At 38.9% G+C, this 72,089-nt stretch overlaps 1 protein-coding gene across 1 annotated transcript; it reads right to left on the bottom strand.

Annotated features, from left to right (window-relative positions):
- Positions 1-40,401: 40,401 nt before the first annotated feature.
- LOC149189087 (pentatricopeptide repeat-containing protein At1g11290, chloroplastic-like) lies at positions 40,402-44,591 on the bottom strand. The gene is made up of 2 exons (XM_089413148.1): positions 42,301-44,591; positions 40,402-42,027 (listed from the first exon to the last, which is right to left on the bottom strand). The coding sequence occupies exons 1-2, from the start codon at positions 44,057-44,059 to the stop codon at positions 41,576-41,578; spliced, it is 2,211 nt and encodes a 736-aa protein (XP_089269274.1). The 5' UTR covers positions 44,060-44,591; the 3' UTR covers positions 40,402-41,575.
- Between the last annotated feature and the right edge of the window lie 27,498 nt (positions 44,592-72,089).

Raw genomic sequence — 72,089 nt, 5'->3', positions numbered from 1 at the left:
GTCGCTCCATTAGCGCGCTTGGCTGGCGAAATTGTAGGATGATGTCGGATTTTAGGGAATTTGTAGCGCAATTAGCAGAAAATTAGGAAAGACCATAGCTTCTTGAGTTTTTTACCAAATCAAGAGCAGAAAAAAGGCTACACATGTATGTTTAGGCATTCTGGAGCCATTGGAACAGGTTTCAGCGCATTCTAAGCATTGTAAACTGGCGCATTCACATTTTTGAGCATAATAGGGAGGGCCAAGCCATTGGAAGCTGGACCAAGGAGACGTATCCCAGGAGGGGTGAACTCATTCATCATGTGTTGTTGTGATACTTTTTATGGTGATGTTTATGTTTGTCATTTGCAGTTGTTCAGTCATTTGTTTATGTTAATTTGGTAATAAAAATTACATAAAACACTAAAAAACCCATGTTTAAACTTGCAAACAATCACACAATTCCTCAAGCATATTTAATATAATCCAAAAGGGAATTTTAGCACAACAAAACTAATTTCTTAATCAGATCAAGTTTTGGTATCAGAGCTCTTGGTTTTATTTGTGCAAGAAGGATTTAACTATTTTCAAGTTTATGTCATGCTTACAAGGTTAAAACTCAAAAGAGGAGAAGGGAAGTTGATTGAAAGCCCTGAAGTTGGGTCAAGGGGAAGGAGGGAAATGTTTCCACAATCTCCACCATTAGTTCATCCTCAAGTTGCAGTTGAGACTCCAGTGAGTATGTCTCTTGAAGGAGAGCCTACACACATGACAAAAGATGAGAAGTTCTTCAGGAAGGCTTTCTTTTATATGACAAAGATGGTGAAGGTCCTCTATGAAGAGAGGAATACCATACTACAGGGTGAAAACTCCAAACATTCCAAAGGAGAAGGTTCTTAAGGAGGATGAGGTAATGGAAATGGAGGTAAAACTCCACCCTCTCCACCATCTTCTTCTTCACAAGCATCTTCACCCTCTTCCACTAACACAACCCTTACTCATACTCATCAACATACCTCAAAAGGAACTGGTAAATCACCCTTGTTAAAACTTGATGTTAAATTTGAACTGCCCATGTATAATGGTGAAGTGAATGCAGAGAAGCTTGATAATTGGATTCGTCAGTTAGAGGTCTTTTCCAGAATTCAAAACCTTCAAGAGGATGACATAAAGATTCAATTAGCTTCCTTGAGGATGGAGGGTGCAACACTAGTATGGTGGGAATCAAAGACATAAGAGGAGATAAAAAACACGGTAAGATCTTAATTTCTTGTTCTAATTTCATTGCTGCAATTAAAAGTCAATTCTACCCTCTAGATTATATGCAGAAATCCATCATGAATTGGCAAAACTTTAGACAGATTAAAGGTCAAAATGTGCAAGATTATGCCTAAGAGTTCAGAAAGGAGTGTTTAATGTTAGGTGTAGATTTTCAATTACCAGACACATTGCTCAAGTACATATGGGGTTTACAGATTTACCTTAGTCATACTATCCTAATGTTTAATCCCAATAATCTAGATGTGGTGTGTGTGCAAGCCACTCATCTTGAGGCAAGAGGGAAAAACACTCTAGAAGAGGGTAGTAAAAAGCCATTTATGGGTAAAGAGAAAGAAAAGGGTTTCAAAGGAAAGAAAAATGCATCCATTAAAAAGGAAGAGGAGAAAACAATATGTAAACATTGTTCCAAAGAGGGTCACGATGAAGCTAATTTTTGGAAGCTTCATCCCAAGATGAAACCAAAGAAATTCAACAACAAAGGAAAAGAAAATACAATTGTCATCATTCAAGAGGATTTGGGATCCGATTCGGGTGATGAAACTAAAATTACAGCCATGGGTATAAAAGGAAAAGAATCCATTTCTAGCACTAGTATATTAAATTGTCACACTAGTACTCCAAATGAAGAAACAAGGATTGAATTATTTCATGTGAGGGTAATCTCAAAGCATACAAAAATCGACACACTTTTTGATAGTGGGTCTCAAGCCAACTTGATATCTGAAGATTTAGTCAAACAACTTAATCTTGAAACCATTTTACGTCCCAAGCCATATCCATTGGGTTGGATATGCAAGGACACAAACTTATAGGTTATAAGAAAATGTATTCTTCGGTTTGCAATCACAACAAACTTCATTGACGAAGTTGAATTAAATGGCACTGCTTGATATATCAAGAATTGTTTTGGGTAGTCCTTACCTCTATGATAGAAAATAAATCTTCTATCGTCATGAAAACAAGTACCACTTGTTTAAATATGGTGTGGAGTATATTATGAGAGCTCATCTCAAGAAACGAAAACTTTCATTAGTTAATGCAGGGAAAATGAAAAGACTAGTGAATTCAAGCAAGAATTTGGTGCTTCTTATGATCAAACCCAATGTTGATGTTGATTATGAAGTGCTTGATGGTTGTAATTCAAAATTCAAAATTTATTTTTTTGATGTTGTTAACCATGATGATGAGGTGTTTTAGAAAGAAAAGGGATTTCCTTCCAAGAGGAGAATCCAACATGAAATACCGTTGCAGCAAAAATGTCTTCTTCCTAACATTGACATGCACTGGATGCGAAGAAGGGAAAGTGCAGAAATAACTAAGAAAATCCATGGGTTGTTGAACAAAAGGATCATCCGACCATCTTCTTCACCATGTGGTGCACCTATTGTTTTGGTGTCCAAGAAGAACGGAGAGCATTTCATTAGATGGGATTAAAGAAGTGGTTATCATCAAAGTAGAGTTGTTGAAGGAGACAAATGGAAGACGACATTCAAAACCAAGCAAGGTTTGTTTGAATGGCTTGTTATGCTTTTTGGTCTTTGCCATGCTCCTACTACATTCATGCATATGAAGAAATATGTATTGAAGCCATTTATAGACATGATAGTCTACTTGTCATGTGTGAGAAAGAAATACTTGATGTCGTATGTCATGAACATTTTTTATTGAAGATGTCAAAGTATATGTTGGATAAAACTTCTTTGATGTACTTGGGTCCATAAGATTTGTCAGGCCAGGGTAACTCCAGAATAAGCAGAAGAAAAACTGATCTATTATTTCATTATAGAACTATTGTTTATATACAAAAAGGAGACGGAACAGTTCATCTTCTTGATGACTGTTCACGTTGCAGTTCACCCATCCGTTGAGGATTAGGTGTCAACGTTCCCCCCTTAATCTGAAGGGATGTTGGTGAGTCCAAGCATCATTCTGAATCTTTCAAGGTTTTCTCTTCCAAGCACTTTGGTGAAGATGTCTGCAATTTGCTCGTTTGTGGAACAATGACGGAGATGGATTGTTTTGGCCTCAACATGATGTCGGATCAGATGATATTTAGTATTGATGGGTTCTTGGCCAACTTTATTGCAGAGGTGTTATCAATCATGAGTGGAGTTGATTGTATTTGTTTTACCTGCAAATCTTCAAGAATTTTCCTGAGCCACACAATTTCTTTCGTTGCTTCAGCTGCTGCCACGTATTCTGCTTCTGTTGTGGAATCTGCTGGAACTGATTGTTTGCGTGATCTCCAGGAGACAGCTCCTGATCCAAGACTCATAGCATATCCTGAAGTAGATACCCCAGTTTCTTTGTCTCCATCGAAGTCTGAATCAGAGTATCCAATCATTCTGAAGTCGTCCACCTGTGTATACTTGATTCCAAGGTCTTGAGTTCCCTTCAAGTACCTTAGAACTCTTTTTGCAGCAGACCAATGTCCCTCACAAGGCTTTTGCATAAACCTGGAGAGGATTCCAACAACAAATGAAATGTCTGGTCTGGTAGTAGTGAGGTAGATAAGACTTCCTACAAGTTGTCTATACTTTGTTGCATCCTCGAATTCCTTTCCTACAATAGATGTGAGCTTTAAGTTTTGTTCCACTGGAGTAGAAAGAGGATTGCACTCTGTCATGCCAAATCTGTTTAACAAATCTCCAATGTATTTCTTTTGAGAAAGAAATATGGATTTTGGATGTTGGGTTACTTCAATTGTAGAAATTTTGAATAATTTAACACATATTCAATGGAGATTATCCTGATCATGTACTAATGCGGAAAACATACACAATACATAAGCTCCTCTACGTTGATCAAGAATATAGCAGCATCAATAACAATAAAACATCAAGAGCATTCACACATTAACACAGTATGTATCACGGGGAAAGCATCTCGCTAAAAACCCCACACTATCTGTATATTAATGATTGAGTCATGTAACATTACACAGCATAATACTTCTCACAAGTATCTCCACCTCTGTTACACACAATACAGCTCAGATCTGATCTCCAAATCTCTTCCACTGCTTGCCTGCCTCCACTGCTCAATACCTGCTCAAGAACTGATGAGAATAGCTTCCCAAACTCGATTTTCACCTACAAAATAGTCACTCACTCTTTGTGGACGTGAGCAAAGGCTAAAATGCGGGCCAAATACGTGAGCAAACTCATTGGCATACTCAATCCCTTGATTGTGCAAGATCTGGTGCACAACTATAGTCACAACTGATAGCAATCGGATTCTCTACCACCTGTCCCTGTTGAACTGAACATGCACTGACATGCAACTGAGTTAACTGATGTATTCTTTAGTTGTATTATGAGTTAATAATTAGTTTATCAACTCATCATTAGTCTATCTGCAGTTAGACTAACTACAACCAGTTTAACTAAGTTAAACTGAACACAACTCCATCAACTGTACCTCCAGTCCACTAAACTCAACTCACTTGAGTTCTAACTGAAGTCATGCATGCAACAACTTAACTGACTCATAAGAAAAATGAATTTCCTTCTGACAGCTGCATGTGCCACTTCCGTAGCTCAAACTGAAGTGCTCCAAGAGAATAAGATTAAGTTTATAGTCCAAATATTATTGTGAGATAATAATATTTGACTTTTCTATTTTTGACAGCCAGTCTAAAAATAGACTTGATCACTCACACCGTGATCACTCACACTTTCATCAAAAATAGAAGTCCATCTATTTTTCCCAACTTGATCAATCATCCATAAACATAGACATGATCCATATGTCTAAAAATAGACATAGTCTAAAAATAGACTTGCGCCAAAAATAGCCTGCGGGCCCACTTAGTGAAGGCGACTCTTTTCACTAAGCTCCATCATCTTGTTGCAATCTCAACACTCCCTCTCGACAAGATATGGATTATCAGCAACCCCTATCCTGCCTCGGTGGTACTCGAATTTGCTCCTGGTGAGAGCCTTCGTCAGAATATCAGCATCCTGATCCTCCGTTGGAATGTACGAAAGTAACATGATCCTCCGCTGCACACAATCTCTGATATGATGGTACCTGATGTGCTTGGACCCGAAAAACCCGACCAAGATCATCCTCATCCACACAGATCTCTGCTTCCTGCTGTACCAAGAAACTACTGTCGATCCGATACTGAAGACCCCTCCTGATGTGCTCTTTCTGTCCGTTGGGCTCCCTGCCCAATCTGCATCCGTGAAGCCACATAGCTTCACCTCATCCTCCTGTCTGTACCAAGATCCATATCCCGATGTGCCTCTCAAGTGGCTCAATACATGCTTGCCTGCCTTCCAGAAGAGCTTGGTAGGCTTAACCATAGCTTGTGAAAGCTGGTTAACTGCATAGCATATATCAGGTCGTGTATTGACCAAATACATCAGCGACCCCACCAACTGTCGATAAACAGTGGCATCCACTTCTTCTCCCGAAGTGGCATCCTCCTTCCTCCAACCTCCAGGAAGAGGAGTATCAACAGGCTTGCAGCCATGCATGTTGAACTTCTCCAGTATCTCCCGAGCATACTTGCCCTGAGAAACAAACAGTCCACCACTGCGCTGCCATATTTCCAATCCTAGGAAATAGTGAAGGAGGCCCAAGTCCTTCATCTCAAACTCTGTAGCAAGATCCTTCTTGCATGACAGTATCAACAGCTCATCACCCGTTAGAATCAAATCATCAACATACAGTACAATGATAAGCAACTTACCCTCCACCACAATCTGGTATAGGTTCGGATCCGCCTCGCTCTTGGAGAATCCAAGTCCTGTGAAATAGCTGTCTATCCGTGTGTACCAAGCACGTGGTGCTTGCTTCAACCCATACAGCGCTCTCTTGAGCCTGCACACATGCGGATCGCTGCTGAAGACTTCAAAGCCTTCGGGTTGCTCAATGTACACCTCCTCCTCAATGACTCCGTTGAGGAACGCAGTCTTCACATCCATCTGATGAATGTGCCATCCCATCTGCGCTGAGAGAGCAAGAATCGTCCGTATGGAAGAATACCTTGCGACAGGTGCAAAGGTCTCCTCATAATCGATCCCCTCAATCTGTGAAAAGCCTCGGGCAACAAATCTTGCCTTGTACTTCTCCACACTCCCGTCAGCTGCCTGCTTAACTTTGTAGATCCATCTCGAACCCACCACTGATTTCCCTTCCGGTCTAGGAACAATCTCCCATGCACTGTTTCTGACAATAGAATCATACTCTTCCACCATGGCGTCTACCCATGCGGGATCCTCCACAGCTTCCTCGAAAGAGGATGGCTCAGTCACAACACACTTGCTCATAAGAGCCATGTATCCAGTGTACCGATCCGGTGACTGTCTCTGCCTGCGTTGCGCTGTAGGTGGTCCTACAACTTTCTTTGCATCTTGAGCCAGTCGCTCAGCTTCTGTCAAGCGCTTTCGCCCTCTGATGGTTGGCGCTGCATGAGTGGTCTCTTCCACTCCATGAACCTCGTCCTGTGGCTGATCCACGTCCTGAAGCTCATCCTTAGGAACTAATAGCTCCTCATCTGCATGCAAGTGTAGCTCCCTCTCAAGCGAACACTTCATGGCTTTCTCCTCCTGAAATTTTATATCCCGTCGCACAACAGTTTTACCACTGTCTGGAAAATACACACGATAGTTGTGGGGCGTATCAGTGTACCCCACAAATATCCCAACCTCTGCAGTCGGCTCCAACTTCTTTCTGGCATCCTTCGTCACATGCATGTAAATGTTAGCACCAAAAATCCTCAAATGGGAAAGATCAGGCTTCTTACCAGAATAAGCCTCCTCGGGTGTACTCATGCCAAGTGTCCTATCAGGACAACGGTTCTGCACATAAACTGCTGTATTGCATGCTTCCGCCCACAAGTGAAGGGGTAGGCCCTGATCATGCAACATTGCCCGTGCAGCACCCACAATCGTTCTGTTCTTCCGCTCAGCTACCCCGTTCTGCTGTGGGTTATGGGGAGCTATGAGCTCTCTACGAATCCCTTCTGCCTTGCAGAAATCCTTGAACTCGTCCGAGATGTATTCACCACCATTATCGCTCCTAAGAGCCTTCACCTTCTTCCCCGACTCCTTCTCGACCAGTGCTTTGAATTCACAGAACTTTGAATATGTATCGCTCTTCTTCTGCATGAAGAAGATCCAGCACTTACGAGAGAAATCATCAACAAAAATCACATAATACCTGTGTTTTGCTGTCGAAGCAACTGAGAAAGGTCCACACACGTCTGTGTGAATTCTCTCAAGGATCGTCGTGGCGCGACTATCCTTCTCGTGAAAGGTGGCTTTCACAAACTTCCCCAAAGTACACCCCTTGCACTGATCTGACTGCGCAAGTGTGCCTTTAGGAAGCCCTGTAGTGATCTGCTGCAGTATCTTCAAGGCTCCATGGTGAATGTGACCCAATCTCCTGTGCCACAACTCGCCATCATCCCGGCTCACCAATCCTTCTGCCTTGCCTGCCATTGCTACGCATCCATCTACATGCAACTGATAAAGGTTCCTCACTCAAACCCCTATCTTCCGGGTCTCACCAGTTGTCTTGCTGCGCAGGAAGGCCTTTCCCTCGCTGAAAACAACATCATACCCCTTGTCTTCTAACATCGCCACTGAGATGAGATTCTTCTTCAATCCTGGAACATGCATGACTTCCTTCAATACAAAGGGTTTACCAGACTCCCTCTCAAAGGAAATGGTACCGATACCGGTCGCACTGTATCTACCATCATCGCCCATCTCGATGTGCACTCCAAGATCTTTGTCCTCCAGATCAGAGAACAAATCTCTATCTCCCGTCATGTGAAAAGACGCACCACTGTCCAAGAACCACACTGATCCCATCACACTTGAAACCAAGCATGCGATCAATGAAAAATCAAGCTCAAACTGAGAAGCTAAAGCCTCTCCCCCTGCAGATCCAACAACTTGCTTGTTCTTCTTCTTCTGCGGACAATTTGTGGCATAGTGTCCATGCTGGTGACAGTGAAAACACTTCACTTTGGACATATCTTGCTTCTTGCCTTTCGCACCAGACTGAGAAGCTTTCTTGCTCTTCCCTTTCTTTGCTTTGGCAGCCAAAGCACAATTCTCTTCATCAGATACCTTTGATGAAGATCCATTCTCACCTTTATTGTTACTAAGTTTATCCTTGAGCGCCAGGTCGCTCTTGCTTTGGAATAACATTTGCAATCCGTTGAAAGACATTTCAACAACACTGCTGCAACTTCGAATTCCACCAGCAACCAACTCAACTGCTTCCGATCTAGAATTCGTGAGTAAACACTTCCTGAATAGTAGATCTGATGATCAACCCTCGCTTGATATCCTGTAAAAATCTCTTCTACAAATCAAGCAGCTCCGATACCATGTAGAAACTTTTTCTACAAATCATCTAGCTCCGATACCATGTAGAAACTTTTTCTACAATTATCTAGCTCTGATACCATGTAGAAATTTTGAATAATTTAACACATATTCAATGGAGATTATCCTGATCATGTACTAATGCAGAAAACATACACAATACATAAGCTCCTCTACGTTGATCAAGAATATAGCAGCATCAATAACAATAAAACATCAAGAGCATTCACACATTAACACAGTATGTATCACGGGGAAAGCATCTCGCTAAAAACCCCACACTATCTGTATATTAATGATTGAGTCATGTAACATTACACAGCATAATACTTCTCACAAGTATCTCCACCTCTGTTACACACAATACAGCTCAGATCTGATCTCCAAATCTCTTCCACTGCTTGTCTGCCTCCACTGCTCAATACCTGCTCAAGAACTGATGAGAATAGCTTCCCAAACTCGATTTTCACCTGCAAAATAGTCACTCACTCTTTGTGGACGTGAGCAAAGGCTAAAATGCGGGCCAAATACGTGAGCAAACTCATTGGCATACTCAATCCCTTGATTGTGCAAGATCTGGTGCACAACTATAGTCACAACTGATAGCAATCTGATTCTCTACCACCTGTCCCTGTTGAACTGAACATGCACTGACATGCAACTGAGTTAACTGATGTATTCTTTAGTTGTATTATGAGTTAATAATTAGTTTATCAACTCATCATTAGTCTATCTGTAGTTAGACTAACTACAACCAGTTTAACTAAGTTAAACTGAACACAACTCCATCAACTGTACCTCCAGTCCACTAAACTCAACTCACTTGAGTTCTAACTGAAGTCATGCATGCAACAACTCAACTGACTCATAAGAAAAACGAATTTCCTTCTGACAGCTGCATGTGCCACTTCCGTAGCTCAAACTTAAGTGCTCCAAGAGAATAAGATTAAGTTTATAGTCCAAATATTATTGTGAGATAATAATATTTGACTTTTCTATTTTTGACAGCCAGTCTAAAAATAGACTTGATCACTCACACTGTGATCACTCACACTTTCATCAAAAATAGAAGTCCATCTATTTTTCCCAACTTGATCAATCATCCATAAACATAGACATGATCCATATGTCTAAAAATAGACTTGCGCCAAAAATAGCCTGCGGGCCCACTTGGTGAAGGCGACTCTTTTCACTAAGCTCCATCATCTTGTTGCAATCTCAACATCAATGCCAAGATAATAATGAACATAGCCCAAATCAGTCATTTCAAAACTTTTTCCTAATTCTTTCTTTATGGATGCAATATAGCTTTCATTGTTCCCTGTCATTAAAAGATCATCTACATATACCACAAGATATACAACTGTTTTGCCAACTTTCTTGACAAATAAAGTTGCATCATCAAGATCAAAATGATTGAAGTTGAGTTTCAGAAGATGCTCTGTTAGTTTTTCATACCAGGCTCGTGGTGCTTGTTTGAGGCCATACAAGGACTTCACAAGTTTGCATACTTTATGTTCATGTCCTTTCATAGCAAATCCTTCAGGCTGGGACATAAAAACATTCTCTTTTAGATCTCCATTCAAGAATGCAGTTTTTACATCCATTTGATGGACTTTCCAACCGTTCTGAGCAGCTAGTGCAAAGAGTGTCCGGATGGTGGCCCATTTTGCTGTGGGGGCAAAAGTTTCCTCATAATCGACCCCTTCCTTCTGTGCAAAACCTTTTGCCACAAGCCTAGCTTTGTGCTTGTCAAGTGAGCCATCAGCTTTGTATTTGTTCTTGCAGACCCACTTGTAGCCAATTGGTTTGGTTCCAAATGGAGGATCAACCAGCTTCCAAGTGCCATTCTTTATGAGGGCATCATACTCCTTTTGCATCGCTTCTTTCCATTCATCATGAGAAGAAGCTTCTTTGAAGGAGGTTGGTTCAAAATCTGTAGACAAGTTCAATTCACAATCATAAGTAACATCCATATCAACAGGTGAATTTGAGTCATCTACATCACCTCCATTTTGTCGGTTTGAATTTCTGGTTCCTGTTTTTACAATTTTATCAGGATGAACGCTTTCAAGTGTCTTTGTCAGCCACTTTGGGGGACCTTTCTGAGATGGTCCAGGCTGCTCTGTTGATTGAGTTGGGACTGAATCAAGATTGAGTCTCCCAATTCTATCAATTACATCACTTAAAGGATCATCCGGTGTTGGATTTTCATGCAGGGGAGATTGTTCTTCAGAAGAAGATTCCACATGTTGATCTAGTATAGGAATCCCCCCTTCAATATGTGGAATCTGATTATCAAACTCTTGAAATGATTTCGTTTTTGTGAATCTATCCAAGCGATCAAGTTGCCGCTCAACAACACTGTCAGATTTGGATGATTCAAGAAAAATGACATCTCTAGATACAACAAACTTTTTATTTACTTCATCATAGAGACGGTATGCTTTAGAGGTGTTTGAATACTCCAGGAAGATACACTTACGACTTCTAGCACCAAGTTTGTTTCTATGTACCTTTGGTATTAAAGCATAATAGGTGGAACCAAAGATCCTGAGATGTTTTACCGAAGGAACATGTCCATACCACAATTCATAAGGAGTCTTGTTTCTTATAGCACTAGATGGACATCTATTCTTTATATATGCAGCACATAGAACAGCATCAGCCCAAAACATTATCTTTACATTTTTAAAGAAAAGCATGGATCGTACCATATTCAAGATTATTCTATTCATTATTTCTGCTACACCATTCTGTTGGGGATTATAAGGTACAGTTGTTTGATGTTTGATTCCATGTTGGCGAAGATAGTTGTCAAATTCATTTGATGTATATTCTTTTCCATTATCAGTGCAAATAGACCCAATATGAGATTGTGCATCATTTTCAATCCATTTATGAAAATTCTTGAATGTTTGAAAAGCATCAGATTTGTTCTTCAATAAATAAACCCAACACATTCTGGTGTAATCATCAATAAATGTCATGATATATTTATTTCCATTTGCAGAAGGAACAGGCATTGGACCACATAAATCTGAATGAATGAGTTCAAGCTTCCTATGTGCTCTTGAATGTGAATCATGAAAAGACTGTTTGTTATGCTTTCCTAGAATGCAAGCATCACATTGCTTATGTTTTCTAGGAATTGTAGGCAAACCAGCAACACCATTTTTCTTCAATAAGCGGAGACTATCATAGTTTAAATGTCCAAATCTAGCATGCCATAATAAACTTGATGGAAGTGTACCTTCTTCATGATGAGAAATATATGAGAAATGTTGTGCATGAGTAGAGGTTCCTTGCAGTTTGAGAAGTCTTTCTTCTTCTATTCCCCTCATGACAAGTGAGTGGTCAGATGCTTTTCTTACCTCAAGCTTGCCATCAAACATATGAATGGAGTGACCTTGCTGACGGATGTGGACCAAGGACAACAAGTTTCTCTTGAGCTGTGGGAGATATAGAACATGATCCAGAAGAAAGTCTGGAAGACCAGGCAGTTTAAGCCTGATTGTGCCAAGCCCTGATGGCTTGATTTTTGACTGATCTGCAAAGTATACTGCTCCATCAACATTGTCAGTGAAATCTTCAAAAAAATCTTTCCTATGAGTCATATGACAGGTTGCTCCTGAATCAAGCAACCAATCATTTTTCGAAGAAGCAAGTGAGGCATTAAAAAAATCTTCATTTACTCCAATGTTACATTGTGCCTCAATATAGTGAGCGGATTCAGGTGCTTTACCTTTGTCTGTGTCATCAGTTTTACCTTTTTGCTGGTTTCTTCTCTGCTCAATTTTGTCCCATGGTAGCTTGCATGTAGAATCATCATGTGATCCATTTCGTTTGCAACGAATGCAATGCAGATCTGCCTTTTCTCCTTGAGAATGTCTGCTCCCCTGCCTCTGAAATATCTTCCTCTTCCTCTTCGTCCACCTCTTCCTCTTGTAAAGTCTTGAGTAGGATGCTTTTCTTTATGAGCAAGGCACACAGTCTCTTCAGAAGATTCAGGAACTGTCTTCTTTCCAAAGGCTTTTTCTCTTTCAGCAAACTTTTTCACAAGAGAGTCAAAGGTTATATCTTTAAGATTTCCATTTGCTTGTAAAGACTCAAGATAATTGGAGTAGGTAGGATAGAGTGCCTTGAGAAAAGCAATAAGAGGGATATCCAGCTCAACCTTAGTGGATTTAATATCATGCATTATAGACTTTACTTCAGATGCAAGAGCAAGAGGATCATTATTTTTCAGTTCAAGAGTGAAGAGTTTAATCATGAGCTGAACAACTTCAAGTGCAGAATGTGAGTCATAGAGTTCTTTCAGCTTTTGTAAAGCTTCAAAGGCAGTTGAATAAGATGAAATATGACGACTTACTTCTTCATTTACAGATGTTGCGATCAATGCATAGGCTTTGTTGTTCTTGTTTTCCCAAATGACAAGCTCTTTATCTGATGTAGGCTGCACAGGGTCTTTGTCTTCTTCTCCGACACATACTCCTTTCCACAACTCATTGTAGATGAGGGTGTGTTTTACCATCCGGGACCATTCAGGATAGTTCTCCTTGCCAGTGAGAACTATTCCTACCATAGAAATGATTGAATGCATTCTGTAAAAAATTACTTCTGCTGATAAAAAAAATTTCCTTACGTTACAGCCTTCAAATCCCTCTAATGTTTGCTAGAAGCATCAGCATTTCATTGTACATATCACTTCAATATATCATGCAATACTACTATGTTTTGAAAAAAATGTGCAAGGGATCACTTCAATGTATTAATATATCACTTCAATATATCAATATATCATGCAATACTACTTTGAAAGCAGCACAATATATAAACGCTTTGAATGATACTGCACAATACTCAACACTATGAACAAATGTTTTGAATGGTATACACTGCGCACAGCCTTGATTGCTTTGAAAGACTACTTATGCAATACTTTGACTCACAACATTACCATTCGGACATTCGCTTGGCTCTAGGCTCCACGACTTTCACACCGCCTCTTCGGCTTTGCGAAGTGGATCAAATGCTCCACAACTTTATGACGCAGAAAATCGCTTGGATAGATTCAATTGTAGAAGAAACGCACGGCCTCCACCGTGGCTATCCACGGTGATTTCTAACGATGAAGATGCAACTTCACTGATCTGATGGGTTTCCACCTCCAGAAAACGATCTGGCTCCTCTCCTTTGGAAAATGGACTGCAAGACTGGCAACCGTTCCTTCAGAAAGTAGACAATGTTATTCACGAAATTTCTTGAGTCCGACTGCTAAATAGTCTTGAATCTTGATGTCTCTCACACCCGCCATACCCTTCAGAAGCTTGCATTTCCAAAGGAGGGTCCTCTCAGACAACAGTCGCTTTTCCTTCAACCGCCACAACGGATCTTTGGCATCGAAAGCTCAGTGGACAGATGCGTTAGTGGACAGAGCCCAGAGACGCTGGAACGGTTTTGGATTCTGGGTGAATTCAAGGCAGCGCAGGTGTGGCAGAATGACAGAGCCGTTTGAGGACAGAGCGCTGGCAGAGGCAGATTATTAAGAACAGAAGGGAATAAGGCAGAGGCGTTAACCAACGGATGCAATTACACTAAAACCAGCAGGCAGAATATGGGATAGAGGAGTTACAAGGCACGCCAAAAAAAAAAAGGAACCTGGGACCTGCGCTCTGATACCATGTCAGGCCAGGGTAACTCCAGACTTGGCAGAAAAAACTGATTGATATATTTCATTAGGTAACTATTGTTTATATACATGAATGTGACTGATCAGTTCATCTTCTTGATGACTGTTCACATTCCGGGTACACCCAACCGCTGAGGATTAGGTGTCAACAAAATATAAAAAAATTATATCGGTATTAGGTTATTTTAGGGGAAAGATAATAAATTAAATATAAAATATATCATATATATACTCATAAAATAAATATAAGAAATTTGTATTTGTATTAGTTGTAAATTTTTTGGACAATTTTCGTTATAATAATTATTTACAAATTTATCGAGTCATTAATAGGCGAGGCAATGTATATCTACTATGGAATAATATATTTGTTTAAATTTAATGATAGACATATACAGTGCAGTTAGAATAGATGTGTAAGTGTAATATAAGTATGTAAATAATTCTAAACGTTGGCTTAATTAAAAAATAAAAAATAAAAAAGTTATAAGTGATCGCAATAAGTAAAAACATTTAAATGTTGGCTCAATTAATAATAAAAAGCTAAAGTAATAAAAATAATAAAATTCCATTTGTTATATTTTGATTTTGTTATTAACTTTTAATATGCTTTGTTATAATACCTGGGTCAATACCATGGCTTATCAACAGTGCATGCCCAAAAACCATAACTTATTTGAGAACCAAAATATTTTATAACAATATGACAAGATTCTTAACCATGGATATTCACCCCCACTTTACCGTGGATATTATTAACCTGTAAATATTAGGGTTTGTTACAATACCACATGTCCGAAAATTCACAATCAAAATAATTTATAACAATACCAAAATATTCTTAACCATGGATATTCATACCCACTTTACCATGGATATTATTAGCTTGTAAATAGGTTTTGTTATGATACCATGGCTTATTAATACCACATGCCAAAAAAAACTTATTTCACAATCAAAATATTTTATAGCAATATGATAAGATTTTTAATCATGGATATTCACCCCCACTTTACGATTGATATTATGAACTTATGAATATGTTTTGTTACACTAGCATGGGCTAATACAATGGCTTCATAATACGACATACCAAAAAATCATAAGTTATTTCATAATCAAAATATTTTATAATAATATGACAAGATTCTTAACCATGTATATTCACCCTCACTTTACTATGGATATTATTAACTTGTAAATAGGCTTTGTTACAATACCATGGCTTATCAATACCACATGCCCAAAAACTATCACTGATCCAGGAGGCTCCAGATACACACACAAGACAAAGAGGGCTTATGAAAGCTCAAAAATCAAAGTGATCAGAATGATTTCGAACCAGGACTAAAGCGTAGATCTCATTGCCCTAATCGCAGCAGTGTGAACGGTTCGTCAATCCGAGCTCGTATGAGGGAGAACGAGCCAGTCAAAGTTTTGGTCAAAGTTGCATTGTGGGCCAAGTTTACGTGTCCTACAAATTGACCTAGGCCTGAACATGGAATCTGGCTCTCAAAGATGGGTGAAATTGTGGCCTCGTTAAAATGCCCAATATCCCTTATTTTTGAAAAATTAAAAAATGACTATTTATTTTAAAAAAATCAATATATATATATATATATATATATCTAATGGTGGCGGGCCATGACCCCCACCACCGCCGTCAAACCCAAACTACATTAAACAATTTTTTTTTTAAAAGGGACCGACGGCCATGACCCCACCAGTCCAACCGCACTCCACATATATCATAACATTAATATGGGGTGGGCACGGGCCACCTCTGGTGGACCCGGCCCACACCCCCAAAACCTCCTCCACTCTATATGACTGTATGCCATGCACAATGAATGCGGGGCCGACGGGGATTGAACCCACCCAGCCCGCATGGGTTGGCCCCCACCAGGCGGTCCCATGAATGAACCATCGAACCCCATATCCCATGTACAACAAACCAAACCATTAATACAACATACCATTTAATGTGCCATGTACAACCCCCAACACGCCATTTATTTCAAACGAGTTACGGGAGTAATGGGGCAGGATACCCAATGCAGACTCGACCCCCCTCCGAAGTAATATGCTGCAGTTTCATTAAAAAAAAAAAGGGTTAAACATGGAGGAGGCGGGGTTTAACCACCCAACCTCCTCCACCTAATTTGAATCCCTTACCAATCCGTCTAAATAACCTTATTGATTAATTTTCCGAAAAAAATATATAAGCCTTCATTTCACCAGTGCACCCAAGCATGGAGGAACCAGGAGCGGGCACGGAAACTAAGAGGCAGAATTTTAATTAATTTTTAATGCAGGTGGAACCATGAAGGAGCGAAATTTCCAAGAGGGTGAAATTTTTGCAGTGTCCAAATTGGACAAACATTATATCGATCTTACACCTCTCAGCGACACGAACCTGATAGCGCAGTTAGTTTCTTCATCTGAGCAGTCGATTTATAGAGGACCCGGAGGAGAGAATCTTTGAGGAATCTAGGGGGAATCTAAAAGATTCCTTAAACCCCAAATTTCCACTTTCTCAGAATTCAGAAATTTGATAGTCGATTTTTCCCTATTTGACGCCATAAATCTAATGGTGCATTCAAATTTTCCATTTGCTCATTTCATTTTTTGACCACTTCTCGAAGTGGAGTGCAAGTGTCAGCATTCATGTGCGAGCAGTCATTCCATGCGATTCGACGCAGTGAGATTGATGGTACAAACAACTTCAGCAGTTTGACATCCTTTTCTCCAGATGGCCCCTAGATGTGAGGTATATGCAATATGTTCATGTACTTCTTTTTGCTATGCATTGTGCTGCACAGATCCATGTTTGATGTTTGATGTGGGATCTTGTTTCTTACTTGTCTCATGATTCCTGCTTGATGTGATGTGGAATCATTTGTGTGATGCACTTGTTGTCATGATTCGTCATGTTGTGTTTTGAGATCCCTTTGTTGTATGTTGATGGGATACTCATGTGTTGTCATGCATATTTGCATTGAGATCCCTTTTATGCCATGTTGGCAGGATGTTCATCATCATCATGCATGAGTCTATGTCATACTGATAGGAGTTCTTTTGATTGAGAGTTCTTGTAGCGGAACATCTCTTGGAGCCACTCTTGCGTGAGGGCATTTTCCTTGTATGATAGCGACGTCACCTCTTATGTACATCATCACTATTGACAACACTTAATGCAGCAACCTACACCATCTTGACACCAGGGCCCAGAGACGTAGTCCCTCCTAGACGAACTCCGTTATCAACGACTTATGTTTTCATGTGTTGATGATTGACATGTTCCTCTTCTTTACATCATGCATATGTATTCGTTTATGTTCTTTTAAAAATGCAATTTAACACATCACCAAAGTAAAAGGTCTTGGAAGGTTCCTTTGTCACGCCCGGACTTGGGTCAAGTGGTATCAGAGCGGTCTTTGCGTGGATGTGAATTGCAAGCGTGAACAATGGAACGTGCAGCGACAGAGGATGAAAAATTGATGTATGAGACCATGCTTAAAATTTCCAAAAAGGTGGAAATAATGTATGAAACTCTACAGAAAAAGACAAAGGAAAATGAGCGATTGCAACTTCAGTTGCGAGCCATAGAAGAGGCCCTGGAAGAATTGAAGCACAACAAACATAATCTTCAAATAGAGAACGTTGAATTGAAGATGCTTCTACATGAAGAGAAAGAGTAGAAACATAGTTTGCTACGACAGCTACAAGTAAAGGACGAGGCCTTGGAAAAGCTGCAGTGTGACCCATGTGAGTTAAAAAGTAGTTCTCCATCTTCATGTATGTTTCTTGATGATGATTTTGTTGTTTTTGAAAATCATACCACGAGAATTGGCTCCAAACTGTTGAAGAAAATGGGGTATGAAGGAAAAGGCTTGGGCGTTAATGGCCGAGACAACTAGCGAACCAACAACAGATGAAGAGAAACCCTCATCAGTTCTTTCAAAATCGACAAAGGACATAAAAGATGTTGATTTTCTTTCAGTTTCATCTTCACATAGTATGATTTCTGGTGGAGATTTGGAGATCCCAATTACATGGACAAACATGAGGTTCCTTACCAGGACGAGGCACGAGGAAAAAGAACTTGGTGTTAATAACCAAGGCATAACTCAACCATTGGAGGTTGTGCAGAGACCTCAATTTGCAGGGTTGAGATACATCAAAGGAGAATGCTCGAAGGTGTCATACGCTTCCGAGACATCGTTAAAATCATCGAGGAAAGAGAATGATGGGAACACATCCCCATCATCCCATGACAGTGCCCATTACAGGGAAGGAGCTGAGTTAATCTCTCATCGCCATACTTACACCAGAGATGGCAAGGAAAGGTATGACCACTCTCGACATTCGAATGTTCATTTCCATTATAATCATGTTGTTAATGATGAACGTAAAACATGGCATCGAAAAACATGTACCTTTTGTGGATTACATAACCATACATTTTCGAAGTGTTGGAAAAGAATGGCAGCACACAAAAGGATGAGGCGTGAAAGACCCCCTCAACAACAAGTAAAGAAACATGTTAATAAGATCTGGAGGAAGAAGACCTATTGCAACCATTGCGACATAAGTGGTCATCAAAGAGCCACTTGTTGGAGGCTCCATCCAAAGCAGCGCCTTAAAGACAAAGCGTCGGTGCATGAACTAGGTGAAACGATTGTTTGACAAGCAAAACCACCACACGGAGGTGACCCATTCACAGCGATAAATGAAAAATGGTTTCTAGATATGTTAGCGTGTCATGGTCATCCTTTTGTAAATCATTTGTTGCATTTTAAAATGTAAAAGTGATGATGTGTTTTCCATCACTTATTCAACAACAATGATGTCTGGTATTATTTTGAGTTGCATTTTAAATTGTGAAAGTGATGTCATGTTTCCGTCACTTGTCAAAGCAAAAATAGTGCTTGTCCTTATTTTTGTAAATCATGTGTTGTAGTGATGATATGTTTTCCATCACTTATTAAAGCAACAATGATATGTTGGCCTTTGTTGTCGTAGCTGGGGTATTGTGTCCATCTTGATGTAAACTTGACCACTGAGTATGTGTTATAAACTCGTGGCAAGTGTGGGATGCTTGGGTCATTAGTTGGTCATGAGATTTAAGCATGTAATTTGCAAAAACAATGTACTACAGGTTGCAAGTGTCAGCGCATTGCTTAAGGCTCCGAAGAACAAAGGTGAAGGAGATGGAAGCAAGACCTTTCAGGATGCTTGTGATGCAGACAAGGTACAAAGAAGTTGCAGGTTATTTTTCATGCTTTTGGAGGACCAAAAGCTCCTCAGTGGGGAGGATTGATCCAGGTGGCTCCAGAGACACAAATAGGACAAAAAGGGCTTATGAAAGATCGAAAATCAAAGTGATCAGAATGATTTCGAAGCAGGACTAGAGTGTAGATCTCGTCACCTTGATCATGGCGGTGTGAACGGTTTGTCAATCTGAGCTCGTATGAGGGAGAATGAGCCAGTCAAAATTCTGGTCAAAGCTGGACTATGGGCTAGGGTTAAGTGTCCTACAAATTGATCGAGTCCCGAGCATGGAATCTGGCTCTCGAAGACAGGTGAAATTGTGGCCTCACTAAAACCTCCTCCACTCTATACGACCGTATGCCATGTTCAATGAATGCGGCGCCGATGGGGGTTGAACCCGCCCGACCCACGTAGGCCAACGCACACCCCCAAAACCTCCTCCATTCTATACGATCGAATCCCATATCCCATGCAAAACAAACCAAACCATTAATACAATATACCATTTAATGCGCCATGTACAACCCCCAACGCGCCATTTATTTCAAACGGGTTACGGGAGTTATGGAGCAGGCCGCCTAATGTGGACCCGACCCCCCTCCGAAGTAATATGTTGTGGTTTCATAACAAAAAAAAACAAAAAAGGAAAGGAAAGGAAAGGTTAAACATGGAGGAGGTGGGGTTTGACCACCCAACCTCCTCCACCTAATTCGGAGCCCTTACCAATCTGTCTAAACAACCTTATAGATTAATCCACCCAAAATTTTATATAAGCCTTCATTTCACCAGTGCACCCAAGCATAGAGGAACCAGGAGTGGGCACGAAAACCAAGACATAGAATTTTTAATCCATTCTTAATGTAGGTGGAACCGTGAAGGGGCGAAATTTCCAAGAGGGTGAAATTTTTGCAGTGTCCAAATTGGACAAAATTTATATCGATCTTACACCTCTCAGTGACACGAACCCGATGGCGTAGTCAGTTTCCTGATCTAAGAAGTCGATTTTCATAGGATCCAAAGGAGGGAATCTAGGGGGAATCTAAAAGATTCCTTAAGCCCAAGATTTCCAGTTTCTCATAATTCAGAAATTGACAGTCGATTTTGCACTATTCGACACCACAAATCTTATGGTGTGTTAAGATTTTCCATTTGCTCATTTCATTTTTTGGCCACTTTTCAAAGTGGAGTGCAGGTGTTAGCATTCATGTGCGAGCAATCATTCCATGCGATTCGACGCCGTGAGATCGATGGTACGAACAGCTTCAGTAGTTTGACATCATTTTCTTCAGATGGCCCTTGGATGTGAGGTATATGCAATATATTCATGTACTTCTTTTTGCTATGCATTGTGCTGCGTAAATCCCTGTTTGATGTTTGATGTGAGATCTTGTTGCTTACTTGTCTCATGATTCCTACTTGATGTGATGTGGAATCATTTTTGTGATGTACTTGTTGTCATGATTTGTTAAATTGTGTTTTGAGATCCCTTTGTTGTATGTTGATGGGATACTCATGTGCCATCATGCACGTTTGCATTGAGATCCCTTTTATGCCATGTTGATAAGATAGTCATCATCATCATACATGAGTCTATGTCATACTGATAGGAGTCCTTTTGACTCAGAGTTTCTGTAGTGGAACATCTCTTGGAGCCACTCATGCGAGAGGGAATTTTCCTTGTATGATAGCGATGTCACCTCTTATGTACATCATCACTATTGACAACACTTAATGCAACGACGTACACCATCTTGACACCAGGTGTCACGCCCCTACACCTGCGATAGTCTTTCAACCGCTTATAGCGAGGTGCGGCACTACCAATCGTTTTCTTTTCACCAATACTTACGATTGTAGACTACGCCTAACATTCCATACTTAGTTTTATTTCTTGTTACCAAGTATTATTTTTATCCTTTATACAAGTGAAAGCCCATAACATTCACATAAACAACATTATACAAGAGAAATGCACAACAGTATAAAGGGAGGGGCAACTCCCTGCAATATGAGTCTGCCTGAATCAATATATATAATCTTCTTTTACAAGTACAAGTTAAATCTTGGGAAACCCCAAATTTACACTTAGCCAATTTTCCAACTTCGGCAAACTCGGTTGCCCAGCTCGTCGGCACCTCCACACGGTCGCCGCACGACTCACCAACCCTTCGTTCACCTCGTCGCACGATCGTGTTGTTTGCCCAACTTGGGCACGCCTCGTCATAACCAAGTCGCCACACACGGGCACCTTCGCACGAGTCACACCTCCGTTCACAATCTCAACACTTCACTATTTCCATCGTTTCGTCGTGCACAACGCGCCCTCACCCAGTCGCCCGTCCGCACGATTCTTCGTTTCGGCGTGCACGGCGCGCCCTCGCCCGGCCACCCGTCCGCACGTCCACCCGTTCACCCATTCACCCAACTCGTCCACCCAAACTCGTTCGCATGAGTCGCCACACAACTTCACCCCGGTCGCTACACGACTCCACCCGGTTCGCCCGAACGACCTCACCCAGGTCGCCACACGACCTCGCCCGGGTCGCCTGAACGACCTCGCCCGAGTTCTGCCCGAACGACTTTTCTGAATGACTTTCCTGAACGACTTCTCGAACGACTCTCTCAAACGAATTCTCAAATGACTTTCTCGAATGACTTTCTTGAACGAATTCTCGAACGAATTTCTTGAACGAGTTTTACACCTGAGTTCCGCTCGTCGTGCGGGATCATCCACGAACTGCAGAACTCCTTGTTCAAACTCGTGTTGATCAAATGATGGTCGTTTTCCTCCAAACGCCCTCCAATATATACAGGCGGGTGGCGAGTTATGTCACCTGGCCGACCCACACCAAACGCCCAAGCCGACTCGTTCAACATGTGTTGTCTCGCCCAAGAGGAGGGTCGGCCCGCCCAACTCGTGGGACCGCCCCCTCAACTCGCCCAACACCTTATAAACTCGTTTCTTGGCTCGTTTCGTTTCATATTTCGCACGGTGGAGTCGCCCTGCCCGTCGCATGGACCGCAGGTCCTAACATCCTCCCTCACTGGAAGTCATTGTCGTCCTCGACAATATCTCATCTCGGCAACCATCTGTCACCAAGATCACCATACCAAGGTATATACCTCATCGGTATGTCACACATCGGAAATCATCTCAATCCATGACCATCGACCATCTCGTCGCAATCTCCACATGCTGCTCCCCATCGTGGAAGGTTGGCCCCTCCATCTCAAGCTACATGCTTCCTGCAACATCTCGTGTCGACCTCATCATGTGTCGTCCTCGTGTGAATTGTTGCCATGATACTCCAACACAATGCTAACACATCTCTGCACTCTACACGTCCCCATGTTTGAACTAGTCGGGTGATCAGTCCAACTGTCATGCTCAAACCATGAGAGTGAACATGGAACACCATCAGTTGTTTCTCAGAACATCATGTCACATCCTCAACTCGATCGAAAATCCATCTCCATATAAGTGTAAGCCATGCTCAGGTCCATGAAGTAGTCCTCATCTCATCTGCAACATGTTGTCCATGATGTTTAGTACTAATGTGCTGCATGAAATCAGCCACATCTACCCCAACATCATCATCCATCTGCAAAACATCCATCTCCTCAAAGTGAAGAGATCATCTCATCAAACTCCGACTCTTGATGTGCCACTTCCAAGTCCATGAAGCAACCTCCATCATATCTGCAATGTGCCATCCCTCAAGTCTGCCATAGAAACAAGTACAAACCTGTCTTATCTATCCATGTGCTGCCCATGATCATAGATCAATCAGCTCCCATGTGTCAAAAGTGTTTAAGTCTTGGCTCAACCCATGCCTAAGTGTTGCCACCAAGGCATCATCATCGTCATAACTCCATCATTCCAAAGTGTCTCGTATCAATCCTCCACATCAAGTCACTCTTTCAAACCACACCCATACATGTACTCGAAAGTATGCATCCCATTCTGCATCAAAGTCCCTAACCTCAACTCCTCAATGCATCAGATCCTCCAAATCCACCATATATGAAGTCCCTAAAGGTCACAACCTCATGTCATCATGAGCTCCATGAGTCATCTCGAACCAACATCTCAGCAAGCATGCAAGTCTCGGCCCAAAGGTCTCTGCAAGATGCCTCAGCTCTCCATGTAGTAGGAATGCTCCATAGTCTGCTCACAACTCCATCCAAGTCCATGGTCTTGTTGTACAAGAGTGCACAACCTCTCCACCGACTCATAAGTAAAACATCTCCATGTCACACCAGCAAATCCATCTACACAAAATCCCTGCCTTGGCACTCCTCATTGGATGCCCATAAGTGACACCTCTACAAGTGCTCCTGCCCAATGTCCCTGCATAAAACTGCCATGCTCCATGTCTCCAACCTGATGTCCATGACTAAGTTGCCCATGTTGTCCAACCAAGTAGACCCATCACAACAATCAGTCATACCCATCCTAGTCTGCAATCTTCGGTCTAGTGAACTCGGTCACCCAGCCATATCATCATCATGAGTCCCTTCCATCATAGCTCCCCACTAAGAGTTCCACCAAGACTATCTCTTGGTCTCGGCCATGAGAAGTCCACCCAAGCAACTCAAGTGTGTGCCCTCCTCAATCTGTCCATGAGTCATGCCGGGCACTTAGCCAATTCTTCATGTAGCTAAATCATGACCCAATCCTCTGAAACGATCATCATGTTCCTCCCTTATCACGGGCCTTTGTACCTTCTATCATAAGGTCACAAACAACCCCAACAATTCCTGCAACAGTCAACAATCCTTGCTTTTCCATACAATGTCTCATCATAGACATCCATGGTAAGATCCTCCTTAGCATTGGCAAACTGATTTTGCCCTTCCCTGCATATGGTTCATCTCCCAAAAGCTCAAATGAAACACAAGTATCAATAGTACTTACTTCATCATCATGAGGCTCCTCCATATGAGTATCCTCATCCATCCATGTCTGCAAACTACACGATCCTGGTCCAACTTGATCAATCTCAAGTTCATCCCCCATCGTTGTCACGTCTGCAACATCCTCCATCATCACGGCTTCCTTTTCCTTGTCAGTACAATCTGCAACTTCATCGTGCTCCATTGTCCAACCAAGTTGAAGAAGTTCGTCTTCAACATTCTTTTCCAAGACTTCAAGTTCATTTTGAATCCGGGGGTTCTCTTTTTTCATCCGATTCAACCTATATAAGGTAAGCAAGAGCTTCCCTTCGCATTCTTCCAAACCTACCATGCCTTGTCGTTCAGCTTGGCCCAAGCACAAAGCTTCTCCTCTGCTAAACTTGTTTCACCATTCACCTGAATCACCCTGATATTCCACCTGTCACCTGCAAAACTTGAACTCCCTACTAAGTCTTCGGTCTCTATAGAATCAGCTCCTTGATTCAGTTCACCAGCTTTGATACCACCTGTCACGCCCCTACACCTGTGGTAGTCTTTCAACTGCTTATAGCGAGGTGCGGCACTACCAATCATTTTCTTTTCACCAATACTTACGATTGTAGACTACGTCTAACATTCCATACTTAGTTTTATTTCTTGTTACCAAGTATTATTTTTATCCTTTGTACAAGTGAAAGCCCATAACATTCACATAAACAACATTATACAAGAGAAATGCACAACAATATAAAGGGAGGGGCAACTCCTTGCAATATGAGTATGCCCGAATCAATATATATAATATTCTTTTACAAGTACAAGTTAAATCTTGGGAAACCCCAAATTTACACTTAGCCAATTTTCCAACTTCGGCAAACTCGGTTGCCTAGCTCGTCGGCGCCTCCACATGGTCGCCGCACGACTCACCAACCCTTTGTTCACCTCATCGCAAGATCGTGTTGTTTTCCCAACTTGGGCGCGCTTCGTCATAACCAAGTCGCCACACACGGGCGCCTCCGCACGAGTCAGACCTTCGTTCACAATCTCAATACTTCACCGTTTCCACCGTTTCGTCGTGCACAGCGCGCCCTCACCCGGTCACCCATCCTCACGATTCTTCGTTTCGGCGTGCACGGCACGCCCTCGCCCGACCGCCCATCCACACGTCCACCCGTTCACCCGTTCACCCAACTCGTCCACCCGAACTCGTTCACCTGAGTCGCCACACAACTTCACCCGGGTCGCCACACGACTTCACCCGGTTTGCCCGAACGACCTCACCCGGGTCGCTTGAACGACCTCGCCCGAGTTCAGCCTGAACGAATTTTCTGAACGACTTTCCTGAACGACTTCTCGAATGAATTTCTCGAACAACTTCTTGAACGACTTTCTTGAACGACTTCTCGAACGACTCTCTCGAACAAATTCTCGAACGACTTTCTCAAACGAATTCTCGAACAACTTTCTTGAACAAATTCTCGAACGACTTTCTTGAACGAGTTTTACACCCGAGTTCCGCCCGTTGTGCGGGCTCATCCACGCACTGCAAAACTCCTTGTTCGAACTCATGTTGATTGAATGATGGTCGAGCCTCCAAACGCCCTCCAATATATATGGGCGGGTAGCGGGTTATGTCACCTGGTCGACCCACACCAAATGCCCAAGCCAACTCGTTCAACATGTGTTGTCTCGCCCAAGAGGAGGGTCGACCCGCCCAACTCGTGGGACCACCCCCTCAACTTGCCCAACACCTTATAAACTCGTTTCTTGGCTCGTTTCGTTTCATATTTCGCACATCCTTCGCACGGTGGAGTCGCCTTGCCTGTCGCATGGACCGCAGGTCCTAACACCAGGGCTCGGAGACATAGTCCTTCCTGGACGAACTCCGTACGGTTTATGTTTTCATGTGTTGATGATTGACATATTCCTCTTCTTTACATCATGCATATGTATTCGTTTATGTTCTTTTAAAAATGCAATTTAACACATCACCAAAGTAAAAGATCTTGGAAAGATCCTTTGTCACACCCGGACCTGGATCAATCACTTATTTCACAATAAAAATAATTTATTTCAATTTTATTTTATAACATTTTTGTAATTGAAGTTAAATGAAAAAATGTTATAATTAGTTTTGAAACATATCTAAACCCTTTGTCCTCACAACTAAAAATATTTTCATAGAAATTAAATTAAAGTTTTATTAAAATTAAAAATGAGAATATTTTTATATTTAAAGATGTGAAATTTATATAATGCAAATAGTGTTAATAAGAAGCAAAATATATCCATATTAACTAAGGATCTAAGTGATGACAACAAGAAAAGTGAACGGAAGAGAGGGGGAGGAGGAGATATAGAGGGAGATAGTGACAAAATTGGAGGGCAGGAGAGAGAGATGGAGTTGGGGGAGAGAGAAGTGGAGAGACAGAGGGAGTGACAAGGGAGAGATGGAGAGAGAGTAAGGGGGAGAGGAGAGGAGGGGGAGAGAGCTAGGTAGAGAAAAGAAAGATACAGAGAGAGGGAGGCACAACAATGGGGAGGAGAGATAGAAGGGGAGAAGGAGGTAGATAGTGATAGAGGATGTGATGGAGAGAGACTGAGAGAGAGAGGAGAGCGGGAGGAGAGAGAGAAAGACAGAAGGGGGGAGAGAGAGGAGGGGAAGAAAAAAACACGAGAAGGGGGGAGAGAGAGATAGAGAAAGGGAAGAAAGAAACACAAGGGGAAGAGAGAGAGAGAGGAGGGAGGGAGAGAGTGTGTATGTTTGGGGGTTGAGATAGAGAGAGCGAATAAGAAAGAGACACATGGATACAAATATAGATATTATATAACCAGTCTAGATCCATATTAACCCAGATCTATCAAACACTTAGAGGGATCAAATCTCTCAATATACAAACCTTTCAATTTTTTCATTTAGAAAAGAGGTTTGTATCTTGAAACATTAGATCCCTCTCAGTGCTTGATAAATCTAAATTAAAATAAATCTAAACTCGTATTATATCTAAGGATGAAAATATACTACTCCTGCTCTTTATAATTCGATAGGCTTGTAAATGTTGATCGGCCGAGCTCAACCACATGTCACGGATTCTCCAAAATCCAGATATTTGTCGAGAATCAGATATGAATATTTTGTCAACGATATCCATAAAACTGAGCTGACGTGTCACAGAATCTCCAAAATCGAGATTTTTGTCGAGAAGCGCGCTGAGGGGAATTCAAGCTGACGTGTCTATCAAGTAGACTCACGCTCTGCCTAAAATTGCGAGATAATGTCGACCATCCGATCAGAATATCCGACCATTAATCTGAGCCGTCAGTGTCTTCAGAATTCTCTTTAAATCGCAGGGTCGGGCATTGCAATTCCTTGTTCATTTAGCGTTTTGGTAGTAGTTGCTAGGGTTCGATTCTGGGCGTCTTCAGTTACTGAGTTAGCTTGTCTGTTTAGAATGATAGACTGAGCTTGGTGGTTAATTTTTCGACTTCCTCATGTTTTCGTCATTTCCAATGTTCAGGAATGCTATGTTCTCTAGATTCGGGGTTTTGGAACGAGAGATGGACTACATTGGCCGGATACGTTTCTCTATAAAGGGTTTCCCTAGATGACCATGATTTATCTGAGAATGCACTGAAAATAAAGGTCTGTTAGAAGCCATTTCCATCTTTTGAAGCCTTTTATTTAATGGAGGGTTTCATTTTTAATTTCCGTTTCGAACCTGTGGAGATGATTAGAGGCCGTTGTTAGTTTTCGACATTTATTTTTCGAGATCTAGGGCTATGGAGGGATGAATTGAGGGAAAATTGTGTCCCACGAGATCTAAAATCATGGGCATTGGAATCTATCTTGTATTTACATTCTTGATGTATATAAACCCAATAGCCATTAAAGCTTCATTGGGGTTTGATATGGCATTGCCTTTGCGGGTGCGCTTGCAGGCGGGCCTTCAGATTAATGAAATGCTTTTGTTTTGTTCTCTTGGGGAGGGTGAACCTTCCCAACCATCCGAGCTAATTTTGGCCGGAGGTCTGTGTCGCGCGTTTTGTGTTGGAATCTTTGATTGATTGTTTGATATGGACGACGGTTAATCCAATTTTGACGAAGCGCCTACGTATTCAAAAGTCTCCCACACGACACACTAAACGATTCGGCCAGGTATTTAAAATTTACAACACACTAATTTTATCAGGTACGCAGTCCGATAAAACTATTTCCTCCTTTTATTGGTCATTTTCGGTTAACCCTAAGTGCATTTATTTGTCTATTTCTGTTCATTCTTAAATGCAAAACGACATAAAAAAAAGGAATGCGTTTCTTTTCAATTTTAAATTCTAAAAGATGTAAAAGTAAGGATTGCGTTTCGGTTCAATCTTAAATTAAAAGACGTAGAAGGAAGGATTGTGGATTAGTTTATTTGAAGGCATTCAACTGGTTACTCATCAAACTGAGCTTTAGGTATTGGTAGAGAGGAGTGGTGTATTCTCTGTGGAAGATTTTTATTGGGCACTTCTTCCCTTTCTATCTTTTTCAAATCTTTCAATATACATAAATTTTATGGGAATAAGCAGAAAATAAATTTATTATCGGCAATCTATTTTATTGGGCACATCTTATCATATAGATAAACAGACAATTTTCTAATTTTTCAAATCATCTTAATGCTTAATAAATATAAACCTAAACCAAATGCGTAATAAATAAATATAAGTCTAAAATATTGTAGGTAGAATTTTCAATATTTTATAACCATCTTAATGCATAATAAATTTAAAAGTTTGTATATAAAATTTTCAATATTTTATAACCATCTTAATACACAATAAATTTAAATAATAAAAAAATAACTTTATTAATGAAAACAAAATTGTCCTTTAACCCATTATCCACAATCTATACAAAATCAAAAGTAGCTTCTATGAAAATTTGCTGCATCATCGCAGATGACATCAAACACATAAAAACACCATGACACTGTTCGAGCAAGTTTAATTTGTTCATATACCTGACATTTTATAATTTCAAATATTCTGTGAAGCATAGGTTCGCGAATCCGTCATGGATTTTCGTTGCCATGACCAGGGTGCTGGGGCTGGTATTCTCCAGATGAACCTATATGAGTCGGGTTCTTCTCATAAGAACCCTAAGAACCTGGTATTCAATAACTGTAGTCGGGTTGGTTTGTTTAATCGGGTTCGTTGAACCTCAGAAATGGGTGTCATGGGTTCTTCTGTGATATTGAGCAAGGAAAAAAAATTCCTATCTTACAAAAAATTTCAAATTTAAAGTTTTGATGTCGTAAAATCTCATCATTTTGATAAAAGTACAAGTTTTTTTAGTTTCTTTGTTATAATTTTTATTAAAATTCTTATCTTAGTAAAACATTATTAAGCATTTCAAATCTAAAGTTTAGATGTCTTAAAGTCCCATTATTTCAAAAGTATAACTTTAAAAAAAAATTACCATGAGTGAATTTGTGGATTTTATCTCTTAATGATATATAAACATTAATATGCATTAACTGAGTACAAGTCATTTTAAAAAGGATATATGCATTTAAATTTAAAAAAATGTTGAAATACCGTAAGTACAAGTCAACTCAAAGATATAAACACTTGAAAAAAATACATTGGGCTATCTTAAGTGTTTGCTGATTTCTTTGTGCTTTTTCCACATTGATAAATTTATGCACAGTATCAATATACTCATATAATATAAATGTTTCATCACACTCAACACACCACTTCCATACTAAGTTTTATTTATTTAGTAATATCCATATGTTTTATTTATTTACCACTTTTTTACTAAGTTATTTATTTATTTAGTAATATCTATATATTTTATTTATTCACCATTTCCGTACTATTACAGCTTTATATTACAGCTTTTATATTAAGAAGAATTATTATCTTTATTTCACTATATAAATCGCAATTTTTTCACTTAATATCAAGTTTGAAATTACAAATTTAAATAATTGATATATTCATTATGTTATTCCCACACATCTCAAATAGCTGGTGATATTTGCAAGCCATCTTTTACTAGTGATTTGTCAATACTGTCAATGTTATTTTCTCCCTTTCATATCCATTTGATGACATATATATGAATGTCAATGTTAGTTTCTCCATTTCATACATTCGATGACACTTTAAATCAATACTGTCAATGTTATTTTCTCCCTTTCATATCCATTTGATGACATATATATGAATGTCAATGTTAGTTTCTCCATTTCATACATTCGATGACACTTTTATGAATGATTGATTGGACAGTTTGCACCGGATGGTTTAATGCAGATTACAATGTAAATATTGTTCTCTTCTTTAAAACAGATTAGATTATAATGATTTATAATTTTAATTGATGGTTGTTTAGAACCGTTTAAACAATCTAGACATTTTTGTTCTTAGCTTCTTGATTCATGTTTACTAATGCAATGTCATTGCATTACCAACTAATACAACTTTAGTCTTCCCTCGTTATCTTTCAATCATAGTGATAGAAGAAGATAACTGGACCAAAGGCAATCCGCAACGCAACGTATATAAATAGCCGCTTATCAAAACAAATGACCTGGATCATACTCTGCTAGAGTGTCATTCTGTTGTTCCCACATATCTCATGTACCTGGTGCTCTTCGCAAGCCATCTTTTAGTAGTGATTTGTCAATACTGTTGCTGTTATTTTCTGCCTTTCATCCATTCGATGACATATATATGAATGATTGATCGGACAGTTTACACCGGATTCTTTAATGCATATTACAATGTAGACATTGTTCTCATCTTTAGAACAGATTAAATTATAATGATTTATAATTTTAATTGATAGTTGGTTAAAACAGTTTAAACCATCTATACATTGTTGTTTTTAGCTTCTTGAATCATGTTTGCTAAATGCAATATGTTATTATTTTCTCCCTTTCATCCATTCGATGGCATATATATGAATGATTGATCGGACAGTTTGCACCGGATTATTTAATGCATATTATTACAATGTAGACATCGTTTCTCATCTTTAAAACAGATTAAATTATAATGATTTATAAGTTTAATTGATGGTTGGTTAAAATAGTTTAAGCCATCTAGACATTGTTGTTTTTAGCTTTGCATTGCATTATTTAATGCATATTACAATGTAGACACTGTTCTCATCTTTAAAACAGATTAAATTATAATGATTTATAATTTAATTGATGGTTGGTTAAAAGAGTGTAAACCATCTGGACATTGTTGTTTTTAGCTTGAATCATGTTTGCTAAATGCAATATGTCATTGTATTAAGGTTGGTAATTTTTGCAGGGCCACTGGAATATACTTTTATCCTACAGTTGTCAGTGTCGTTATTCAAATGTCTGCAGTAAATTAACATACTCTCTAGAAACTGGTGTTAGGCCTCAATACTCATCGGTGGCTGTTGTGTGGGTGTCTAATTCTAATAAGCATGGAACTGCTCGTCATAAACAAAAAGGTTAAAATTAGGTTACAATTGGAAACACCGCTTGAATAGATTATTCAATATTTGTACATTGCAATACATAACCGCAGAGCTTTGCCTTCGAGCTAATCAGGTTTATTGATACTGCTTATGATGCCCATAAAAAATCTTTAAAAGCTATTCGTACGTGTATGTATTAACTATTAACAACGTGTTTGTGTCAGCTATGAAATTTTAAACCTGAACATTAGGGATTGAGTATGTTCGCTGCTGGGTTGGTGTACATGAAAGAGTCTACAATATGTATATTGTATTGTCTAAAAATGTGTTTGGATGTAAACTGCTACATGTGCAGTACTTCATAAAATGGGTTGTGGACTGTTTCTAGTTGATGCTCAGGAGATTCAGCAACAAGGGGAGATTGGATATATAGGAAGACAACGGAATGGGTTTTTTGAAAAGATTCGGTTGTGATGATGCAGCAGCATTTCTGGATGTGGAGAATTTGCAAAGTGAATCCGAGTAGAGTTCTGAAACTTTGAGGCCGTTAGGTTGCACAGGTAAGTGACAGATGGTTGCTACATGGTGGGGGGAGTAGGACAATTTGGGAAGTTTTGAAAGCAGCAAAAATAGTGCAGAAAAGGAGTGTGAAAGTCGGAGAAGGTGAACCACAGCAGATTTTGCTGACGATGAAGAGAAAAACCGACAGCCATTTGGTACAGGAAGAATGTGTCAGGCAATAGAATTAAGTTGTTGTATAGAGACAAGAATGTTGGATTCTGAAAATAATGATATCCATGTAACATATGTAACTCTCTGTGCAGTTTTGAGGGTAGCGAAAATATCGCTGAAAAGGAATGTGAAATACGCAGAAGATGAAGCAGAGCATATTTTACAGGAGACAGAGATAGTGACTTCCTTTCGGCACATGAAGAATGTAAAAAGCAATAAAAGTTGTTCTGTAATGTAAGGAGAAAGACAGTGACAGAGACTCAAAAATTGAGAAATTCCTTCCACCGTATTATAGTTTTGAGTGATTTTCCTTATGTATGGTTTTGGTTCAGTGATGCTAGGCATGGTGTGTGTGAGAGAAAAACCTTTCAATATATATGCTATTGTGTAATAAGACGGTGACTTGCCCTGTGTATGGTTTTGACTCTGTGATGTTAGGCGTGTTTGTCTGTAAATTTGACATTGTTTTGTGTTTGCTGCATGTGCACGTATGCCCACAGAAGCAATGCGAAAGCTATTCCCCTTCGCCTCTGCCTGAAGTTATACACATTTGAAGTTTTGTACATTGAACTTGATCGTTGTATATATCAAAAGTTAGCAGTGGCATTGAATCATCAACGGAGCCGTAACAGAGACAAGTAAATATGCTTTAACCCATGTGTATGATCCCTTGTATTCTTTTTTACACTCAGTGCAAACCCATGCCAAGATCCCCTCTTTGGATTGGGACATATTTCAAAATTGGTGACTTTGGATCAACTCTAGGGGCAGATTCATTTTCATGTTCCACTTCCTCTGTTTCACGAAAAACTGAACTTGAAGTTGTCTCACGAAAAACTAAACTTGAAGTTGCTTGAAGTTGCCATGAATGATGATGATGTAAATGAAACCGCAAAGTAAAATTGACAAATAAGTGTTTCAAAACAAGTTACAAACTTGCAAGCCTTCAAAAGAACAATCATGGTTAAGACTAGTGATTGGACATGTAATCTACTTGTATTGTAAAGCTGATGGAAAATGATTACTTGGTCTTAATGTCTAAGCTCCAAATATACATAAACATATTTGCAAATTACAGCTGCTGGAGTTCACTTTTATTTTGATAGTAATGACATGTTTGTTTGATCTTCAAAACATGACTCAATATTTTTCAGGCTCTGATTGAATTTGACACTAGTGATCATGAAATCTACTTGCAACTAACATCCATTTGCAATGAAAGTTATCGAGGACAAGAGGGTTGTGGGCACACAGTTTGTGAGTAAAAGGACACATTATTCTGGATGAAATTAGACCATATGGTCTTTTCACTAGCATTCAAGTTATCAAGTAATTTCTTAGTGATAGGAATGAAGACATATTTGACGATATGTAAATGTAATTTATAATGATCTTTTAACTTCTAAACTTTTGAATAATTATATGAATTATGATATTTGACTGCTAGTCATAGTTCATTTTATATTTTATACTATGTAGTATGCATTATTGATTTCGGTGATGATGTTGTGATTTATTATGTTGATGATTGAAATTTGACACATAAACTTAATGATATGTTGAATTATGAATGTTATGATAATTTTTAATAATGATTGAATGGATGATGATAGATGATAATTAATTATATATTTTTAAATATTATATCTAAATTCAAGAAAATGAATGTTATAATAATTATTAACAATGATCTGAATGGATAATAATTAATTATATATTTTTAAATGTTATATCTCAATTCTAAAAGATGAATATGGTAAAATGAAATTCTTATTTTGATTTTTTTTTTTTTTTTTAATTCGTATTCGTTTACATCGTATCTATATCCATTCCCGTATTCGTTTCAATGCAACTTAGTTGTAATTCTTTGGAGTGTGCATTGCATGTCATTTGAAGAAACCATTGCTAGATCATCCGTTTGAGGAAAACTAGAAAGGCGGGGAATAATAATAAAACTGAGCAGCAATAATATGCGAGTGCATGAACTAAATAATTGGAAATGAGGTCAGTTGCAATAACATGAAGCAGAGCATAACTGGTGAATTGGGTGCGAATCACATGTATAAACAGTAAATGAGAATCATAATCTAGATGTCCACAATTAGAGTATTAGAATCTTCGAATCTCTATTCGTGTGTAAACAATATAACTTTAAAATGTTTTATTTTGCTATATTCAGGTCTTACATCATCAGGGTCCCAATTTCTTGTTTTTGGACAAAATTATTTTGTTAACGGGGGTTTTATCTATGATGGAGCCTCCTTGATGAGCCAGACAACAAGCCAGAGATTCCGCTTGAATCGTGTTTTGTTTAGATTAGTTTACCTCTTTCAAGAGCTCCTAATGGAATTTTAGGTCGAGGAAATCTACAGATTGATTATATGCCCTCGAGGATAGGTGTAATGCATTTAAAAATTTATTAGTAGTTTTTTTTCCAGAGAGAAAATCATCATAATATTATATTAAGAAAATATAATGAGTATATACAAAAAAGCCAAAACATGTCAGCCTGCAGTTCTGAAAATGCAGAAGATATTAGCTAAAGCTTAGAAGATATTAGCTGAAGACTAGATATTAGATATGTAGTTTGTGTTCAAATATGGGCATTTGATAAACTCTTTTGTTATAGGCATTAATATACGGGGGAGATTCATGGATTCTTCGTGAAACTAGATATGTTTTGGATTACATTTATGTTAGTTTTTGCACTATCGTTGTATTTCCAACGTATATAAGCTTGTTCTAAGCTGTATTGTCGATTATTTATTCCATGGTTTCACATATATTGGGCAGTGTTTATGTATATAAGCTTATTCTAAATTATATTGTAGATTATTTATTCCATTGTTTCGCATATATTGGCCAGTGTTGATGTATAATCAGTCCTGAGAGAGTACACATTTTCTTTTATATTGACTTTCATTAATAGTGAACACATAAACATTTTCTAAATTCACAGCGGAAATTTTTTCATGTTTTCGTTTTGCATTTTTCCTTGAATGAAACAGAGATGTTTGTATTAGTAAAAGGCGGATTTACTCTGTAGGTAGAGAATTACTACAATTATTTCAGATGCTTTACAAGATTTGAAACTCTTAAAAAATATGTTTAAACAGAGCACTACCAATTGCAGGCAGTGTCCATGGATATCATAAAAACCAAAGAACCCAAGCGTTGATTCTCCATTGGCATTTGTATGAGGGCAATTATCCATTTCACAAGTAGATTGACATATTTTGAGGCGTGGACAATGATACCTCGTGTTGCTTTCCTCATTTTTGCTCGGAATTGATACACTAGGGTATCACACACCTCTCAGGCTAGTGTTGTTGTGTCTTAGCTTCAACACTTAGGCTCAATTTATAACTTTTTCTAAGCTAAGATTGACTGTCAAAATTATTTCAAGTTCATTGAAGATATATTACTCACCTTTAGTTAACTTTCTTATCTTTAGCTTTCTTTACTTTAACTCAAGTACTAGTCATAAAATTTGTTTGTTTTATATGCATGTTACATGTAATTCATCTGCATGCATGCAACTCACTTGCACGCTTCATGTGTTGCATGCAAATTCCGCATGGTGCATGCAAACACGCATGCTTTGCATGTACTTCGCATGTTGCGTATAATCAACATGCAAACTTCGCATGTTGCGTATAGTCAACATGCAAACTTCGCATGTTGCGTATAGTCAACATGCAAACTTCGCATGTTGCATGCAATTCACATGCATGTTGTATGCAATCAACATGCATCCCTTGTATGTCACATGCAAAGCTCTTAAAGAAGCAAAACAAGGTCTTTCTACAAGTACTTGTCCAAGCTACAAAAATCAGCACTCCCTTTTAGTGAGGGAGGTACTTTTGGAAGAACCTCCTCAACTTGGATTTGTCTCCAATCCACCCACTACTGTAGCTACTCCCTTTGAATTGGAGGACTTATCTGCTACCTATTTTAAAATTTAATTCAAAGACTTATTCCTTCCAACCATGCTCTTAGGATCTTGCTCCCAGACATCCATCAATGTTAGCTCATATCAGTTAGTTTTGATAGATCTAGAAGAGGCATCCTGTTTATTTTCTAGATTAGAATGTGGAGTCTTGCTAAATCTTTGTCACTAACATCAATCTTGTGCTAAGTTCTTCTAGCACAATTGTGGGTTTTGTCTCGGTCCTTCAAGACACCCATGAACTTTGTTGCCAATCCCCTCATTGGTACAATACCCCTTTGTCCCTCTAAGGGTTGACCTCAGCCAATCCTACTTGCTATTGGTACTGCGTTTTATACCTATTGCTAATTACTACCAACTCTTCCATCAACTACTAGAGCATGATTGCTTCGACAAATCCTCTATCCAACAACTTGCACCCTCTCGCAGTGGCTTGATCATTTCTAGCGTGGCACTAAGCTTGTGACATGATCCTCCTTACTACAGTGATACCATGTTAGTTTTTCCACAAACCCAACAACTAATATTTAATTCCACACAATTAATCATTGAACAAATACACACCTAGATTCTTGACGAAAATATTTAGCAGAAGCAAAATTACTCAATCTGAATCACAATAGGACATAGATATATGGCCCACAAATTAATTCATCATTAATAAAACTTGAACCTACTTGGGCTTCCATCTTGAGATAATGGCCCAACTAAGGAATTACATATACAACAATAAACGTAGCGTTATCCAGTGGATCAAGCTCTAGATCCATTTTCCAATCTTCCTCAATGAATCTGGATTTGTCTCCCTCATTGCTCCTTGCACGTTCTTTAGATGCAACACATTGGAATATTACGCTCTTCCTTCTCTCGAGGCTAGTGTTGTTGTTGTGTGTTAGTCTCAACACTTATGCTCAATTTATAACTTTCCTAAGCTAATAAGATTGAAGACCAAAATTGGCTTGTCAAGTTAACTGAGGATAAGTTGCTTGACTTTAGTTAACCTTCTTATCTTTAACTTTACTTTAACTCAAGTATCAACCATAAATTTCGCTTGCTTTACATGCGTGTCACATGCAACTCACTTGCATACTATGTGTGTCGCATGCAACTCACATGCATGTTAATTGATGTGCATACATTGCATGTTGCATGCAAGCTCCTAAAGAGGCAAAACAAGGTCCTAGTTAAGATACAAGGCTAAAAGTACATGTTCAAGCTACAAAAATCAACAAGATGTTTAGGAGCATGAGGCTTTTAGGAACAAGTCAAAGGGGTAGTAGGACTTCGAGCATACTTTTGAACCATGTGGCAAGGAAGACTTCCAATTTACAGGGCGCAGTCATGGCAACAAATGCAGTTCTAGGATCAGAGCTAATTCGAAGGGTTAAAAGTACCCCCCTTTGCTAAGATAGGGTGTTGATGTTTGTAGCTTGAGTAGGAACTTCTATACAGGACTGAGTGTCTATGCATGCAAAATTCGCCCAAGATCTCGTTAGGACACTTGCTTAAGTGTGAACAAGTTGCTAATGTAACTTACCCTAAGTTTAACTTCGATTGCATAATTGATAATGTTCACTATTTGGTTAAAAAATAGGAAAAATAAAATATATACTTTAATGATTATGTTTCAATCTCAACTGTTGATCTCAAGCAAGGTGAGATCTAGTCTTGGTTGTCAATCGCTTTAGAGATTAGGGTTAGGGATTTAACTCAATGTAAAGTTATAAAATAAAGGCTAAGGAGAGGAGAAAGACACACCATACAATAACATTGGCCATTGAGAGGGATTTTCTCAAGTGAGGAGTGTGATACTCAAGTTTGTTGGACTTTGGGGAAGGTATAAGAGTGCAATGTTGTAAATTCAAATAAGCCAAGGAGATCGAGGACAAATCTAGGTCCTAATTTGCTAGATCATATCTAGGGCATGTTGTATTAGTAAGTTGATTGGATAGAATTTGTTTGTCACTTCTATTGAGATTGGTTGTGCAATTTTGCTTTTGCTAATTAAGTTATGCATTTATTCAATATATTTGCAATCTACTAGGTTAATAAATTGCCAAGAGCCAGTTCACAAATTCAACAACAATTATCAAGATACTTCCTATATCTCACTTGCAACTAAAATATTCTTTTTATAGGCCCCTTATGATGATTAAGGCCATGAACACGACTCTCTATTAAACCCTCAATGTAAATGTTACGAATAAATTAATTAATTTTTGGCCTTGATCCATGCTTTGGGCAATGTCATACATCCATACTTTAAAAATGTCAAAACTATGATCATCTCCCACACATGCACCAAAGATTACATATGTAAATGGTGTTTGTAGTGGTTTTTGACTCTATGCATCTCCCATAGAAAGTATTTTTATAATGTAACAATAGTCCAAGGATTATCTTTACAAAGGCTATATGGTGATTTGACACCTTGTGTAGGGCCCATCAAGATTAAAGGCAACTCCATGGATAGGCATAGTTTTCATCCTTGAACTATAGATTGGGACATGAAACCCACCCATCTTGAGCCAAATGTTGATATTACACCGGTATCGCACTCATATGAAAATGATTTCTTCTATAAGGCCTACATCATAGTATGCACCCAATACATGACCCATTAGATTTATAAAACCTTATTAAGGATTATATCCTTAACCTGGGCACACAAATTGTGAAAATCATGCCCCTAGCCCATTTGTGGAGTAAGTGTTCCCTATATTGAGATTTTGCAATTTTGCAATAAGTTCACAACGCAATTAATAGTTCAAATTTCAGAGGTGATTATGAGAATACAAGTCTATGATTGTTAGTCTTAAAGTAACCAATTTTTGGCCTTAAACCATGGTTTCATCTATAAACACTAGTTATTAACAATGCGTACACATTTCCATATGCCTAAAACTCGCACACATTATTTATGAACTGATTTTCTTATTTACAATTTTACTTGTGTAAAATGCATATTCTTAGCCTCATATAAGAAAGCAAATGCATTATATTTTTATTAAAAACAATATACACATCCCAATATCATCTAATATCATCTTTGTCCATATACGAGTCTCCATACAGCATTTCATTTTTGCTACTATCTGAACAGTCTTTTTTACAGATCCAATCTGCTGGGATCCCTAAACTATGATGCTGATCCTTAACGGATGTGATACTGAATTTCATGTATCTGATAATTATATTTCCTTAATATAATACATATCGTTTTTCTCTCTGAAAAAAAAAATATCATCTTTGTCCATATACCTATTAACAAATGCGACGGAATATTGAACTATTGGGAATATTTGAACAATTAGATATCTAGCAAAAACTTTCGAAAACTATGAGAAATGTTTGTATTTTTTTTTGAAACAACAAAAGACATTTTGTAATATGGGTAATATTGTCGAGTTGTGGGGTATTTTTGGCGACGATATGATAAATGCTCAAGGAATGGCAAGTAATTTATACTCTTCATAATTTGTATGTAATATTTATTTATTTGCCTTTGGGGATGGAAAATATAGAAGGATTTTTTCAGCATAAAAAAGGAATCATAGCCTTTTAGGGGCCTTGAATCTCATGTATGTTGCCACGTTGTAACAATATAGCCACATTGACATAGAAATCCATTTCTAGCATGTAGAATGGAAATACAACCCTTAACTCAATTGACTTGGGCCCTCGGGCAATCTATCTCAACCAAGTTTTAGCTTGAAAATGATGAGAAATGTTTGTATGTTTTGAAAAAACAAAAGACATTTTGTTCTATTGGTAATATTGTCAAGGAGTGGGGGCATATTTGACGATGATATGATCAATGCTCAAGGAATGGCGAGTACTTTTGACCTTTCATATTTTTATGTAATGTTCAATTTTTTTTGCCTTTGATAATAGAAAATATAAAAAGAGTTTTTTCAGCACAAGAAAAGAGTCAGCCTTCTAGGGTCCCTGAATCTCATATATGTTGCCAGTGGCCACCTTATAACAATATAGCCACATGGACAGAGAAATCCATTTCTACTTATAACAATATAGCCACATGGACAGAGAAATCCATTTCTAGCATGTAGGAATCAGAACGATGGAAATACAACCCTAACTGAATTGACTTGGGCCCTCGGGCAATCTATCTCAACCAGGTTCTAGTTTTAGTGTCTGTCAAAGCACTCTTTCACCTATTCAGTGTATGTTTGCCAAGTAAATATCTGAAGGTCAGAATCTCCCATGAAGAAGGTAATTAAGCTGAAACAACATCCATACAATATTAGAGAGATAATACTTCAAAACATTCTCTAAAATACGGTCCCACTAATAGGTTTTTGGTTGTTTCTCAAAGCGTTCTGTCACCTATTCAGTGTAGGCTTGCAAAGTAAATATGTAAAGGTCAGAATCTCCCACCCAGAGGTAGTCAAATTAAAGCAACATCCCTATACTATTAGAGAGACGCTTCAAATTGTTTTCAACGATACGGTCCCACCACATGGCATACATGGACGTTACGACATAAAATGCGTAGGTCTTTTATGACTTGGAATCTCATTCAATGAATCATACTTTGATCTGCAACTCACAACACCCCTTGTATTACCAAAACTAAAATCCATCCGATTGTGAACTCAAGGCAAGTTTCATAGATAAGCTTCTTATTGCCAATAACCACCACAAGTGCATAATCTGTCCTTGAAATAATAGAATTGACATGTCCTTTGGCAATAAATTCTCTCTTGGAATCATTACTATATACATATTGCTGCCATGGCAGTCACCACATACACAAAGGTTCTTCACAATCTGGGCAGTAGTCTTATGGCTTGTGTTGAGATGTCGAATGCAATGATTAACTTCTCAAATCTGATGGTAAGATGTCGTCCCTTGCCTTCTCCAGATAATGGAACACAAAGTTTGTGCCAGGCACATGACTTTCTTCTCTCCTTTCTATTCAAGGTTTCCAACAATGCATATTTTTTCTCAAATTAAAGATACATGTCTCCTGCAAAAAATTTATGTACTTTCTTCCCTATGTCAATCCAACTACATCCTGGTGCCTTTTTCAATCCCCTCTCTTTCAACAGTGTTCTCAGCCTCGCAACATCTGCCCACCTGTTTGCCTCAGCATAGATGTTTGTCAAAAGAACATAACATGAAGCATTTCGAGGTTCTAATTCTATAATGTGCTCTGCCACACATTCACCCAGTGCAATGTTGCTATGAATTCTGCAACCACCAAGCAACGCCGCCCACACATTGGCAGTGGGTTCTAATGGCATATTTTTGATCAACTCATATGCCTCGTGAAGAAGACCAGAACGCCCAAGCATATCAACCATGCACGCATAGTGTTCTTCTCTTGGTGTGATGTGGTAACATGGATTCATACTATTAAAATAACGCCGCCCCTCTTCCACTAAGCCTGAATGACTACACGCTGACAAGACAGATATGAAGGTGACATGGTTAGGTTCTATACCTTGCTCTAGCATGTTGTCAAAAAGTGCTAGTGCATCCTCACCATGCCCATGCATTCCACATCCGGCAATCATCGCATTCCATGAGACTACATTTCTTTTAGACATTTTCTCAAACAACAGGCGTGCTATGTTTATGCTCCCACATTTGGCATACATATCTATAAGGGAATTACAGACAGCAATATTCGACTCAAAATAATTTCTAATTATGTAACCATGGGTCTGCTTACCTTCTCCCAGAGCTGATAAATGGGCACATGACTGGAGAACACTCAAGACAGCAATCGGATCAGTTTCAATGCCTTGCATTTCCATGTCCATGAAGAGAGTCAAGGCTTCATAAGCATGTCCATTTTGCACATAACCAGTAATCATTGCACTCCATGTAACCACATTTCTTTGACACAATTTATCAAAAATATACCTTGCAATCTCTATTCTCCCACACTTGGCATACATGTCAATCAGGCCCGTACCCACAACAACATCCTTATCAAAGCCATTTCTAACAATATAACCGTGAATCTGCTTACCTTGTCGCAGATCAGAAGATCGTGGGAAAGCTGGAAGAACACTCCCAATAGTAACTGAATCAGGTTTTATGCCTTGCAGTAGCATTTGAGCAAATAGCTTTGTGGCTACATTGGCATGTTCATTAAGCATATAACCAGCAATCATCGCATTCCATGAGGTCACACTTCTTTCAGGTATCCTCTCAAACATTTTGCATGCTATCTCTAAAGTCCTGCATTTCGAATACATGTCAATGAGGGCATTCCCGACAACAACATTGAGCTCTAAGCCATTTCTAATTACATAACCGTGGATCTCCTTACCTTGTCGCAGAGCTGGTAAACAGGCACAGACGGGTAGAACGCTTACTACAGTAACAACACTAGGCTTCATACCTTGCCCCTGCATTTCACCAAAACACTTCAAAGCTTTGTTGGCATGGCCCTCCTGGGCATACCCTGTAATCAAAGCATTCCAAGAAATCACATCTCTGTCACGAATGTTGTCAAACAAGACCTGTGCAGTCTCTAACCTTCCGCATTTGGCATACATATCAATAAGGGCATTGGACAAAACATCTGACTCCAATCGCCTCTTGATCACAAAAGCATGAATCTCCTTACCATGTTGCAGGGCTGCCAATTGCGTGCAAGCCGAGAGAACAGTCACCATTGTAACGGCGTCTTTCTTTACTCCTTGCAGCTGCATTTCTCTGAAAAGCATCAGAGCTTCACCTGCAAGTCCATTCTGTGAATACCCAGCAATCATAGAATTCCAGGATACCAAATCTCGTTCAAGCATTTTGTCAAACACTTGGCGTGCATCCTCCACTCGTCCACATTTGGCATACATGGCTATAAGTGAATCCGCCACAAAAATATCTGATATAAACCCTGTTAGAACTATTTCGCCGTGAACCTCCATACCCACTTGCAAATTCAATAGGCTCGTGCATGCCTTGAGTAGAGAGGGAAAGGTAAACCTGTTCGGTTTCATATCTACCAATTCCATTTTTTTATACAATTCAAGCGCTTGCTCCGGGAAATCATTATTTGCATACCCTCTGATCATCGCATTCCACAATGAAACATCGCGCTCGCATGTTTCATCAAATAGAAGGCGTGCGCAATCCATTTCACCCAACTGCGAGTACGTTGCAACCAGTTTTGTGAGCAAAAAGATGCTGTGATCAAGTCCCGTTGTGATCATGCGGGCATGAAGCTGTTGCAGTTGCTCTATGTGGGTACAAGCCTGCAAAACAAAAGCGAAAGCGTTGGGATTGATGTTCCTGGAATAGGGTTGACGTTTGCCAGAGACGGCAATGGCAGAAGCAGTGTGATGCAGAAGTTCGGCATTTGTATTCTGAAGCGAGAAGAGTGTATTGGTTTTATTGCTTACGGTGGAACTGCTAGAGTCACCCAAATTTTGATATAATAACGTAGGAGACTGGAAGGGCGAGTCCATCGCACAGGCCATGACTGCTTTGGAGTTTATATCAAACTAAATCGAATGGTTGAATAGGGTGCCTATGCACCACATGGCCTAATCATTTAAGATAATATAACAGACACTGAAAATATTCATTATTAAATTATCTAAAATCATTTTATCACGATATCTACAAATTTAGGCATGGTCTATTTTGAAAAATGTGGTGGTTGGTTTTCTGTTTCTCGGTTGTCTCACATGTCCCGTCATTGTCTCTGTTTCCAGCAATCCCTTCCCGTCCGGTTTGTACATCACTACTTATTTTCAAATTTGTAAAACTTGCAATAATCACTTCACTCTGCACACACACTTATAAACCCTATTTTTGTCATTGAAGCATCGCGATTTAAGATTTTGACAAGAACCCAATACAAAAAACCACTTTAACCAGTGTCTGAAGCCGTTTTGGCTCTCCTCTTTTCGCCATTTTTAAGAAATATTTATGGTTTACAGTGTAACAGTTGACGGCTCTTTAGATGTCAGAAACCTGTGCATTATTTACTTTAACCAGTGTATGAAGCCGTTTGACTCTCCTCTTTTCGTCATTTTTAAGAAATATTTCTGGTTTACCGTGACATGTTGCAGAAAGATATGCTTCTCATTTTGTTCTCACATTTGATTTATTTAAATGTGAGCAATAAAATGTTGTGGAAATATACGTTTGTTGATGCAAATTTGACCTTTTGTCTGTGTGTTTTTTTTCAAATTTATCAATACATTGAGATTTATTTAATTATTGTTTCTAAAAGGATAAACTTGATATTTTGGAAAGTTTGTTTTGTTTTATTTTGCTTTTTCTTTATCAATATATGGATACTAGTAACAATTTTTAGGTTGATTTATTTAATTATTGTTCAAAATGACTTTGTATAGTTGTACACTATTATGGAAAATAGTGAATATTTTTGGAAGAGCTTTTTTAGTATGACAATTATATGGTTGCTTGAGTGTGAGGTGTGCAAGTGCATTTTATATTTTTGGTAGTTGTGATTTCGAAAACTCAAATATAAATTTGATAATTATTTAATATTGTTATTAAGATTATGAAATTTGTATGATTAAGGGTTTTTTGGTGTATGTCTCTTGAAGTGTTATTATTAATGGCACAATTATATTGTTGCTTTAATATGAGATGTGCAAGTGCATTTTGTATTTCTAGTAATTGTGATTTGGAAAACTCAAATATAACTTTCATAATTATTTCATATTGTTATAAAGATCGTGAAATTTGTATGATTTGTAGGTTTTTTGGGCAAATATTTATGGACGTGTTATTAATAGTGGCACAATTATATAGTTGCTTTAACATGAGGTGTACAAGCGCATTTTGTATTTTTAGAAACAATAATCTAGAAAACTCAAATATAAATTTTATAATTATTTGATATTGTTGTAATCATTATGAATTATTTAAAAAATTCAAAAAATCTAATATAAATTTTATAAATAAGATATTATAAAATATTTTACAAAATCTAAAATCTAAATAACATAATAGATTTTTTTTTACAAAATTTCATATATAATGCATTCCTTATTTTATTATTGCTATGAACCATCTAAAAGAAAACACAATGTTCTATACTTGGTTTGGTTCTTTGGAATTTTCCTATCTGATAATGATATTTTCATAGATTTTCCTATCTCTACTCAACACTCTAAATATAAGATACAACATCTTTTAGATGATTTAGTTTTATAATATTTCCTTGAGACTTTAAATCTTTTATCAAACTTACAAACATACATACAAATTTATGTGAATTACATTTCTAATTATTAAAAATTTATAATTAACAAATATCATCAACATGGAGTTACTTTACCCTAATTTTATCTCAAAATTTCTCCACATATATGTCAACCCCATCATCTCTAACACGGATGCTTAACAATGTTTCCCTCCCTATTTCTAGCATAGCTCCTTGGCATTTTGGGTTGAGAAACCATATAGAAATATCACTTCAAATTTCCTCTCCATTTATGTAACTCCATTTCCATTTCCAACATTGTTTCCCTGCATTGCTAGTAATGAAAACATATAAAAATGAAACAACCATTCTCCACATGCTATCCTTCTCTATGCAAAAAAATCTTGTTAAAACGTCTCATTAATTAAGCACAATTTCAAATTGTGACATGAGGTGAAAAAGAAAATACGAGTAAATCCCCTATGAAAAAACCAAAGAACCACATTGAAGCCTAACCCTAAGTTTTTAAGTGACCCAAAAACAATTTTATAAAAATATTGACAAAAAAATATAAAATACACACTAAAGCAATCATATAATTGTGATACTAAGAAAAGCACTTTTAAAAATATTAGATTGTTTCTCAATAATCATCAACAACTTTACAAAGTTCCAAATATTCTAAAAGAAATAACTACATATGCACATGTTTGTGGCATCCAAAGAGCTGATCCATTGTTACAAAAACAAGCGGTTTCTCGTGACAAGTTGGGGGTTCAAAACACTATTGCAATGTTTCGATGACAAAATGAGGGTCTCCAAGTGTAGGTGCAAAGTAAAGTGATTATTGGAAGCTTTTTCATATTTGAAAATAGGTGCTTAGGGAGTAACGTCGTGCAACCACTAACTAGCGGGAAGGGATTGGAAGGGATTGCAAAAGATAGAGAAAATGACAAAAACATGTTAGATAACGGGGAAAGAAAAAAAAGACCATCACATTTTTCAAAACTTAGAGTAAATAACTATACCGAATTTTATATGGTATGAATAATTATTATTTTATATGGTATGAATAATTATTAAAATATATGGCATAAGATTATAATATTTTTATTTATTTAAAATAAAATAAATTAATGAAAAGTATTTCTCAATTACTTTTAAAAATGTGATATTGTCCTATAATACACTATAATGATCATTTTAAAAATGTGATATTGTCCTACAATACACTATAATGATCATTAATATTACAAGCACACTATAATGATCATTAATATTACAAGCATCTTATATTGTACATTAGGTGGATTTCTCACCCAAATTAAATATAATTTAGTTATTTGATAGAATTTAAAAATTAAAATATAATTTTTCAATTTTTAATTAAATTGTTATATTTTATATTTTAAAATTAAAATATTACTTATAAATTATATGATTAATATGGTGTAAGTAGTGGACAAATGGTTGGGCTAACTTACACTTAAATTTCGATTAATCTAATTCAATTATATATATATATATATATATTTATATATATATATTTATTATTATTATTATTAGTACAATCATATAAATTAAATAGCTAAGCATTAATCTACGATAAACATCAAACACCAATTACATAATACATTTAACTTGGCTAAAATTTAAAATTCATAAAAACTAACTAAATTATGACTTTATTTTAAATAATTGTCATTTTATGATTAAAATTATATATATATATATATATATATATATATATATATATATATCGGCTTAGATCCATCTTAACTTCGGATCTACTAAGCATCCAAACGGATCAAATCTAATTTCATTCTCAAAGAAGTTTGCATCTCAAAAGATATGATCTATCTCTCAGCTTGGTAGATCCAGAGTTAGGATGTATCTAATTTGCTTTAATTTCATCCTTTAAATAAACTTTACCGTGGATAGTCTTAATCGGGAAATAAACTTTGTTACAATACCATGGCTTATCAATACCACATGCCCAAAAAACCATAACTCGCTTCATATAACACTTGTTCATATGACATTTTTTGTTTTTAATTAAAAAATTTAATTAAAAATTTGAAAAAAACATAACCACTTTGAAGATAAATCTCTAACCTTTGATTTGTGTATGAATATTCTAAAATATTTTGTTGAGGTTAAATCTCTACCTAATAAATTGATGATTGAATTAAAATTTTGGAGACCCTATTTCAAAATAGGCACGCCTATGACACAAATATATACTATTATATACAAACATACACTATTATATGTTGACATAAACAAGCCTAGATCTACCTTAATTATAGATTTACCAAACGCCAAGAAGGATCAAATCTTTTTTCGCTCTAAAAGAGGTTTGCACCTCAAGAGATTTGATGGCATTCGACGCTTGGTAGATCTAGAGTTAAGATGGATCTAAGCTAGTAGAAAATATATACATATATAACATTTCTTCTTGTATCAGAATACCATTGGAAAAACCATAATTTGTCAAAACTTGGAGCCCAAAAGTCACGAACAATAAATTGACTATTTTACCTCAATTTAATTATTAATTATTAATTTTATTTTATTTTATTTTATGGAATTTTGACTGAGTCAAAATGTTTATATAACATGATAGAATATTAAAATGTATCTTCCATATTGGGATGGAAAGCACCTCTCAGCACAACGGCTTGGATTTAGATCCAATATAACTTATTTTTTTATTAATATATAGTATTATGTATTAACACATTGAAAGTTGGAGAGGAATGGGGTCTAAGACAAAAGGTCACCCCTAGCACATCACAGAGCATGTGCAAATTCAATGGTATTGAAGGTATCTGTTTTTTGGCCCATAAACGCTTTTTGTGCTGAGCTTTATACAAATGGAGGAGATTTAGGTAGACTACTCACTATATCCTTTTGAGTTTTGTTAAATATGGTCGGAGCTAGCTGGCAAGTCCTCAAGTGATGACAAAGCAATAGGATCAGAGTAGGATTTCAAATAGGTGCCAACGGTTACAAAGTAGTTATCTCTGTTGTAGATGGTGTCTTCAAATCTAGTTGGTGGGCCAACCAAATTCCATTGCACATAACCATAATGCTTGGATGACAATTTATTGCCCAAATCTTAGTCTTGGAGAATTGTAGGGGATTCTTGAAAATTTAGTATGTTTCTGAGTTTTGTGCCCCCTCCTCTTCACGCAAAGGTGTTCATCGAGGCTCTATTAACTAAGTTATTGAGGGATTTAGAGTTCCAACATGGCATTAGGCCACAAAATAGCTCCATTGGTCTCTTGGAGGATTTTGTATTGGAGGACATTTCACAAGGTGGATGATTGCAGGCAGGTTCATCTAGTGATTTGGGGGCTTTGGTTTCAATGGGTTTACCCTTGGTGCAATCACTTTGGGCAAGGAATTTTGCATTTCTACACCGAATTGAAGAGGGTTTCTCCCTTTGCAACCATAGTTTTGTTATTGCAATTCTGGGGCAAGATTCTCTCCAAGAGTAGCGGGAACAAAGATCAGATGATAGGAAGTTTTTTTTGCCAAGAGAATCTAGATCAGGATAGAAAGAACCAATTCTTTCAGGTGGTCAGAAATTATTTGATTGTAGTTTGTTGTTGTCATTGATGTTAATGACTAGTCATTAAAGTCAAGTTCAAGGGGAGCTTGTTGAGCATTCTTGATGCTAGGGATGCCATTGTTGCTTAAGGTATACAATGTCATTGATTACTAAGTGTAGGTTGCAAATTATTTGACTTGAAGTCACAAATGCAACCCAGCTGAATAGCCTAACTTAGAAAAAATTTTGTCTATATTTATCTTGATAAAAAAAGTATATAAAGTGTTTGGTTAGATAGCCCTCTTAAAGAGCTTTCCAATGGCATATGAAAATTGGTCACTCCCAAGGAATAAGAGAATTTGTTTTGAAGTGAAGCAGTTCAAGTTAGAGTGGTCAAGTTTCCAAAATATGGGTCATCTGGGGATGCATTGAGGCATCTAAGCATCTAGTCATCTAGGATACGTCAGACTTTGGATCAGCAGAAATGAGCTAGATATCAGATTATCTGAAATTATCTGGGCTTTGAAGCCATTCGAGCATCTAGGGGTTGCTCAAGACAAATACCCACAGGATAATTCATATGTCGAATTTCTCGAGTAAGTTGGATTCGCTGACATGTGGCAATAAATGAAGTGACATGGAATATAGGTGGAAAGTAGATGACATGGCGGTAGGAGAACACAACACGTGGCATCCAGGTGGCAATACAGGTGGCATCTAGGGGGCACCAAATGGGAGTGATGTGGCACTCTGTGGTCATGACATGCGACAGGTGGATTTGGCATGTTTTGGTGGCCAAGTGACCAATATTTGAGTGACACATGGCGGTGACATGTCATGACAAGTGGAAAAGACAACATGGTAGGTGATGTGGCATCACAGGTGGCAAGGAGTTGACGTGGTAGGTCTTGGAATTTGCACTAGGGGTCTGGTGTGGCGTAGTTTTCCTTTGTATTTGAATTTTCGAGAGTGGTCCATTACATTCGACATTATGTTGTTTATCCAAGCATATGTCCCTCAGATGTTGTAGCAAGCAAGGCATTGGAAGGATTGCCATTAATTTCAAAGGGTGAGTGGGCCATTGAAAAAGATGAGGAAATCCTAAATATGCATAACTTGACTTATATCATCTTCAGTATCCTTTGATGTTATTTGGACTACACAAATGTGTTTAATGTGTTAAAGCCATGATTAATCATGGGTATGTTTGAAATCAATATTTATGTTTATGTTCTCAAAGAAGAGCAACACAATTGATATTTTATGCTTGGTTATGATGAAGAGTTTAAAGTATATGATGATTGAAGATTGCAAACAAATCATCACGTGTAATGAATGGTTTCATTACAAATGCATCATCAAGTGTAATGAGAGTTCATCACAAATGCATGTGAATATTGCAAACGTTGAATGCAAATAATATACTTGGAAGAACTCTTGTTATTGATATCAAAGGAGACACCATCTTGAAGAAAATCACAAAGGCTTGTAGAGAACTTCAATCCCTTTCCAATGAGTATTTACTCACCTTCTAACTCCTCGTTGGTGAGATATTGATTTTTCAAGTTTGGAACTCATATTCTTCAAGTTGACCTAAAAGAGCCTACATAAACTCAAGTCAACCCCATTGCCAAGAGACATATCACTTCATGGAAGGTTTAATTCGTATAAATACAAGTTGTGGCTTCTCATTCCAATGATGCAACTCGATCAAGTACACAAGGCAATGCATACGAATTTGAGGCAAGAGATGAACAATTTAAGGCTCACAACTTGTGAACTTAGGGGCTGAAGCAAAGCAAGGTTTCTATTTTTATTTTTGGTTATAATTTTCTATGGGTTTTTGTGTTATATTGGGGTTCTTTTGGGGAATAAAACCTTGACCTGTTGTTGAGAAAAATGTGGCCCTCTTGTGGAGAAACTTCTGAATATAATCACAACTTCTTGGCAGTCCAACAATCTCGGCCCTCCCTTAAAATAATTGTAGAACGCTGAATTTTTGTAGCTCATAAACATCGAAAAAAGGTGATTTTTGCAGCTCACAAAGGTCACAAAAAGGTGATTTTATGTAGCTCACAGACATTGCAGAAATACGATTTTTTGTAGTTCGTAGATCTCACATAAAGGCAATTTTTTGTAGCTCGCAAACCTCAAAGAAAGGAGATTTTCTATAGCTTGCAGATCTTGTAGAAAGGTGATTTTTTGTAGCTCGCAAACCTTAGAAAAAAGCGACTTTATGTAGCTCGCAGAAAGATGTCTTTCTGTCTTGGAGCCTTGGAATAAACCAAGTTGGAGCTTGGATTGATTTTTGAGGATTGGAGTTCTCATAAGAGGTTGGAGCCTCGTTAAGACTAGGTTGGAGCTTGGATTGATATTTGAGGATTGGAGCCCTCATTCAAGGTTGGAGCCTTGAAGGAGTTATAATTTTATTATACAGGTTAGAGCATGATTATTTGTAAGAGAATTGTAGTTTCATCATATTCATTAATAAAATTATTTTCTTATTGTACATCTTGTGTTCTAGTTTAATTTGTGATCTTAGCTAGCATAACATAACAATTGTAAAGAAATAATGATTCACTGCCCCCCTCCCCCCATTTTTAGTATTTCCAACAATTGGTACCAGAGCCAGTACTTTCAAGCACAACCTAATAGCTGGAAGGTAGATTTTACAAACACAAATGCAAAGTCAAGAAGGAACGAATCCAAACCTTCTGAAGATATCTCATCCCTAGTCATGAAAACACATGTAATTCAGGTTGGAAAAGCTCCATTATTCGATGGAACAAATAATGTACTGGAGAAAAAAAATGGAGTTTTATTTGATGGCACTAGGATATGAGGTATGGGAACTAATTGTTAATGGAGACAAAACTAGAAAGGATTCAGAAGAATACAATACGAAAGTGATGGAGGCAATATTGAGTAGTATATGAAATTGTGTAAAAAGCAAGATGGGTCAATGCTCTTCAGCTAAAGGACTTTGGAAAAAGCTACAAAAACTTCGTGAAAAATCTGGTTTTGTGCCTGCTAAATCAGAACTGGAGTATGTAGAACAAGAGCATGGGGTTGATTACGATTCAAAGGAAGTAGATGAAGATATTAATAGTATGAAAGATATTGAAGAAAACACTGGAGTATATATTTATGAAGAACTAATGGCTACTCTAGAAGAAAAATAGATTGAAAAAAGAAAATAAACAACTTGAAGAGAAGAATCAAGACCTTGATCGTACAAAGGAAGAAGTCATTCTCTTAAGGCTCATAGCAAAAGATAGATCTAAAGACTTTAGCAAGCTTGAAGCACAATTGCAATCACAAGAGAAGAGACATGAAGAATAAGTCAACTCCATAAAAGTTCAGTTAGAAGAAGCAAAAAAACAAAAGAATTAATGAAGATCAAATTGACAAAGAAAGCAGAAGATTGTGAGAGGTTTGAAGAAGAGATTGTTTCCTTAAGAAATGAGGTTGACAAGCTCAATAAGAACTTGAAAATTTCTCAAGTATTAGATAACATCCTCAATTTACAAAGGTCACCATTTGACAAATCAAGCCTTGGCTGTATGGGTGAGACCTCATGCAAAGATGATGAAAGCCCTAATGATGCAGGAGCATTCAGCTCAGAAGAATCATTGTATTTTAGTAGACATAGGGGGGTCTTGTGTTTTAAGGAAGTTGGTTTCTTAAGTGTTGAATTAATGTAATTACTTAGGTTTTGAGTGATTTTAATGAAAATAGGAATTAATTAAGTATTGTGAGGCATATTGTAAATGTTCTCGAATGAAGGGGAACCTGAAAGAATTAGGATAGTTAAGAGTTCATAGGGATTGATATCTTTGGAAATTAATTATAGATCTTGAATTAGGAATTAGTTCATGATTTATAGAATTGAGAGGATTCTTAGGTTTTAGTTGAAATTATTATGGATCTAAACCAGGAATTGGTTGTAGAATCCTTTTGTATAAATGTAAGTCTAAAAGGCATAGTCAAGTTAGATAGTTAGCTGGTTAGCTAGTTAAAGGTTGTGAGGTAGAGGTTTGACTGTAAGCCTACGGGTAGATAGTGAAACAGAGGCCACTGATATTGGAAATCAGGCCTGAGAGAAGAAATTGTGTAAATATTTATTTATAAATATAGAGAATTTGATTTCTGGTTGTGTGGTGTGTATTGATTAGTGGAGTTATGAATTGTGTGTGAATTACAAATTTTTGCATAGTATATGTACACAGGTGAAGTTTGAGCAGCACATAGAGAAGAAGGGGAGTATGTGGGATCGGGGTTTGATCGTTGAATCTGATCAAAGGATCCAAGTGAAGTTCAAGGATGGCAGTGAATAAGAGTACACAAAGTTAAGCTCAGGAGGGAGTTGTGTTGCAGAACAACCAAAAAACAAAAACCCTGGAGAAACCCGAAGCCACAGAATAACACTGAAGTAATGGCATAAAACTGAAGAAAGTAAAGGCACGAAGGAAGGAAGTAAATGTGCACTAGAGCTGTCAGATCGTTTATATTGACGGATATATATGGTGGAAGAAGAATGTCGGAGGAATAGATCTGGATCGTCAGATCAATAGATCCGATAGATCGACGGTGATCAACAACTGCGGGGGTAGAAGAGTACGAATTTTCTTGATCGTGGTTGAAGTCCCGCACTCGCTCCTAACCGTCGATCTCATATTCAACTCTTAGATCACAGTCAACTGCGGGGGTTAAGCCTGTTTTTAATCCATGTGCTAGTTGAAGTCCCGCAGACTGTAGATTTGATGGCCTCATATATCCAACTGATATCGGGTCATAAAGTGATTGAACTTTAATTCCAAAAATGGACTCAAACTTTTATAGATCAAGGATTTATATTCCTTATCGGCTCTGTAAGGGTGGTAATCCTCGTGCAAGTGCCTCACCTGATATCGTTGTTAACCGTTGGATCAAGTGTGATTTGATCAACGGTGGGGAATTTCCGATTAGTTTTGCATCGCAATATTTCATGAGTGGATGAACCTTGGCCTTAAGAAAATGCAATTTGCGATGTGTGATGCTCGGGTGTATCATCAACCGTCGGATTGAAGGGTGAGATCAATGATGGAGATTGAAGCCGATAAGGCTTGGGAAAGAGCGAACCTGAGAAGTTTATCAACGCGGGTTAAGTTTGTTTGAGTTCTGGAGGATGAATGGGTTTAAGTTGTGATACGACGCGACAATCGTTGATCTGATGGAGTGAAATCAATGGTGGAGGATGAATGCGATAAAAGTAGAGCGTCGGAAAATGTGCAAAGGCAGTGGATTGGCGGAAAGGTAAAACTTACGTGTGTTTTATGTGTATTTCTATATATATAAGAATTATAATAGAAATAAAGTGGATAAAGGTTTTATGGGTTAAGTTCGAATGTAACCAAAGTTAAGAGTGGGGTTTGGTTAATATGCGTGGGGTATAGAGTTAACCAAATTTTATTGAAGGTTGAGTAAAGTACCACTCAAAGGTTAATTGAGGGTCAGACTTGGATGGTCAAAAGTAATGTTTCTGCATAAACTTAATTAAGATCCTAAAGCTTAATTTGTGAAGATTTTCACCATAGATCAGGTGATTAAGGCTTGTGACCAGTGACATGCAATTTTATTTACATAATGTGGGTATTTTCAGCTTAGGCTGGCATCATTTGGTATCAGAGCAGGTTCAGGAAATTTTGTGTAAAAGGTCTTTGAGAAATTTAGAACATAGTTATGTTTTAATATGTGTATGCAGGCAAGAGGAGATCAGATTTTAATCTGACAAGAAGTAGCACACAGGGATGAAGTGCAGCATAATTTATAGATGCAAGAAACAGAGAACAATCCATTCAAAGTGCAGGAGAATGGTAAAACAAGATCATGCAGAGATCTTGAAGGTAGTAGCATAAGAGATGAAAAGATTGCAGCAACCTAGAGCAAGGAGTGCTTAATTGGTTCCAGAGGAAAGAACTAGAGAGATGCCAAAAAGCTGAGCTCAGAGGAGAGAAGCTTAGTGAGGCATATGTAGCAAAAAAGAGACTTTTTACTGCAGAGGTATTGTTGCAACTCACAAAGGATGTGGGTAGAAATGCTAAGGGATAAAAAAAGCTGGTAAAAGTTTCTGAATGAAAGCAGAATGTGGCAGAACCTTGAGGAATTCCAACAGAGGTTGGATAAAGAGGACAATTGTGTTCTTAAAAGGTGCAGATGAGTTGAAGCCTAGAAGGAGCAGAGAGAAGTGCTCAAAGAGGTTCTAGAGACAGAGAACCAAGTGCTTGCCAAAAGACCAAGTACAAAGGAAAGCTTGGTGAGGTAAGTGGCAGCAGGGAGGACTTGCTGTTGCAGAGGCTTTAATGCAACTCATAGTGAGTGAGTGAAGAACTCATAGAGATGGAGAAGAAGATGACTACTGATAGTCATAGCAGAGGTTCTGAGGAAGACCACAACAGAAGAAAAGTGAAGAAAGAGAATGCCAAGGTAAATGGAAAGGGAATGAGTCAAGATAAAAGTGACAAAGAGATTAGTGGAATGAAAGAACAACTCAATGTATTGAGTATGATACTTGAGGAAAGCCAAATACTAGGTTGGGTCTTGAAGAAAAAGTCAGTGAAGTGGCATAAGTTACAGAGAAGGCTCCAATAGAGGCAAGTGAAGAGCTTGGTGGAAGAACTCAGAGAAGCTGAGTTGGAAATGGAAGTTTCCATTTGTGAAGCAGAATAGGGTGAAGTTCTGGGTGAAGATGAAGACTTGAAGACGGAAACTTTAAGTGAGACCAAAGGGTCACATGATTTTAAATATGATAATTTGTGTATGTTTGTAGGTGAAACATGTGAAGAAGGACAATTTGTTGATATTGTCATAAAGGAGGAAGAAGACAGGCAGAATCTAAATTATGTTCTAAAAGAAGATGAGATAGATAGGTCTCATGTAAATACCTGTACATAGTTAGGAAAAGGTTTTAATTTTTAGCATATTGCAAAGATGGAAAGTAGAGGAAGTTGGACTCATGAGGATGGTCGAAAGCAAGAAGAAGAAGAGAAGGATATCAAGCAATCAAGTGAAGGACTTGATGAGATTGAAGAGAAGACCATTCAAATATTTCTGAGTCATGTAAAGGACTTGGAACAACAGGAGGACTTGGTGATTGAATCATGAAATGAGATCATGAGGTCTAGTGGTTCTACAATTGACAAGTTGTATGTGAATGCAAGTATTGCAAAAGACAAACCATCTTATGGAAATGTCTTGAATGAAGCTGAAATTTGCCAAGCAAAGTATGATGATGAATGTCTTTCAAATGAAGATCAAGTTGAGTTATTATAGAAGGAGTTCATAAATTCCTTTCTTAGTGGAGGAAATATCTTCAGTAGAGATGAGATCGTTATGTCTTATGATAAGAAATTTGCTATTGGTAAGAACAACGAAGAATTGATTTTATTAAATGGACAAAGGGAGAGTGATGGACAAACATATAAAACTATCACAGAGATGGAGGATCAGAATAAAGTAATGTCAACAAGAAGTTATACTTGTGACAAAGAAGAAGATAGAGAGGATCGTACATATATTTTAGGAGAAATTTCAAGTGAGATGGAAAATTTATGGCATGAGTTAAGTCTTTTGGAGAAAAGGCTAGAAAACCAAAAAGTAAGTGTTCATATTGTAAAATCAGAACTGAATGAGAACAAAGAAGTTCACTACAGTGGACAAGGACAAGAAAACATCATTGAAACAAATGGTGTGGAGGAGAGACTAGCTGACAATCTCATGAATTCTTTTGAGAATTCAAAACAACATACTGATGTGCTGACAGAGGAGGAAGAATTAGAGAAGCAAGTTGAATTGTTGACAAAGGAAGAAAAGGCACAGAAGCCTTATGATTTTTGTTTTAACAATTGTTTTATGATTATAGGTTTTGTTGCAGACAAGGAGCAGAAATTAGATGTTGCGGAGGAAGATATCTTCAAGGATATTCAAGAATTTTGGGTGGAAGCAATATCTATAGGAGTACTTGGGGCAATATCAAGAGTAATAGCATAAGTCAAAGTAGAAAAGGTTGAGGAAAGTAATCAACAGTTTGAATATGAATGGACAATGTGCAGTGAGATGCAGAATGTGAAGGTGCCAAAGTTAGTGGACAACAACAACGACCTGAAGCAGAGAGGAAGAGATAGCAGTAAATGGCAGAGTATGGACCAGCCCAAGGATGTGCTAGAAATGGAGATTGAAGAACTATGGCAGTTGATGATGAAACAGTCTAGGATGAGGAAAATGACAGCAGGAAGGATGATCAATCAGAACTTGAACCTGATTGACAAGGAGAGAAAGATGAAACAGAAGACAACAGACCTACAGCAGCAGCAAAGGTGCAAGGCATTTGGGCAGTTACAAAATAAATTTTGGGACCCTGGAGGTTTTCTATCAACATATGAAGGCACATGATCAGGAGATCATGAATGTTTTCTACTTTGGGAGTCTGATGCAAGAGTATTCAGCTCAGAAGAATCATTGTATTTTAGTAGACATAGGGGGGTCTTGTGTTTTAAGGAAGTTGGTTTCCTAAGTGTTGAACTAATGTAATTACTTAGTTTTGAGTGATTTTAATGAAAATAGGAATTAATTAAGTATTGTAAATGTTCTCAAATGAAGGGGAACATGAGAGAATCATGATAATTAAGAGTTAATAGGGATTGATATCTTTGGAAGTTAATTGTAGATCTTGAATTAGGAATTAGTTCATGATTTATAGGATTGAGAGGATTCTTAGGTTTTAGTTGAAATTATTAAGGATCTAAATGAGGAATTGGTTGTAGAATCCTTTTGTATAAATGTAAGCTTAAAAGGCATAGTCAAGTTAGATAATTAGCTGATTAGGTAGTTAGAGGTTGTGAGGTAGAGGTTTGACTGTAAGCCTACGGGCAGATTGTGAAACAGAGGCTACTAATATTGGAAATCAGGCCTGAGAGAAGAAATTATGTAAATATTTATTTATCAATATAGAGAATTCGATTTCTGGTTGTGTGGTGTGTATTGCTTAGTGGAGTTATGAATTGTGTGTGAATTAAATTTTTTTGCATAGTATATGTATTCAGGTGAAGTTCAAGCAGAACACAGAGAAGAAGGGGAGTATGTAGGATTGGGGTTTGATCGTTGAATCCGATCAAAGGATCCAAGTGAAGTTCAAGGATGGCAGTGAATAAGATTACATGGAGTTAAGCTTAGCAAGGAGTTGTGTTGCAGAACAACCAAAAACCAGAAACCCTGGAGAAACCTGAAACCACAGAAGAACACTAAAGCAATGGCATAAAACCGAAGAAAGTAAAGGCACGAAGGAAGGAAGTAAACGTGCACCGGAGCCGTCAGATTGTTTAGATAGACATATATATATGGTAGAGGAATAGATCTGGATCGTCAGATCAACAGATCCGATAGATCGACAGTGATCAGCAACTGCGGGGGTAGAAGACTACGGATTTTCTTGATCATGGTTGAAGTCCCACACTCACTCCTAGTCGTTGATCTCATATTCAACTCTTAGATCACAGCCAACTACGGGGGTTAAGCCTGTTTTTAATTCGTGTGCTAGTTGAAGTCTTGCAAACCGTAGATTTGATGGCCTCATATATCCAACGGATATCGGGTCATAAAGTGATCGAACTTTAATTCCAAAAACAGACCTGAACTTTTATAGATCAAGGATTTATATTCCTTATCGGCTCCGTAAGGGCGGTAATCCTCATGCAAGTGCCTCACCCGATATCGCTGTTAACCATTGGATCAAGTGTGCTTTGATCAACGGTGGGGGATCGTCGATTAGTTTTGCATCGCAATATTTCATGAGTGGATGAACCTTGGCCTTAAGAAAATGCAATTTGCGATGTGCAATGCTCGGGTGTATCATCAACCGTCGGATTGAAGGGTGAGATCAATGGCAGAGATTGAAGCTGATAAAGGCTTGGGAAAGAGCGGACCTGAGAAGTTTATCAACGTGGGTTAAGATTGTTTGAGTTTCAGAGGATGAATGGGTTTAAGTTGTGATACAACATGACAGTTGTTGATCTGATGGAGTGAAATCAACGGTGGAGGATGAATGTGATAAAGGTAGAGCGTCGGAAAATGTGCAAAGGTCGTGGATTGGCGGAAAGGTAAGGCTTACGTGTGTTTTATGTGTATTTCTATTATATAAGAATTATAATAGAAATAAAGCGGATAAAGGTTTTATGGGTTAAGTTCGAATATAACCAAAGTTAAGAGTGGGGTTTGGTTAATATGCGTGGGGTATAGAATTAACCAAAGTTTATTGAAGGTTGAGTAAAGTACCACTCAAAGGTTAATTGAGGGTCAGACTTGGATGGTCAAAAGTAACGTTTCCGCATAAAATTAATTAAGAGCCTAAACCTTAATTTGTGAAGATTTTCACCATAGATCAGGTGATTAAGGCCTAGGACCAGTGACATACAATTTTATTTGCATAATGTGGGTATTGTCGGCTTAGGCTGGCATCAGCTAAAATCCCTAAGAGTCATATCCTTCATAGCTCTAGTCCTAATGAAAGCAAAAAAGGAAATCAAAAATGAATTTGGAAGAACAACTTCACCAAGAAGTTATGCAACTAATTTCAAAGGATTCATACACAATGCAAGTAGCAGTAAGATCAAGACAAGTTTAAGTCTCCCCCTGGGCAGAACAATTTCAAAATATTGTCAAGAGAATGCTATTTATCTAGTTACATAAGAATATTTTTTGGTTATTGTTATTCTTGCACTAATTTTAGTCATAAAGCTAAATATTGTAAACCATACTGCAAGGATCAGTGAAAAGGTTATCATTTAAACCCTAGAAGGAAGATTGCAAGTAGACAAGGAAGAATCCCCAATGGGTATTACGATTCAACTCCTCCACCATTCCGGTTCAATGTAAAATGTTATAAATATCATAACTTTGGACATATAATACAAGATTGTAGAAGTAGATTAAGATGGTATCTCAAACAAGTCAAAGAAGAAAATCTACCTACTAAGCACAAACAAAATTCCAATAAAGTTTAGAGAAGGAAACAAGAGGAACCAAAAACATAAGAACATGTTTTTGTCCTAAACTGTTGAAGCATCTTCAATTTTGAGTGCTCCATGGTACCAATCAAGTGATAAAACTCAAATTATTGAACACATGAAGGATTCACTCCCTCGTGTATAATATCATGTAAGTTATGCAACCTCTACTATAATCTCTTGACCATGCTACCATAAATCCTCAAAGCCTAGATGCATCAAGTTATTCATGGCTTCACAAAGCCCATTACTGGTATGCCTCCCTTCAGGGATGTACCTTTCCATTTCTAAAGATCTTGTGCACATAATCTCGAATGCTCATACAAAAGGGCAAAGTTTGGATGAAGTACTATAGGAGGTCTATTTACTACTTCCAAAGAGAGTAATAGGTCATGTTGATCAACAAAAATGTCCTTCCTCGACATTAGGGGAGACCACCCGGTAGAGAACTTAAAGTAGCTCATTTTCCATTGAATATGGTGGTTCTGACTGGTTGTGGGTCCAGTTACCCTGTCATCTAAGACTAACCTAAAAGTAATCTAATCTAAACCTAATATAACATAAACTAAGAGTTAATCTATCCACATCATACAATGTTACATTTCCTTTATATTGATCTTTAAAGATGTAAATTAAAAGAATAGATCAACACATGATCAAATTAAAGGCTGATCAAATGCCATTAAATGATTTATTTGCCTCTTTAAGAGAGGATTTTAAACAAAACAAAGATGTCGATGTAAAACTAATTTAAAACATGAAAAACCTATCTCGAACTAGAATGGGATAGCCCTCTCCCAATCCGAGAACAAGTTAACTAAAATAGGGGGAAGGACTGATATGATTCATCATGTGATTTTGTATTAATTAAAGGAAGTAGTTCACATTAACTAATACAAGTGGAAGGAAAATAAACCTGCAAATGAATAATAAATAGTTATCAGTCACCACAAGAATACTTCAACGAATTAAGATTGATTTCAATCTCATTCTACCCTGCAAAGATAGCTTTAACAAAGTTTCAACAACAAAATGTCAATGACACAACAATAGTGCATAATATCAAAGAAACATAATATTGTTTAGAATAAAGACCAGAACAAAAAAATGAAACTTTAACAACGAGATAATAATCCTACATTCCGGTAATAGTACACAAGAATAAGAATTAATTAAAACCATGTCAAAATTTTATTACCACAGTTCCGAGAGTAGCTATGACCCTTAATGAAAGTGCTTGCAATAGTTCAAAGTCCCTTTATAACAAAGCCATAACTTCTCTACAATAAAACTCTTTGCGCTCTACAATAGTGTGAAAGAAGAAATCGAATTATTACAAATCTCCTTGTGTGTGATCGCGACCTCCCCGATTTCATTGAATAGACATGTATTTATATAGAGTTTCAAAGTTAATAGATCCCTTCAGTTTTTCAACAAACGGGAAATAAAAAGTAAATGAATTTGGAGGTTTTGTATTTTGTTGAATCACAAGCTGAACTTAGAAGATCTTGGAAGCTTCATTTGGATCGGATTCGAATAGTCTTCAAATGAGCGGAAGGGTAGTTTCCAACAAATTCTCTGAATAGCCTTTTTCAACAACCTTTGTCTTTCTCTAGCGCTATAGTGGTTCAACTATTCCATTAAAACCGGAAGACAAATTTCTTCCATAATCGGCCCTACAAGCCAAATACAACAAAGCAATCAACGTTTTACAAATAATTTGAATCTATACTAATCCCAATGAAAAACCAATGATAAATAGCCTGAGACCATTAATAGTAACTTATTTAAAACTTAATAGTAATGAGCAAATCTAAGGGTGGTAAATGGTGGACACGAAGGGATATTAAAGGTTTTGAGTATCAGAGTTTTAACATAACACACCCTGCAAAAACTTGTGATATATGGAAAGTTATGATGAGGAGCGGATGCGATATTATATTAAATCATTGTGATAAAGCCCATGGGATCAGCAACGAAGAGGATTCAAGATGACAATGTTATCTCCAAGAGGATTCAAGATGACGATGTCGTCCCCAAGGGTAAATATTTTGGAGGGAAACAAAAAAAACTATTTTTGTTTTAAATTGTATTTTCAACTTCTCTCCTTATATGTTTACTCAAATCTTAAGTTTAGACACCCATTGGATGCATAACTAAATTCCACCTCCAACGAGAACCCACTATGAATACTTCCAAGCATACCCACATAAAAAAAAATTAAAATTTTCACGTTATTTCAGTTATTTTATTTTATTTTTATTTTTTCATGTGGGTTTACTCAAAAGTTTGCAGAGTGGGTACTTGTTGGATGCATAATTTAATTCTACATCCAACGGGTGTATGAACTTGACATTTGAGTAAGCCTATAAGGAGATAAGCTGAAAATACAATTAAAAAAATAGTTTCCTTCATTTTTCTTTAAAAATTCACAATTCTTGTTTTATTATTTTCTTTAGGAGGCCCATTTTAGACCTCAAAAGTCTCTTAATGTTTCCAAGATCAAGAGATAAGATAGTAGTCCCTAGATGATCAGGTGCTAAAAAAATAGCTCCAAATTCAAAGTTATCAGATTGGTACAGAACTTGCACGACTGTGTAGTGCTCATCATCCTGAATCTGACTCAACTCGTTTCGCGCGAAACAGGCTCTGTATGACTCTAGAAACGAGTCATGTTCACTTTCCCAAACAAGGGCTTTTTCAAAAAAAAGGACAACCCAGTGAGTAATCCATACTGTTGACGTGGCGTTGACTGGGTAGGGTATGTGGACGTTGACTTGGTCAACATGATCCTTAGCGAATGATATCATGCTAAGTGGCACATTCTTATTAGTCAGATTTTTGTGGTTTTGATTGGTTAAAGAAGTGGCCAACCACAGGTTGACACATGGCCTAGCCAGAGGCCACCATGTGGCAGCCCAGGAGGCCACCAAAAGTTTTTGCTATAGTCCGGGCGAAGGCAAAGGGGGTTAAACCCGCGACCTCCCAACGCTAATGCACTGTCATGTCCCTTCTCAAACACATTAGTAACAGGGTGCTGCTACACAATTTTGCACATTTTTTACTAAGGAAGAGGGCCCCACACTTTCGACTTAGGGACTTAGGGGCCAAATCGAATTTATTTAGCTGCTAGTGGAATGTGGGGGCTACCCACATAGGAATTCAAATTAGCCATTTGATATGCTTTGAGGGAAAATTGAATGGGTAGATGGAGGGGCCCACATGAGGCTAAGGGGGCCCAAGGGGTTATAAAGAGAGATCAACTCTCATTTTGTATTCATTCTGAATATTTGACAAACAAACTCACTTTGTAAGCTCTACTGCTTAGCAAGTCTACCGACTATTTAGCCACGAGTCTTCCGTAGGGAAGATTCAACCTCTACTTCAGAGGACCATCTGTGCCCGCCCTAAGAACTATTCCACGGAGATTGCAAGAGTTTCCAGCAGTGATTCATAGCTCAACCAACCATGTAGAGGAAGGGATTATGTGTTTTCTGGGCACCAAAAATACACAGAGGTTGATTTAGCCACCCAAGAGGCCGAAAATCCAAAGTCAAAATCAGAGAAATTCCCTTCTGGGTTTTTCTAGGTTTTGTCCAAGGAGTCTAAGGCTAGAAAGACAGAATTTTCTAGGAAGTTTTTGCACAATTTCCAACAGGCCGAAAGTCAGTAGATCTAGTTGGAGAGCAGCTCCCAAAAGGGCGAAAATCCAAAGTCAAAATCAGAGAAATTCTCTTCTAGGTTTTTCTGGGTTTTGTCCAAGGAGTCTAAAGCTAAAAGGGAAAAATTTTCTGGGTAGTTTTTGGGCACTTTTTAGCAGGCCGAAAGCTAGTAGATCTAGTTGGAGAGCAGCGCCTAAGAGGCCAAAAATCCAAAGTCAAAATCAAATAAATTCCCTTCTGGGTTTTTCTGGGTTTTGTCCAAGGATTCTAAGGCTGAAAGGGAAAAAATTTTTGGGCACTTTCCAGTAGGCAGAAGTCAGCAGATCAGTAGTTTACTAGGACAACACAGAGCATAGTAGAGCAGCAGTTGAACAACCATCTTTCCAGCTATTCTACCACGTGGGTTTGGTCCAGCTTGTCCTTGGGACAAGCCCAGGTGCACTACTACATTTACTTATTATACTCATGTTCTCATATTTCATAATATATGGCTCAACAGTTCCAGTATTACAGTGTTTCATGGGTGTTTGCTAAATGTTTTTAATTTTCCATTGTTGCACTGTTTGTTTAATTGGTTTATCACTTAAATTCTTGTTTAAGAACATTACAATGGTATCAAAGCCATAATCATGGCTCATCCTGTGGGAAAGATTAGAATCAAACGACATGGATATCACCTTGAATGAGGTGGTGAGGATACAACAAATGATGATTGATGTGGGGAAGAAATTGATTCATTCTTAGTTGGGAATCTGAACATGATTGCAACTGATGTGGAGTTATTGGGGGGGGAACTGGAGGGCGTACCAATCATTGGGTCATGGCATTCAGATGTCCCTCTCTTTTTGGGAATTCTGTGAACTCAGGGGTATGCACAAACCAATGGAGATTCAGTGGGATTTTGTAGGGATGATGAGAAGTATTAAGAAAAAAGGTGAAAGAGTAGTTGAAGGGGCCATGGTTGGCAAAGAGATAGTTGAACATACACCCATTAATGAGGAGTCATCCATTGATGAGGTATTCAGGGTTGTGACCGAGTTCTCAGGTGATAAAAATGCACCACAGGTCGGTAAGGTGTCGGAAGACAGCTCCACTATTGTTGAGAGTCGATAGGTACAAAGGCCTCTAGATCTATGACAAAGTTTCCAGACGACAGTCATCTACATCTAACTAGTGAGCATATCGTGCATATTGGGTTGTTTATGGAGGCGTAGTCGAAGGCTCATGTCGAGCTCGTGATGGAGGAGGATGTGCAACCATCCCTTGGGCTAGCCATTGATGAGAAACATCATAGAGACCACATGCTGGGATTTCAACACAGTTCGCTTCAGAGGCACACTGACAGGATCTACATCACTATCAGCCCATCCTTACACATTGGATTGAGAGAGGCAGAGTTGTATAGACATACCAAAGGGGATGACCAGGTTAGCAGCACTATTGGGTCACCTTTGCCCATTTGAGAGAGAGAGAGACGAAGCTACCTAGTCAGATCTCATGTGTTGACCTGAGTAGTGGGATGAGACGATAAAAGTTGCATAAGATGCAACATCCACATATTGGGCTTGTTCTATGTGCTAGATTTTGTGCATTTGATCCCTCTCTTGGGGTTGGATGGTGAGATATTCTGAGTTGGTACCCAGTGGAGTGGGCTAGACTCATGGAGATGGTCGTAGTTTGGAGTAAATCTCAGTGGGAGCTCTCAGACATCGAGGGTGTTGGAGGCCTAAGTTGGAATTGGGATCCAGGCGGGACTTCCTATCCGATATCAGACATGCGGGATGGCTATGTCATTAATGAGGTAGTCGACCCCATGCTTGAATGTATGCATTCCTTAGGGGAGTTACAGTTGACGCTAGTGGCCAGGTGGTTTGTGATCATAATCCATTGGTTGTTTTGGCATGTTGGTTGCACATGGGGGCACGGGATGATTAACATTCTTTGGTAGGAGCTAGTTCGAAGAGGTGGCATGGGTAGGCCACCAGACCGAATATTGTATGGAGACGATGTTCTCCCATTGAAGTTTAGGACTCAGGGGTCATAGACATCGCCACAACAAAGATATCCCCCCTAGCATGAGTGGAGTTAGGGTGCTCAGGTATACCAGGATGGACGAGGGGACATGACATGTGTCATGGTGGAGTCTCTATCAGAGTGGTGGACACTTTGGCACATGCAGGATACCATATGTCCAGGGTGGTATGATAGTAGGCAGTGGCACACAAGACTACACAGAGTTAGGTCATAGCATTCAGTGTTATATAGAGGGATGTGTCCTGATGCATACAGACCTAATTCTAGGCTATAGCACCCAGTGGTGTGCAAGGCTATGTAGCAAGGAGCAGTGGTCTGCAAAGGAGCATGGAAATACATGGTGGTATACCATAGCATGCTGGTTTACACTGTGGGGTAGTAGGAGTGACTCACATCGCATTAAGGACGTGCGGGGAGTGACGGGTGCAGTGACACAGGGAGGACACAGGAGGGTACATGATGGTATAGTCGTAGTCGGGGGTATCCATTAGTGTACAAGGATAGGTTGCGGCATACAATGGCATTTCATGGAGTGCGGTGGTACTTGGTGGTATGCAGTGACACATGATGCGGTGCAACGGGCTTTTGGAGCTTTTCCTCCAGGGAGACTATGGACATGGATAGTAGGTGTACCATTGGACGCAACTCACCTAGGATCGATGAGGAAATTGTTGAGCATTTGGGGACATCATGTTTAGTGGAGGCAGGGCCTAAAGGAAGTTATCAACAGTTCCGAGGTAGAGAGAGGGTCGTCCATAGACTTACTCTTGAGCATCTCGATAGACTCTTGATCATACTCTTTGGGACATACCCACCCATCATCCTCCAATGTTGCTTACAATCGCAAAGAGTTTGGTTGTTTCACTTTGACACTCTCCATTTAGGCAGCACGGCATGGGGGACTCACCCTAGGCACTTGGATGAGACACCATGTGTCATGGGCCGAGAGGAGACTCTCCAGTTGAGACACTTGGTAGGTGCAAGAGTTGACGGTTATAGACTTAGGGATGGCATGGTTGATTGTCGAGGTAGCATATGTTCCAACGCTAGGTTCACACTTGGGGAGGTGACTGAGAGGGAGTTACATGGTGCTTTTTCAGTTGGACATCTTGAGGCGTTAGGGGAGCATGAGGTGCGGAGGAAAGTAGTCCTTATTGGCAGGATGATGCCTAGGCTTCTGGCAGTTCCCGAGCACATCATCAAGGGTTGGGATAACAGATCTCGTTGTGTGATTTGGCAGGCACAAAACAACTGGATATTTTCAGCACGGGTTCTTGATGCTTAGTGCCTACCTATTGGATACCTATAGGAGGCAGAGATGGGGCATAAAGGGGTCCCAACAACTAGTAACATATCACAATGACAGACAGAGAGGATTGGGGTTTGTGTACCTCCAATATGGTTATGGGATCTAGGGATCCAATGGATTGGTGGGATACTCCACTCCTTAGTGAGCATGGTCGGGATAACAAGTGGACTGATTCGTTCATAGGCAGACACATGGGCGATGATCACTAAAGTCCTCACTATAGGACAAGGCAAATTGTTGCTCAGGATTTGGGCTATCCATCGAGTGATAGGCGCTCATACTGTTGAGTCACTTTGGTAAGATTGGCCTAGCCTCGATCATCACATAGATTATGGCTGAGAGTTATGGGAGAGGAGGTTTTGGTATGAGCATGATAGGCAGTCTTTCATGACCAGAGTGTTACAATGTCAACAGGATATGTTCCTTCTGCGATGGGTAGGGGATTTGGGCGTACCAATCATTGGGTCATGGGATTCAGATGTCCCTCTCTTTTTTGGAATTCTGTGAACTCAGGGGTATGCACAAACCAATGGAGATTCAGTGGGATTTTGTAGGGATGATGAGAAGTATTAAGAAAAAAGGTGAAAGAGTAGTTGAAGGGGCCATGGTTGGCAAAGAGATAGTTGAACATACACCCATTAATGAGGCGTCATCCATTGATGAGGTATTCAGGGTTGTGACCGAGTTCTCAGGTGATAAAAATGCACCACAGGTCGGTAAGGTGTCGGAAGACAGCTCCACTATTGTTGAGAGTCGATAGGTACAGAGGCCTCTAGATCTATGAAAAAGTTTCCAGACGACAGTCATCTACATCTAACTAGTGAGCATATCGTGCATATTGGGTTGTTTATGGCGGCGTAGTCGAAGGCTCATGTCGAGCTCGTGATGGAGGAGGATGTGCAACCATCCCTTGGGCTAGCCATTGATGAGGGGCATCATAGAGACCACACGTTGGGATTTCAACACAGTTCGCTTCAGAGGCACACTGACAGGATCTACATCACTATCATCCCATCCTTACACATTGGATTGAGAGAGGCAGAGTTGTATAGACATACCAAAGGGGATGACCAGGTTAGCAGCACTATTGGGCCACCTTTGCCCATTTGAGAGAGAGAGAGACGAAGCTACCTAGTCAGATCTCATGTGTTGACCTGGGTAGTGGGATGAGACGATAAAAGTTGCACAAGATGCAACATCCACATATTGGGCTTGTTCTATGTGCTAGATTTTGTGCATTTGATCCCTTTCTTGGGGTTGGATGGTGAGATATTCTGAGTTGGTACCCAGTTGAGTGGGCTAGACTCATGGAGATGGTCGTAGTTTGGAGTAAATCTCAGTGGGAGCTCTCAGACATCGAGGGTGTTGGAGGCCTAAGTTGGCATTGGGATCCAGGCGGGACTTCCTATCCGATATCAGACATGCGGGATGGCTATGTCATTAATGAGGTAGTCGACCCCATGCTTGAATGTATGCATTCCTTAGGGGAGTTACAGTTGACGCTAGTGGCCAGGTGGTTTGTGATCATAATCCATTGGTTGTTTTGGCATGTTGGTTGCACATGGGGGCACAGGATGATTAACATTCTTTGGTAGGAGCTAGTTCGAAGAGGTGGCATGGGTAGGCCACCAGACTGAATATTGTATGGAGACGATGTTCTCCCATTGAAGTTTAGGACTCAGGGGTCATAGACATCGACACAACAAAGATATCCCCCCTAGCATGAGTGGAGTTAGGGTGCTCAGGTATACCAGGATGGACGAGGGGACATGACATGTGTCATGGTGGAGTCTCTATCAGAGTGGTGGACACTTTAGCACATGCAGGATACCATATGTCCAGGGTGGTATGATAGTAGGCAGTGGCACACAAGACTACATAGAGTTAGGTCATAGCATTCAGTGTTATATAGAGGGATGTGTCCTGATGCATACAGACCTAATTCTAGGCTATAGCACCCAGTGGTGTGCAAGGCTATGTAGCAAGGAGCAGTGGTCTGCAAAGGAGCATGGAAATACATGGTGGTATACCATAGGATGCTGGTTTACACTGTGGGGTAGGAGGAGTGACTCACATCGCATTAAATACGTGCGGGGAGTGACAGGTGCAGTGACACAGGGAGGACACAGGAGGGTACATGATGGTATAGTCGTAGTCGGGGGTATCCATTAGTGTACAAGGATAGGTTACGGCATACAATGGCATTTCATGGAGTGCGGTGGTACTTGGTGGTATGTAGTGACACATGATGCGGTGCAACGGGCTTTTGGAGCTTTTCCTCCAGGGAGACTTATGGACATGGATAGTAGGTGTACCATTGGACGCAACTCACCTAGGATCGATGAGGACATTGTTGAGCATTTGGGGACATCATGTTTAGTGGAGGCAGGGCCTAAAGGAAGTTATCAACAGTTCCGAGGCAGAGAGAGGGTCGTCCATAGACTTACTCTTGAGCATCTCGATAGACTCTTGATCATACTCTTTGGGACATACCCACCCATCATCCTCTAATGTTGCTTACAATTGCATAGAGTTTGGTTGTTTCACTTTGACACTCTCCATTTAGGCAGCACGGCATGGGGGACTCACCCTAGGCACTTGGATGAGACACCATGTGTCATGGCCCGAGAGGAGACTCTCCAGTTGAGACACTTGGTCGGTGCAAGAGTTGACGGTTATAGACTTAGGGATGGCATGGTTGATTGTCGAGGTAGCATATGTTCCAACGCTAGGTTCACACTTGGGGAGGTGACTGAGAGGGAGTTACATGGTGCTTTTTCAGTTGGACATCTTGAGGCGTTAGGGGAGCATGAGGTGCGGAGGAAAGTATTCCTTATGGGCAGGATGATGCCTAGGCTTCTGGCAGTTCCCGAGCACATCATGAAGGGTTGGGATAACAGATCTCGTTGTGTGATTTGGCAGGCACAAAACAACTGGATATTTTCAGCACGGGTTCTTGATGCTTAGTGCCTACCTATTGGATACCTATAGGAGGCAGAGATGAGGCATAAAGGGGTCCCAACAACTAGTAACATATCACAATGACAGACAAAGAGGATTGGGGTTTGTGTACCTCCAATATGGTTATGGGATCTAGGGATCCAATGGATTGGTGGGATACTCCACTCCTTAGTGAGCATGGTCGGGATAACAAGTGGACTGATTCGTTCATAGGCAGACACATGGGGGATGATCACTAAAGTCCTCACTATAGGACAAGGCAAACTGTTGCTCAGGATTTGGGCTAGCCATCGAGTGATAGGCGCTCATACTGTTGAGTCACTTTGGTAAGATTGGCCTAGCCTCGATCATCACATAGATTATGGCTGAGAGTTATGGGAGAGGAGGTTTTGGTATGAGCATGCTAGGCAGTCTTTCATGACCAGAGTGTTACAATGTCAACAGGATATGTTCCTTCTGCGATGGGCAGGGGATTTGGGCATAACAGGGCTGAGCAGTGCAACTACCCGTAGAGGTGAGCTGGTTTCTACAGGGGAGGGTCATGTAGATCTTCCATTTGATTTTAGTGATTCATTGATGGCGTGGGAAACTTCACTGGTATGGCAGGGTGATCGACATGAGGAGATTAGGGGAGGCCTGGATAGACGAGGGTTCAATTTCACCAGGATTGGATTGCATCTTCAGGAGTTTACTCTTGTAGTGCATGAGATGGACTATTCGGTAGAGCAGCTTCATGAAGATTTGGGTAGAGTTTTACATCATCAGGATGCTCTACTTATTGGTGATATACAGAGGGGTTCTAATGCCCATATCTAGCAGGATAGTGATTGGAGCAATGGGGGCTTCACGTTGATCAGGTTGGATTTGGATCCTGATATTGAGGGACTCCTTCATTATAGGATAGTACAACGATCAGGGACGATCCAATGGCACATTTGGGACCCTGGTGAAGTTGTAGTGATAGTGGGGGTCCACAGTCAGAGAGGGTGTTTGTTTAGGCATTGCTTGAGGACAATCGATCTTTGGTGCATTGGAAGAACTTGCTAGATGAGGATGCCACTTGGTAGGTTGAGCATATTGTGGAGCACCCAGCTTTGAGGTTGCTTGAGGGCAAGCAACATTTGGGAGGGGAGGACTGTCATGTCCCTTCTCAAACACATTAGTAACAGGGTGCCGCTACACAATTTTTCACATTTTTTACTAAGGAAGAGGGCCCAACACTTTTGACTTAGGGACCTAGGGGCCAAATCGACTTTATTTAGCTGCTAGTGGAATGTGGGGGCCACCCACATAGGTGTTCGAATTAGCCATTCGATATGCTTTGAGGGAAAATCGAATGGGTGCATGGAGGGCCATGGAGTTATAAAGAGAGATAAACTCTCATTTTGTACTCACTCTGAATATTTGACAAACAAAGTCACTCTTCTACGCTCTGTTGCTTAGCGAGTCTACGGTTGTTTAGCCACGAGTCTTTTGCAGGTAAGATTCAACCTCTACTTCGGGGGACCATCTGTGCCTGCCCTAGGGAGGTTGTTCCACATAGATTGCAAGAGTTTCCAATAGCGATTCATAGCTCAGCCAACCATGCAAAGGAAGAGACTACGTGTTTCTGGGCAGCCGGAAATATGTAAAGGTTGATTTAGTCACCAAAGAGGCCGAAAATCTGAAGTCAAAATCAGAGAAATTCCCTTTTGGATTTATCTGGGTTTTGTCCAAGGATTCTAAGGCTAAAAAGGCATAATTTTTTGGGTAGTTTTTACGCACTT

The sequence above is a fragment of the Pinus tabuliformis genome, chromosome 3_1, assembly GCF_031772625.1.
Source record: "Pinus tabuliformis cultivar Carrire ecotype Pingquan chromosome 3_1, CPIR1, whole genome shotgun sequence".
Classification (NCBI taxonomy): domain Eukaryota; kingdom Viridiplantae; phylum Streptophyta; class Pinopsida; order Pinales; family Pinaceae; genus Pinus; species Pinus tabuliformis.
This window is presented reverse-complemented; position numbering and strand designations above follow the sequence as displayed.

What these genes read in the sequence shown, in the direction of transcription:
- LOC149189087 (XM_089413148.1), bottom strand. Translation starts at nt 44,059, where the DNA reads ATGGCCTGTGCGATGGACTCGCCCTTCCAGTCTCCTACGTTATTATAT. An exon ending in TTTATCAGCTCTGGGAGAAG is followed by an intron (nt 42,028 to 42,300) that starts GTAAGCAGACCC and finishes CTGTCTTGTCAG; the next exon opens with CGTGTAGTCATTCAGGCTTA.